This window comes from Eutrema salsugineum, unplaced genomic scaffold (assembly GCF_000478725.1).
Source record: "Eutrema salsugineum unplaced genomic scaffold, Eutsalg1_0 scaffold_7, whole genome shotgun sequence".
NCBI lineage: Eukaryota > Viridiplantae > Streptophyta > Magnoliopsida > Brassicales > Brassicaceae > Eutrema > Eutrema salsugineum.
Genome location: NW_006256486.1, coordinates 1,958,593 through 2,028,366, shown reverse-complemented (window position 1 = coordinate 2,028,366; position 69,774 = coordinate 1,958,593). Strand labels below are relative to the sequence as shown.

Genomic DNA, 69,774 nt, shown 5'->3' with positions numbered 1-69,774 from the left:
TAGCTTACTGTAGCATCAATCCTTTCTTCTGAAGAAGTGAGGGAGGAACCGAGCCGCTGAGATTATTACCACTTAAGACTCTGTTGGAGTAGACAAATAGTTAAAACATAAACAAACATGTTCAGGAAAATGCCAAGAGTAAACAATATTCTAGTGTCTCATGAAAACTTACATGACATGGAGTGATTTTATATCAGCTAGAAATTCAGGTACTTCTCCAGTCAAATTGTTATTTGACAAGTCCCTACCATTAACAAAGGTGAACTAATTCATCAAACATTATTCATTTCCAATGGTTAAACAATTTTCGGCTATGTCAGCCGTGGAGATATACTTACAATATTTCCAGGTGAGTAAGATTTTGAATGGCATGCGTGATGATTCCGCTTAATCCACTAGCAGATAAGTCTCTGAAGCAAAAAAACTGTGAGATATCTAGTTCAAAATTGGTATGATTTAACAAATAAAGAAAAATTACTGAATGATTTATCTTACAAGTAAGTGATTGTTGGTGGACTAGACATATCCGAGTTAATGCAGTTTAGACCCTCCCACAAAAACTGTTTGGAGACACATGGATCTCCTTGCCAAGAGATTTTACTCAATCCATAAGCATCTTGAACATTCTTGATACCAGCAACTACGATTGTAAAGCTTGATGATATCAAGCACGTAAAACATTTATCTTGTAGATAAGATCAAGAATGTCAAATCAACATACCGTCATCTTCATTTGTGTCCATTTGCGGGAAATCAATCACCGCGTAAGCCTCGATAGCATTAAGTAGAGGCGGAAGAGTTGATTTCGACGTCTTCAAAAGCTGCAAAAGACATGTCCCTCCATCGCATTGATCAGGCATTTTGACGAGTTCGGTTTTGGTCTTTAGCGGTATAGGACTGTAAGGTCCATATGAATTTTTTTCATTCAGCGTCACACTAAATTCCCTCGTATCATTGGCCCTTAGAGTCTGAAGCTCTGTAAAGTGCACGTAGGTGTAAAGCATTGTAGTAGGAGACTTTACGGTCCATGTAACGTTCAATGTCTCTTTATCGTTTAGAGGTGTTGCGCCCGTTGACATTACAGCTTGCGGTAATTCATATTCACTAGTAGCATTTACATTCAGAGTCGTCGTTACTTGTGCCCATGATTTCTCAAGGAAGAGTGTATTCCATTCACGATCATAGATATCATCCGGATACCTGGCACAATTTGTTTTGGACCATATTACTAATATAATATTTTTCTACTGTTTTTGTGTCTCTGTGTGTGTGTTTTTTTTTTCTTTTTGCGTTTCAGAATAATAAAAGAATTTCAATATTAAAAAATAAAGATTGAAGTTCTCATTTGAAAGAAAACACACTAATATCTCTTATTATATAAAGTTGGAGTGTTTAAATTGTGATATATGTCAATGTTATTAATAGTTATTTATTTTTAAATAAGAAATGAAAAAGAAATTGTGTTTTGAAAAGAATGAAAACTAGTAAAATCAAAAAATGTAAAGAACGAGAAAAAAAAAATATATTGATAAAATGTAAACTACTAAAATTATATAAGAACAATTCTCGCTAATTCTTTTATGACAGCAATTCAGAGGTGTAAACTTTTAATCTGGATTATTATATTAAAACATAATTTTTCTAACATGTTAGAACAATAAATTCAGAAGATACTATGTTTCTAAAGTATATATATATATATTCATTTTATTAAGTTGTATAAGATTTAAAATTTTATTTTTCAAACCCACTCATTCATTTAAGAGAATTATTTATGGGTGATATGGATTAATTTAAAAAATATAATTACGAATTAAAATATAGTTTCTGGATAACAAAACAAGAATTTTAATTTAATTCTAATTATACTAGTTGTCAATTTAAAATCTAAATATTTATAATTTGTCTGCACGCAGAATCTAATCTAGTATTAAAAGATAAATTTTAACTTTTACAAGATAATTTTGAATAAATATTACCGTATAGTACGACCTGAGTCACTAAAATACGCCCTGAATAAGAACTTGAGTGAGCCGCTTTGAATAAAGTACATATTTTTCCTCAATGGTCGTAGCTCCAAGATATTAATAAAAGGTATAGTTGTTTCCTTCTTAACAAGGCAGACCTGTAACGAATTGGATTTCGTCAAATGAATGATCTCCTCAACAGTTTCACTACTGCTTACCGTTGTCCATAAATTCGGACCCAAGTAAAGATCGAAGTTCGGATCTACATTAAGACCATCGTAGTTTCCATATACGAACGTGGCCTTGATCAGATAGTTGGTGTCACGGGTCACGTTGAAATTGTAGCAGTTTCGTACTCCGTCGGGAAAGTATCTCAATGTCAGATTTGGCTTAGTGTAGTCCGGTTCAAATCCCTTGGCGATTCTACTGAGTCTCCCACTGTTAACTAAACCGGCATCTGATGTATATTCTAAACCGGTTGGGAGTGCGTTGTAAGGAGACTCACGAGGGGGTAAACCGCAATCCACGTTGATGAATCCTAATGAATAATAGATGGAAAATATATACACATCTCATAATCTAAGAAACCGTTGAAGAACACACATGAATAAATTAAAACAACAAATTTTGTACATTTTAGCAAAAAAAAAAAAACAATTTTGTACGTACCGGTTGGATCTTGAGCTTGAACAAGATGAAGTATCAGCATAAAAGTGGCAATGAACACACAATGTATCTCCATTTTTTCCTTACTGTGCGAAGGAGCGATCTTTTTTTTTTAAGATAGCAAGCTATGCATATGAGTTTAATTCTGATTATATGAGCCACTTCTCAAAAGGACTAAGTCAGTCTGTCATTAATGTATTAAATAAGATTAATTGAGAGAAAATGACACGAGTGGTTTTTCGGTCGAAAAGTCTCTTGTTGTCCTTATCTTTTAGAAGATAGAACCACAAAATGGTTGACTAAGTCAACTCGAAAGGACATTCTGTAATTTTGGCGTCAGTAGACGTCAAAAACCCTCTAGTTGTTCTGGATAACTAAATAAGAGTTTTAATTTAAATTTAACTAGATTTTATTCCGTGTATTTAAACAGGAATTTTGTTTTAATCAAAATTTGTAATCTAATTTATGTTTTCTTTATAAATATAATTTTTTAATAAGTGATATAAAAAAATTTGTGTTTAAATATAATTTTTTTTATATCTTTTCAGTATTATTATGACCACCATAATAAAAAAATATAATTTTTAATCCGGTGATTTTATTAATCAAAAAATGATCGTTATTATAAAAATATATTTCTAACTCGCTCATTTTATTAATTCGAAAAAGATCATGATTATGAAACCATAATTCTAACCCGTCCATTTATATTTCTTTATAATATAAATATTTACTAATTTTGAAATAATTTTCTCCTAATATTGCTTTGATAACCTAACCTGTATAAGACCATAATTATAAAAAAAAAACTTAACTTGTCCCATCAAATTATTATATAATATTAATATTTATCTATTTTTAATATGTGAAATTTTAATCTGATAGAATATGATTAAAAAAATTATAAAATATTTGTTAATCATATGTGTTATTCTGAAAATCTTATTTAAATTTCACATGTTAAATTAAATCTAACATATATTTAAGGAAGTATATTTAAATTAATATCTATAGACTATAGATATAACCTATATTTTAAAAAAATTTAGTTATCTAAATTAATATCTAACTTTTAGAATTAAATATATATATATATAATATTTTAAAAAAAACTTTGGGAGTGTTTGGAAACAAATACTAAAAGTGATTCTGTTTTAATATAATAAATAACATGGATTATAGTTACGCAGATTCCCATTTAATTTTAAATCTAAATATTCTATAATTAATACAGTATATATATATATATATAATTATATAAAGCTGATCATGAAAACAAAATCAGGACTTTGTAAACAATCTTAACTGTAGATTTTGATATTAAACTCACTTGCCTTTTATTCATGCATAATGTTGTGCTTAAATACACAAGGATATCAGGTTACAAAAACTCAAGTACACGATGTGGGATAAACTATATTAACATAGTTTAATAGCTTTTATATATATGCCAATACTCCCCCTCAAGTTGGAGCGTGGAGATTTTGAACGCCCAACTTGGACGCTAAAGTAGTAAACGGAGCACGTCCGAAAGCTTTAGTCAAAATGTCTGCAATTTGTGAGTCAGTAGTAATGTGTTGAGTAGCAATAATACCCTCTTGAACTGCATCACGCTCCGCATGACAATCATTTTCGATGTGCTTGGTGCGTTCATGAAAGACTGGATTCGCAGCGATGCTTATTGCAGCTTTGCTGTCGCAGAAAAAAATGAATCAGCACAGACTTATCCACACCTAAACCTTGCACCAATCGACGAACCCACTTGATCTCAGGAAGAGCTGTTGCCATAGCTCGATACTCTGCTTCAGCTGATGAATGAGAAACTGTCTTTTGCATCTTTGTCTTCCAAGATATTGGAGAACCTCCAAGCATAATAATAAAAGCACTAAGAGATCGACGCGTCAAAGGACACGATGACCAGTCGAAATTGCAATAGACCGTAAGAGTAAGATCAGAGTCGGACTTTAGCATAATACCTTGGCCTGGCATCCCCTTTAAGAAACGAACAACACGCAATGCCGCTAACCAATGAGCCTCTTTGGGTGCTTGCATGAACTCGGACAAGATATGAACAGCATAACTTAACTCAGGACGAGTGTTCAACAAATAAATAAGGCGTCCAACAAGACGACGATACTTCTTGGGATCTTCAAGAACCGGACCTGTTGCCTTTGCAAGATTATGATTCTGCTCAAGTGGTGTTGGAGCAGATTTGCAACCCAAGTTTCCTGTATCCGCGATGATATCTAACGCGTACTTGCGTTGAGATAAAAAATTCCTTCACGTCCTCGGCTCACCTCAATACCATGAGAGTATTTCAACCGACCTAAGTCTCTCATCGCAAAACATTTGCCTAAGTATTCTTTAAACTTTTTAAGCATATGCATGTCATTCCCGCAGATAAGAAGATCATCAACATATACTAAGACGCGAAGCTCAATACCCTTGCGCGAATACGAGAACAGCGAGTAATCATCGTAGGATTGGACAAAACCAAAGCGTAGCAATGAGTCAGAGAGCTTCTTAAACCAATAGCGTGGAGCTTGTTTAAGACCATAGAGAGACTTACGAAGACGACAAACTTTGTCGGGGTGAGTGTGATGAAAGCCTGGTAGAAGCTTCATATAAACTTCCTCCTCAAGATCACCATGAAGAAAAGCATTATTGACGTCCATCTGATAAACTTCCCATTGTTTTGCGGCAACTAGACGCATTAAGGTGCGAACCGTGGTCATTTTAACCACAGGAGCAAATGTTTCTTTCTAATCTTCTCCCTCGATCTGGTTATTGCCTTGTACAACAAGACGCGCTTTATACCGTTCAATAGAACCATCGACATTGTATTTAATCTTATAAACCCATTGGCTTCCAATAGCTTCTTTACCTGAAGGTAGATCAACAACATCCCATGTGTGTTGGCCTTCAAGAGCGACCACTTCCGTATCCATCGCGTTATCCCAAACCTTGATCCGGACAGCTGCTTTAAAATGTTTAGGTTCGACCGCAGATGTAATGGAAGCTAAGTAAGCGCGATGACCTGGAGAAAACTGAGCATCTGTCACAAAATCAGATAAAAGATATAGTGAAGTACCTTGGACCGTCGACGAGGACATAGAGTTGGGAAGAGCGTGATGTGCATTATTCGTTGCATTGTAAAGGAAGCAATCTTTCAAACGCACATATTTGGTCTTTTCACGAAGGCCTCTACCAAGAACTTCGGTAGGAATCGGAGTTTGTTGTACTGTCACGGGCTCATGAACTGGTGCCAAAGCAGTAACGGATTCGACAACTGTCTCATCCACACTTGGAGGTGTAGAGTCTAAAGTTGTATTTTGCAGCGGAGCACGAGAGAATTCCCTCAGGAGAAGACATTGTCTCCACCATTTCATTAGGCAGAGGAGACGGCGGAGATAAATCAGAATCAATGCTCCCTCTTACTTCAGGCGTAACACACCAATCATCATTATTATTCATAACCTCTGGAGTCGAAACTAGCTTCACAATCTGTTGGTCAGCAAAAGGAAACACGTCCTCCCAAAAAATGACATCACGTGAAATCAGAAACTCATCTCGTTCAATATCATAAACCTTCCATCCTTTCTTACCAAACGGGTAACCAACAAACACACACAAACGACTCCGGTGACCAAATTTATCTTTGTCACGAGCTTGCCGATGAACATAACAAAATGCACGTACAATTGTTTGTAGTCAGGTTTCACACTGTGGAGGACTTCATATAGGGAACACCCATGGTGAATAGATGTGGGCGTTCGATTGATCAAGTACGCAGCGGTTAACACAGCCTCTCCCCAAAACTTGATAGGAAGATTCGCTTGGAACATAATTTCCCGTGAAACATTAAGTATATGTCTGTGTTTGCGTTCAACCTTTCCATTTTGCTGTGGTGTTGCAACACAAGACGTTTGGTGAACAATCCCATTATCTTTGAAGAAAGACGCAAGCACCATGAATTCAGTACCATTATCGCTTCGAACAATTTTAACTTGTTTGTTAAATTGTATTTCGGTATAAACAAGAAACCTCTTCAAAACATTTTGGACTTCTGATTTTCAAGCAAAAGAAACATCCACACAACACGTGAGAAATCGTCTACAATTGTTAAAAAATACACCGCACCACAAGAAGAAGGAACTCGATACGGTCCCCAAACGTCAACATGAATAAGGGAAAAACATTCCTTTGTTGTATTCAAACTATCATAAAAACTTTCCCGAGTTTGCTTAGCTCTAAAACAAATGTCACAAGAACTAGAGCTAGGCGTTTTTGAAGAGGTAGAAAGCGACACAAAATCCAAAAATACTGAAAAAGATGGATGTCCCAAACGCTGATGCCACAAAGCTTGATCTGAAGTACCAACTTGATATATCATGGTTTTTATGGTTTTTAACCATGGTATATGTCTTATTTATAGAGTCTTTTTAGTGTCTTTCGAGTCTTTTGGAGTCTTTTCAGGTCATAGGTACGTTTGGAGCTTAGCTGGAGACTTTGGAGCACTTTGGAGCTTAATCAGGATCAAATTCGTCAAGAATGGATTTTGTGCTTTAGTGACGCTCGACACCATGGAGAGTGACGCTCGACACTTGTCAGAGAAATAAGGAAAAGGCGATTTTGTTTCCTATTTGAAGAAGGAGTTGGGCCCAAACGTTTTCAAGGAAGCCCAAGACGTGTCTTAGAGATATATATAGGATTTTTATTCCCTTTTTACGAGAACCGGAGATTTTTGAGAGAGAGATACTCTGAGTTTTCGGCTTTTGCGATTTCTGAGCTTGGGGAGACAAGTCTGAACTCTGTTCGTTTAGAGAGAAGATTTCGAACCCCTTTATCTATTTCGATTTAATCTATTGCTTTCTATTCATCATGTTTGTTGTTTCAATAACCATGTCTGAGTAGATCACCTGTTAGGTTTAGGGTTAATTAGGGTTTTCTTTGAATGTTTGATTAACTTGCTAGCTAGGGTTCATATCTATTTGTTCTTCACCTTAGGTTGTTCTTAAAGCAAATTCTAGACTGATCACCTAGAACTTAGGTCTTAGGTTGCTTGATTGACACGGAAGTGTAATTGAATAACTGGAAAGAACCTGAGTTGAGCAAAGTAACTATTCGCAAAGGAATTTGGTTTAGGAGCTTTGTGAACATATCGAACTTGTGCAATTAAGGCTGGTTTAAATCTGTAGGATTTGCAAAGGAATTTGGAATTCTAGGATTTTAACTTAGATAATTCTCACAACGGAAGTTGGTTAATTATAGTTCTGTGTTTCGAGTTCAAGAACCGTGCTTAATATCTGAACCCTGACTTGTTAAGTTGATCTGCATTCATTGATCTCCTGAAAACGCCCTAGACCTAATCCTTACCACATCGAACTTACAAACCATTTTCCTTGCTGTTTTATTTATCTCTGTCGCATTGCTATTTGTTTCGCATATTTTGGCTTAGCGTAACTCCATCTACATAAGGTTTATTGAGTGATCTCTTGTCTCTGTGGTTCGACCCCTAGATACTACAACTGCACATCTGTGCTCTTGCAGAGTAGTTTAGGGATTAAACTTTGAGCAGATCACAACTGCTCGATGACTCTTTGTTGAGACAATATCCATAAAGTAATACACACCATCACACTCTTCAACGGCTCCAATCAGGGTCCTCGAAGAACGGTCCTGTAAAACACAAATCGTATCAGACATTAGTGTAAAACAATTTGTTTGTTTTAACAACTTTGCAAACGAGATAAGGGTGCAATTCAAATCTGGGACGTAAAGAACGTTCGTCAAGGTAATTTGGGCTGAGAGATACAAAGAGCCCATGCTGATGGCAAAAGTCTTATTTCCATCAGCGAATCCCACCAAACACGGCGAGATGATACCAACATTGGTCAACAAAGACAGGTTTCCCGTCATGTGATGGGAAGCACCTGTATCAAGAATGACATCACCGAGATCATTCTTACCTGATAACTTATCAGACACATTAGATGAACCAGCTTTTTCTTGAATCATCTGAGTTAAAACTTTCCATTGCTCAGAAGTAAGCTCAGGAAACAAAGACTAGTTAGAGCTCGTGGCATGAGCTGCACTAACTTGACCACGACCATGACCCGCATTGTTGTTTGAACCGCGACCACCTCTTCCAGAGCGTTCGGTGTACCACTCCCGGAATCCAACGATCTGCCAACAGTCACGTTTCTCGTGACCTGATCTTCCACAATGAGAACATAGAATGTGTGATCGAAGGATTAAATTCTCAACTCTGCTTTGATTATCTGCTTTGACTATCACAACATCTTGTTGTTGCTCACGTCCACGCGCAGAGGCAATTCTCTGTTCTTCACGAACGATTTTATTGTAAATTTCTCCAAGTGAAGGGAGATGATCCATACCAATTATGGTTGTACAAATCCTACCAAATCTCGCATCATCAAGACCCATCACAAATTGATGGATCTTCTCTTTCTCTTGATCTTTTGCGATTGCCGCAGCAGCACCACAAGTACAGACATGAACCGGACGATACACCTGCAATTCTTCCCACAAATTGGAGAGACGACCAAAGTAATCCAACACAGGTTGTCCTTCTTGCCTCCACGACGCAAGTTGAGCCTTCAATTGATGGACGCGAACCTCGTTGCCCACCTAAAACCTCTATTTCAAAGTCTCCCAAAGCAAACAAGCGTCAGAGATGTAGGTCACTATGCTTCTTACCCTAGGTTCGATCGAAGTACGAATCCAACCAACAAGCATCGAATTCACCGCAAGCCATTTTTCGAGATCAGGACTTGAATTCGCCGGTTTCTTCAACGTACGGTTGATAAACCTATTTGGCTTGGAAAGCATTGAGTAACTCAATTGACCATTCGTTATAATTTTCTCCGGTTAACATAACCGAAGTGATTAAAGCACCAGGGTTGTCCGAACCATACAACCTCATCACTGTTTCGATCTGGGATCAAACTTTTGAAAACTGATGAATCCACTCCACCAGTCATTGTTGTTATATCTCACTGAAATAACCAGACGTAAAAAATAAAATTTTGGAACTTCGAAGATATAATACCAATTTTTTAAAAAAAAATTAGGTTTCATAAATTATGCTCTGATACCATGTAGATTTTGATATTAAACTCACTTACCTTTTATTCATGGACAATGTTATGCGTAAATACACAAGGATATGGGCCTACAAAAATTGAAGTACACCATGTGTTACAAACTATATTAACATAGTTTAATAGCTTTTATATATATGCCAATATTAACCTTGACAATATCATGGGGTCCAACTCTTTTACGTCTTGTGGACCATATTGATGATTTGATTTGGTTGATATACGCATGCATATTGGTACTAAGGTTCATGTGTGGGTAATTACCAATAATCATTGTCTTTTGCTTTAAAATTAGTTAAATTACTCGATTGATACTTTGCGCTGATCATGGAAACAAAAAAGTGTATTGAATGATGTTGTTTCTGGTGACAAAAATAACTAAAGAAACTCTTTTAGAGCGAACTGAAAAATGTAACGGACTCTTACAATATGGTTTTTTTAATGGGCTCGATAAAAGATTTCATTTATCAATTCGGTTTGAGAGTTGGGTTTTTGAAGATATAAATATAAGCTTAAAGATTGTAATTAGAGATTGTAATTGATTATTCACATATTCAATAAAGAAACCGGTGTCTATTCACAACAAGTAGTGAGGAAATGACTTATTACCCCTTTTCCCCACCCCACTCCCCCCCCTCCCCCCACATTATTTTATCATCCCTTTTTCTTATTTCTAGCCGTACCTTTTTATTGATGAGATGTACTTGTCCATCTATAAACGCACTTATATACTTCGGTCACTCCTGTCTAATTTCTTAATTATGGCCCAAGTCCAACTAACGAGATAACTAAAAGGTGAATAAGTTATACAAATGCAGTGGACCTATTGCAAGTGTCGACTGATATGACAGAGGTGAGAAAAAAGTCCAAAATTATGGTCTGCTTTGCAACTTGGAAAGCTCATTAATTACATAACAGCTGACAATAATTTAGACATATATATTCATCAATCATTTATAAGGATTAAATGAAAAAGTTTTTTTGGGTCTCTAAATCAAGTTGCCTATCCGTAGATGATTGCTCCAAGTGATTGGGAATATGGTATCCATGATAATTCTTCACGTAAAAAACAGAAACATATAAATAAAAATTTACGTGGTACCGCATGATAAGTTTTCATGTAATCTACCGAGCCGTTGGGTTCACGTCGGTACCAAATGTCAAGCTCACTTCTATGGAACTCTTTGAGTCCATGTCCCTACTCGCTCCTGCCCTTGAATTTTCAGATGCTAGGCAATCGTTTAATTCAATAACAACTTGAGACATGGTAGGTCTTCTCGTTGAAGAAGGATTTATACAAGACATTGCTAGTTCAACAGCTTTCCACACAGAACCAGAATCATAGTCTCCATTTAGACTTGGATCCATAATGCTTGTGATGTCTCCTTTTGTAAGCATTAACCCCACCCATTCTGCTATATGTGGATTTTCCCGGCTTTGGTCTATCACTGGTCGGTTTGTGGTGATCTCTAACAATACGATCCCGAAACTATAGACATCACTCTTCTCTGTCAACCAATTTGTTCTGTAGTATCTGGTAAAATGAATTAGAGGGTAGATTTTCTCAATTTTTTTTCTCTATGGAGAAAATAGAAAATATCTCAAAAGCATTTATACTTACTCGGGATCGAGATATCCTGGAGTTCCAGCAACAACTGTTGACACATGAGTTTGACCTTCAATCAGAAATGACCTCGAAAGCCCAAAATCAGCAAGTTTGGCCTCAAAGTGTTCATTCAACAATATATTTGTGGTTTTGACGTCTCTATGAACCATTGGTGGTTTGCATCCATTATGCAAATACTCAAGTCCTATGCCACAAAATCCAACATGTTCAATCAAATGAAAAGCAAAGAAACAAAGATAAGAAAAATAATAGGGATAATCTATAAACCAACCTTGCGCAGACTCGACGGCTATTTTTAGTCTAGTTCCCCAGTTTAAAATAGAGCGGTTACGTGTTCCTATGTTTTGAATGGAGAGATAAATGTCAAAGTCTTTTGTAATCACCATAAAACAACAACAGTACAGTCAGGTCATGTTTGTTGTCTTACCTGACATATGTTCTTTCAAATCTCCATTGGCCATGTATTCATAGATAAGAGCCAAGTTCTCTCCTTCCTCGCAATACCCAACAAGTCCGACCAAATTCTTGTGATGAACTCTAAGAAGAAGTTCTACCTAAACACCATGCCAGAAAACACAAATCCAAGTTTCTAAAATTAGTTCAATCATTGATGTTTTCGCTTGAGATAGTGATGAAAGTTAGAATTTACTTCAGCTTTAAATTGTTTAAATCCTTGAGATGATGAATGGGAGAGCTTCTTTACAGCTACTTGTTCAGTACCGTTCACAAAACCATGATAAACGATTCCAAAACCTCCTTTACCAAGGACCCTTTGGAAGTTATTTGTCATTGTCATAACTTCTGAGTAAGTAAATCTTCTATTCTTTGCCATTATTGCCTTTTGAGATTGTGGCCCTAAGATCACAAGGCAAAATCTGGTTAAGTTTGATGTGTGTGTGTTTGTGTGTATATTTTGATATTACTCTTGAGCTTATTTATTGATACCTTCAACTTTTGATGCCTTTTTCTTTCTGAGAACAATGAACAGGACGAGTGCACCTATAAAAAAGATAGCTATTGAAGCTATAGATGCAACCACTGGTACAATGATACTCTTTTTCTTATGTCCTATGTTCACACATGAACTAGTTGTGCAAAGAAGATGGGGATTGTTGTCGGCACTGCAGAATGTGAGTGTTGTTAAAGATACCAAATACATTGGCGTGATAACAGTTGAAAAGAAATAAAATATAGCTTACTTTAGTTTCATTCCTTTCTTCTGTAGAAGTGAGGGAGGAACCGAGCCACTGAGATTATTACCACTTAAGTCTCTGTTGGAATAGACATATAGTTAAAACATACACAATTATGTTGAGGAGAATGCCTAGAGTAAACAATATTATAGTGTCTCATGAGAAACTTACATGACCAAGAGTGAATTTATGTCAGCTAGAAATTCAGGTATTACTCCAGTCAGATTGTTATTTGACAAGTCCCTACCATTAACAAAGGTGAAATAACCCATCAAACATGATTCATTTCGAAAGGTTAAACAAGTTTTAGGCTGGTCAGCCGTAGAGAGATACTTACAATTTTTGGAGGTGAGTAAGATTGTGAATGGCATGCGTGATGATCCCGGTTAATCCACTTGCAGATAAGTCTCTGGAGCAAAAAAAAATTGTGAGATATCTAGTTCAAAATTTGACATGATGTAAAAATTAAGAGAAATTACTGAATGATTCATCTTACAAGGAAGTGATTGTTGGTGGAGTAGAAATATCCGAGTTATTGCAGTTTAGACCGTCCCACAAAAACTGTTTGGGCACACATGGATCTCCTTGCCAAGTGGTTTTATTCAATCCATAAGCATCTTGAACATTCTTGATACCAGCAACTACGATTGTAAAGCTTGATGATATAAAAAAACCAACACACAAGACGCAAAACATTTGTAGATAAGATCAAGAATGTCAAATCAACATACCGTCATCTTCATTTGTCTCCATTTGCGGGAAATCAATCACCGTGAAAGCCTCGATAGCATTAAGTAGAGGCGGAAGAGTTGACTTTGACGTCTTCACAAGCTGCAAAAGACATGCCCCATCTTCGCATTGCTCTGGTTTTACATCGAGTACGGTTTCGGTCTTTAGCGGTACAGGACTGTAAGGTCCATATGAATATTTTCCATTCAGCGTCACATTGAATTCCCTTGTATCGTTGGCCCTTAGAGTCTGAATCTCTGCAAAGTGCATGTAGGAATAAAACTTCGTAGTAGGAGGATCTATAGTCCATGTAATGTTCATTGTCGCGTTAGCGTTTAGAGGTATTGCGCCTGTTGCCATTACACCTTGTGGTAATTCATAATTATTAGTAACGTTTACATTCAGATTCGTCGTTACTTGTGCCCATGACTTTTCCAAGAAGAATGCATTCCATTCACGATCATAGATATCATCTGGATACCTGTCACAGTTTTGTATTAAACCACATTACACAAACATGTTTAATGTAACGTTTGAAATTTTGTATCAATTCGTACCGTATTTTAAGACCGGAATTGCTAAAATATGTCCTGAATAAGAACTTGAACGAGCCGCTTTCAGTAACGTACGCAGTTTTCCGCAATGGTCGTAGCTCCAAGACATTTATGAAAGGTATACTTATCCCAGTCTTAACAAGACATACCTGTAAAGAATTGGATTTGGTCACATGAATGATCTCCTCTCTAGTATCATTACTAGTCACTGTTGTCCATATATTAGGACCCAAGTAAAGGTCAAAGTTTGGATCGATCTTAAGACCATCGTAGTTTCCATATACGAATTTGGCCTTGATCATATAGCTGGTGTCTCGGGTGACATTTAGGCTGTAGCAGTTACGAACTCCATCCGGGAAATATCTCAGTCTCAAAAAGGGCTTAGTGTAGTTTGGTTCAAACTCCTTGGCGATTATACCGGTTTTTCCACTGTTAACTAAACCCGCATCTGATGTATATGGTAAACCGGTTGGGAGTGCGTTGTAAGGAGACTCGTGAGGGGGTAGACCGCAATCCACATTGATGAATCCTAATGAGATAATAGATGGAAAAATATATTATCTTATAATCTAAGAACACACATATATATATTATATTAGATCAAAACAACAATTTTGTACGTACGGGTTGGATCTTGTGCTTGAACAAGATGAAGTATCAGCACACAAGTGGCAATGAACATAAAGTATCTCTCCATTTTTTTTTCTCCTTACTGTCCAAAGGAGAGAGATTTCTTTGAGATACCAAGCTATGCATATGAGTTTATATCTACAACTATAAGTCTTATTAATGAATCGATTATATAAAAAAAAAGATTTAAGGATAATGTTTCACGGTGCAAAATAATTCGGTAAAGCAAGTTGGGAGAAAATGACAAGAGTGATTTGTGGTCGAAAACTCTCTCATGTCCTATAGAACCACAAAACCGTTGACTAAGTCAACTAGAAAGAACACGCTGTAATGTCGGCGATAGTCGACGTGGAAAATGTCAAAGTAATTTGCGGAAGTAATTTGTTCATCAGCCTAAAGGCACATATATATACAAGTATATTAGTCAACTTTAAGTTAGAAACTAGCAATGTAGAACAAATTACTTTAATAATTCTAATAACTAACTATACAAGGCCCAATAAACCTAATATCTCATAATATCTCTTAATACCCCCCCCTCAAGTTGGAGCATGGAGATCTCGAATGCCCAACTTGCACAAAATTCCTTTGAACGGACGTCCTCCAAGTGCTTTATTGAAGATATCCGCCAACTGTTGAGTAGTAGAAACATGTTGGGTCTGAACAATTCCAGCCTGTATATCGTCTCGAATGAAATGACAATCAATCTCCACATGCTTCGTTCTCTCATGAAACACAGGATTAGCTGCAATATGAAGCGCAGACTGGCTGTCACAATATAAATCCATTGGACCAGAATGTGCAATACCCATCGTTAACAACACACTCTTTAACCACTTTAACTCCTTCAATGCCAAAACCATAGCTCGATACTCTGCTTCAGTTAAAGAGCATGATACAACATCTTGCTTCTTTGACTTCCATGACACAGGAGAATTTCCCAATTGTATCAACCATCCACTCAAAGATCTCCTCGTGATTGGACATCCAGCCCAATCTGAATCACATCAAGCTGTAAGATAAAAATTACAATCAGATTTCAACAAAATTCCCAATCCCGGGCACCTTTTCAAGTAACGAACAACTCTCAATGCAGCCATCCAATGATCTTCTCTTGGCTCATTCATAAATTGAGATAAAATGTGAACTGAGTAGGCAAGATCTGGTCTAGTCGCAGCCAAGTAAATCAACCTTCCAACCAGTCTCCGATACTTCTCTGGATCAGTAAAAAATTTTGTCGTCGACCTTCCCAACTGATGATTTTGCTCCATCGGAAACTCTACAGGCCTACCACCAAGCAAACCGACATCAGCAATAATATCCAGAGCATACTTTCTCTGTGATAAGTATATACCCTCTGCATTTCTTGCAACTTCCAATCCAAGAAAATATTTCAATTTTCCCAAATCCTTCATATGAAAGCAATTGCTTAAATATGTTTTAAACTTTTGTATCACCTCAGGAGAGCTTCCTGTCACCACAAGATCATCCACATACACTAGAACGTGCAAGTGAACTTTATCACGAACTAATGAGAAAAGAGAGTAATCAGCCTTACTCTGTGTAAAACCGTACCCCAAAAGTGCCTTCGAAAGTTTCGCGAACCAACATCGTGGAGCTTGTTTCAAACCATACAACGACTTGCGCAAACGACATACCATACCCTTCTTAGAAGCACCAAAACCCTGAGGTACCCTCATAAAGACCTCTTCATCCAAATCTCCATGAAGAAACGCATTGTGCACATCCATCTGATGTAGCTCCCAATTTTTCCCAGCGGCAACTTGAAGAACCAATCGAAATGTGCTCATCTTTGCTACAGGAGCAAATGTATCAGAATAATCAATCCCTTCTTTTTGACGATTGCCACATGCCACGAGTCGCGCCTTATACCTTTCAATTCTGCATATGATAAACCCATTTACACTCAATCACATGCTTACCTGGTGGTAATTGTTCAATCAACCATGTTTGATTTCATTCTTGGGCCTCAATCTCGAGTCTCATAGCTTCTCTCCATCGCGGATCGTTCATGGCTTCAGCAAAACTTTTCGGCACAACTCCTTCAGTTATACTACACAGAAATGCCTTGTGTGACACAGAGAACCTTTCACAATTCACATAATTCTCAATACCATAATCATTACTCAACTCCTGACTCACAGTGGAAGTATTCATTGTAAATGTCGTATTGCACACATAGTCGCGTAGCTTGACAGAAGATTCTTTCTTTCTCATTCCTCGTCCCAAAGTTTCTGTTGATGCAGGCTGTTGCACAGTTTCAGCCTGTGTCACCGATGCAGGTTCTGTTACTAAAGCAGGCTGCACATTCTCAGACTGTGTAACCGATGAAGGTTGCACAATCTCAGACTGTGTAACCGATGAAGGTTGCACAATCTCAGACTGTGTAACCGATGCAGGTTCAGTTTGTGGCGTTGTAATTCCTAAGATATCGCGTATTTCGTTTTCTATAGTCTGTCTTTCTTCTTCTGCAACCTTGTCTGACACAACCTGAGTCTGTGTCATTGTATCTCTTGTGAGAGGTTGTATAATTTCCCTTGTCAAGGCAGGTTCAATATCGTCAAATCCAACATTATCATCCACATATAACCTCATTTGATTAGAATTAGAAGGCTCATCCACCTGTGTATTTTTTAGCTCCAAATATGGGAATCGTTCCTCAATAAAAGTGACATCCCGAGAAACAAAGATTTCATGTGTCTCCAAGTCAAATAAGTTCCATCCCTTCTTTGCATAAGGGTATCCCAAAAATACACATTTTCTGCTTCTACTCGCAAATTTATCTCCATGACGTTTCTGATTGTGAGCATACGCTAAACATCCAAAAACTCGTATCTCACTATAAGCAGGAGCTTTTCCAAAGATGATTTCATAAGGACTCTTACCATTGTGTAACACAGAAGGCGTACGATTAATTAGATACGTAGCACTCAAAGCACAATAACTCCAAAGTTCTATTGGTAAATTTGCCTGAAACCTCAACGCTCGTGCGACATTCAATATATGTTGATGTTTTCGCTCCACTCTACCATTTTGTTGAGGAGTTCCCACACACAAAGTTTGATGAATTATCCCTGATGTACGAAAATACTCCTTCATACCCATGAATTCACTACCATTATCACTTCGCACGATTTTCACATGTTTCTCGAACTGACGCTGAATGAGAGCAAAGAAATCTACCATTGTTTTCTGAACTTGTGTTTTATCAGCAAGAAGAAAAACCCACACAGCTCTAGAATAATCATCCATGATAGTTAAAAAATAAGAGGATCCACACACGCTCTGTGTTTGATATGGCCCCCACAAATCACAATGAATCATCTCAAAGCATTCTTTGCTTTTCTCTGTACTCACAGGAAATACATTCCGACACTGCTTTGCTCGGAAACAGACATCGCAATCAGAAACACTAACACTCTTTTGATCCACTTCTGGCAATCTCCTAATAACCTTTTCAGAAGCATGTCCCATCCTTTTATGCCAAAGTTCCAAAGACCCCAACTTACTGACCTTTGCCACATTCACGGGTCTTCTGAATACCTTGAAGAAAATACAATCCATCTTTTCTTTCACCCACTGCAATCAGAATTTGCAAAGCAAGATCCTGTATCCGACACATTTGCTTGGAGAATAACACAATGCAATTCATTGCATCAATAATCTGTGACACAGAGATGAGATTGCACTTGAGTTCCTTGACAATAAACACATGTGTCAAAGTTAACTTCTCCGTCAATGCCACACTTCCTTCTCTATCAGCAATCACAACATTTCCATTAGGCAGACCCACTAAACATGGTGAGACTTTATGCACATCAAACATACCACTTAACGTACCTGTCATATGGTGCGATGCACCACTATCAATAATCCACTCATCTGTATAGGTGTTATCACTCACACGATTTGCTATCTCTAATCTTGAATCAAACCATCGAACAAGCTTATGCCATTGATCTTTCTTGAGCCTTGTCACAGCCTGAGGATCAACCTGTGACGCCTCCGTGTGTGACGCACGTTTTTCAGTGTGTGACACATGTTCCGTAGGTTTTTCATACTTTTCCAGCCACTAATCTGGATATCCATATACCTGATAACATGATCTCACATCATGACCATACTTCGAACAATAAGAACACTTAATTCTTCGACTCTGAAATCTCATATTTTCTAAAAAAACAGAGAAATTCTCCAGGTTTCTCCACCGAATAAAGAAATCCCAAGCCTTTATGGCTCTACAGAAATCCCGAACCTCGTCGGTCCGAGTTCACCAAAAACAAAAGAGCAAGACCTCTTCGGTTTGCTTTTTCCAATAAAACACAACTTATAAACAAGAATTTGAATCAAGAGCTAAACTAAAACTTTATGTAGCCTTAGGCTCTGATTCAAGAGCTAGACCAAAACTTTATGTAGTTTTAGGTTCTGCTACCATGTTAAAGTAATTTGCGGAAGTGATTTATTCATCAGCCTAAAGGCACATATATATACAAGTACATTAGTCAACCTTAAGTTAAAAACTAACAATGTGGGACAAATTACTCTAATAATTCTAATAACTAACTATACAAGGCCCAATAAACCTAATATCTCCTAATATCTCTTAATAGAAGCGAGGAAACAATTATACAGCATAGGAGAGACGTGCATTAAACCACTACCGAAAGTCTATGTCGATCAATCGCGGCATTTTGACTTCGACTTCTGCATTTTGGTCTTTGTCGTAATAGATGACTTTTACGAACTGAATCTGTACCGTCAAAAGTAAACGATCATAGGAAACGAGTTTCTATTATCGTTTTTTTTGTTTGGTTTTTACTTTTACCATATTTGTGTGCATGGCATCAGCTGTTAATTTTTTTTTTTTTTTTGGAAGAGTGATGGCATGAAACAAATTTGGCGATAAATTAAGTAATAAGAACCTTTTTGTTTGGTTTGTGGGTAAAAAGGCTTGTTAATTACAAGTAATGATTAAGGTTGCTCATTATGGTACACTGATACACAGAAGGGCAAGAAGACAAAGAAAAGTAATTCCCTTCTCTCCCGTCGCTATCTAATTTTGGAATAATCTGTCTACCGTGTGGATGGAGAATTGTTTTTGTTCTTTATTAAATTGGATTTAGGGTTTACATGAGATGGTTGTTGTTTGGCAGACTTTTACTGCATCAAAGATTCACGTTCCGTATACATGGCAGAGGCCTCACGTGAATCCTCTATAGCTTTCTTGTTACTACAAAAAGGGTTTCCTCTGTTTTCCTCAGTAATTAATTTTCATGTCTTATATATTATTATCTGTTTTACTTTACGGAAAAAGAAAAAGAAAAGAAGAGACTTTGAACTTTTATTCACGTATCAATAACAAAAGCTCATAGCTCATCAACAAAGATGACCTATCAGAGACACACGTATCTGAAGATAGTTTAGAAACATATAAACAAAATATCATGGGATAATTCTTCATGAGATCTACCGAGCGGTTGGGCTCACTTCAGTACCAAAGGTCAGGCTCACTTCTATAGAACTCTTCGAGTCCATGTCCCGGCTCGCTCCTCCCCTTGAATTTTCAGATGCCACACACTCGTTTAGTGCCATAACAACTTGAGACATTGTGGGTCTTCTTGCCGAAGAAGGATTCAAACAAGACATTGCTAGTTCAACAGCTTTCCACACAGAACCAGAATCGTAATCTCCATTGAGACTTGGATCCATAATGCTTTTTATATCTCCTCTTGTAAGCATTAATCCCACCCATTCTGCTATATGAGGCTTTTCTCGGCTCTGGTCTATCACGGGTATGTTTGTGATGATCTCCAACAATACAATCCCAAAACTATAAACATCACTCTTTTCTGTTAACCAGTTTGTTCTATAGTATCTGAAAAACAAAATATATGATGAAAAATTGTCAAGTTTCATTCTCACCATTGAGAAAAGAGAATTGCTTAATTAAGTTGTAATACTTACTCGGGATCCAGGTACCCTGGAGTTCCAGCAACAACTGTTGACACATGAGTTTCACCTTCGATGGGAAATGATCTCGAAAGCCCAAAATCAGCAAGTTTGGCCTGGAAGTGTTCATTCAACAATATATTTGTGGTTTTGACGTCTCTATGAACCATTGGTGGTTTGCATCCACTATGCAAATACTCAAGTCCTAGGCCACAACATCCGTTTTTAATTAAAAGATCTCTAGAAGTTGATAACCAATAAACAAACAATAGAAAAATTATAGTGGGTAATCGTTTTAACTAACCTTGTGCCGATTCGACAACTATATTTAGTCGAGTTCTCCAATTCAAAACAAAGCGGTTACGTGTTCCTGTGTTTTAACAGAATTGATTGATGTCAAAGTCTTGTGTTACCAACGTAGAACTGAAACAAGACATTTAATCATCTTTTTTCTTTACCTGACATATGTTCCTTTAAATCTCCATTGGTCATGTATTCATAGATTAGAGCCAAGTTCTCTCCTTCGTCGCAATATCCAACAAGACCGACCAAATTCTTGTGATGAACTCTAAGAAGAAGTTCTACCTAAAAACCAAGTTTTTAAAATTAGTTGAATCATTGATGGTTTCCTTCTAGATAGTGATGAAGATGAGAATCTACCTCAGCTTTGAATTGTTTGTATCCTTGAGATGATGATTGGGAGAGAATCTTAACTGCTACTTGTTCTGTACCGTTCACAAAGCCATGATAAACAATTCCAAAACCTCCTTTCCCAAGGATTCTTTGGAAGTTATTTGTCATGGTCATAACTTCCGAGTAAGTAAACCTTTTATTCTTGGTCATTATTGCCGGTTCAGATGATCGAGGAGATCGACCATCTGATGATTGCATATATGATGGTGGTGGCCCTAAGATTACAAGCCAAAAAGTTTAGCCCGACTTAGTAAGGTTTGCTGTATATGTATTTTGTGATATATATTACTTTTGAGTTTATTTATTAATACCTTCTACTTTTGATGCCTTCTTCTTTCTGAGAACAAGGAACAGGACGAATGCACCTATAAGAACAGCTATTGATGCAATCGATGCAACAACTGGTACAATGATACTCTTTTTCTTATGTCCTTTGTTCACACATGAACCAGTTGTGCAAAGAATATGAGGGTTTCCTTCAACACTGCAAAATGTGAGTTTTGTTAATTCAGATACCAAATTGTACTTTAATAGGCGTGATAATAATCGGAAAATATATTAAAAAACTTACTTTAACTTCATTCCTTTCTTCTGAAGAAGTGAGGGAGGAACCGAGCCAGTTAAGTTATTACTACTTAAGTCTCTGTGTGAATAGATAAAGAGTTAAAAACATAAGCAATGATGTTAAGTAAAGAGCTTAACCAGAAGAAAAAAAGGCCAAAACTTACATTATCAAGAGTGATTTCATATCAGCTAGAAATTCAGGTATTTCTCCAGTCAAATTGTTATTTGACAAGTCCCTACCATTAACAAAGGTGATATAATTACCTATCAAACATTATTCAGTTCCATACTTCCAATGGGTAAACAAATTTAAAGCTTGGTCAGATATACTTACAATTTTTGCAGATGAGTAAGATTTTGAATAGCATGCGTGATGATCCCGGTTAATCCACTTGCAGATAAGTCTCTGATGCAAACCAATATTGTGAGATATCTAGATCAAAATTAACATGATTTAAAAATTAAGAGAAATTATTAAATGATTCATCTTACAAGGAAGTGATTATCGGTGGAGTAGAAATATCCGAGTTATTGCAGCTTAAACCATCCCACAAAAATTGTTTGGGGACACATGGATCACCTTGCCAACTGATTCTACTCAGACCATAAGTATCTTGAACATTCTTGATACTAGCAACTACGATTGTAAAGCTTGATGATATCAAGAATTAACACACAACGCAAAAACATTTGTAGATAAGACGAAGAATTTAAAAATTAACATACCGTCATCTTCATTTGTCTCCATTTGAGGGAAATCAATCACAGTGAAACCTTCGATAGCATTAAGTAGAGGCGGAAGAGTTGATTTCAATGTCTTCACAAGCTGCAAAAGGCATGCCCCTCCGTCGCATTGTTCTGGCGTTACGTCGAATATGGTTTCCGTTTTTAGCGGCTTAGGACTATATGGTCTAAATGATTGTTTCCCATTCAATGTCATATTGAATTCCCTTGTATCTTTTGCCCGTAGAGTCTCAAGCTCCGCAAAGTGCATGTAGGAGTAAAACTTTGTAGTAGGAGGCTCTAAAGTCCAAGTAATGTTTAATGTCGCGTTAGCATTTAGGGGCGTTACGCCCGTTGTCATTACATCTTGTGGTAGTTCATAAAGATTACTAGCATTTACATTCAGAGTCGTCATTACTTGTGTCCATGAGTTCTCCACGAACATTGGGTACCATTTACGATCATAGACATCAGATGGGTACCTGTCACAATGTTACATTACATCACATTAAAACTTATCTAACCTAAGGCTTTCCATCGTTTCAAATGTAAAAACTATTTAGTATTTTTTTTTTTTGTGGGTTAAAGAAACCTATTTGGTATTGACATTTGAAATAATGTTTGATTTTTCAAGAAATAGAATAAACAAAAAAACGCATGCAAACGGTGTTTTTTTTTTGTTTTTTAATAAATCATATCGACTGATCCCATTAGTTCCAATAGGAATGCACTAAAGTGCTATAGTGTGGACTTCTCCTAGATTCAACGGACACCATAAACTCCGAACAGATTCGGTGAACAGACCACTAGATACATGAGATTTAATGGGCAACTACACTGTCTGTTTCGAATTTGGAATACGTTCTGACTAATGCAAGAAATAGTCAGTTGCATGTTACCAAACTACCAGGTAAACAGTCTAAGCCTTAGGCCAGATCCAGATTTCTCACATAAATGTGTTTTTTTATAATTAAAGAGTGTAAAGGTTGTGGGTGTTATTTGAAAAAAATACAGATTTAAAATATAAACGTAAATGCAAGAACCAATCTAAGGCATATATGTTTCTTACCGTATAGTACGATCTGAACTGCTAAGATACCTCCTGAATAAATACTTGAGTGAGCCGCTTTGAGTAACGTACGCAGTTTTCGGCAATGGTCGCAGCTCCAAGACATTTATAAAAGGGATACTTATTCCCGTCTTAACAAGACAGACCTGCAAAGAGTCGGATTTCGTCACGTGGATGAGCTCCTCTATCGTATCATTAGTACTCATTGTTGTCCATAAATTCGGACCCAAGAAAAGGTCGAAATTCGGATCGACATTAAGACCATCGTAGTTTCCATATACGAATGTGGCTTTGATTAGATAGTTGGTGTCGCGGATGACTTTTAGATTGTAGCAGTTACGTACTCCATCTGGAAAATATCTCAGCGTCAAAATCGGCTTAGTGTAGTCCGGTTCAAATTCCTTGGCGATTCTACCGGTTTTCCCACTATTAACTAAATGGGCATCCGATGTATATGCTAAACCAGTTGGGACTGCGTTGTATGGAGAATCACGAGGAGGTAAACCGCAATCCACATTGATGAATCCTAATGAGAGAATAGATGAAGAAAATGTCTTAAATATTATCTAGGTACCCGTTGATGAACACACATATACAGATTGAAACCATAATTTTGTACGTACCGGTTGGATCTTGAGCTTGAACAAGATGAAGTATCAGCACAAACGTGGCAATGAACACACACTGTCTCTCCATTTTTCTCCTTTACTGTCTAAAGGAGAGATCTTTCTTTCTTTTTTTTATTAGTAAGCTATGGAAATTAACGACTGTATCATGAGTGTATGATGCTTTGAGCTACTTCTCAAAAGTCCTAAGTCAACCTCCTTAATTATAGGATTGATGAATCGAATAAATAAATAACTGAGAATAATTATTTTACAGGGTGCAAAATAATTTGAAAAAGCAAGTTGATTGAGAGAAAAATGACAAGTGTGATTGATTATTAGTCAAAAACTCTCTCACGTCGTTTGAAACCACAAAACAGTTGACTAAGTCAACTCAAACGAACACGCTGTAATTTCGACGTTGGTCGACGTGGAAAAACGAGGAATAATTATCCAGAGAGGATACGTGCATTAAACAAACAACTTCTAATGAATACTACGTACTCGTTGACGTTGACTTTTTGTATGGCTCTTCATTGGTAGATCTGTCTCTTAGTCCTTCTCGTTGAAGATGACTGAATCCATCATCAAAAGTCAATGATCTTAAATATAGAGTGTATTTGTCTTTTTTTTTTCCTTTTTTTTTGCATGCCAATTGCCAAAGCAATCTTTAATGATTTTCGTCAGCCGTTGACTTCTAATTTTTTGGGAAGAGCCAATTAGGTGGGAGTGGGACGAACAAATTTTAGTGATAAAATTAAGTAATAAGGTCATTCCACAACAACTAGTGACAGCTCAGTTTACATATTCTAATTTTAAGAGAAATTAGGAAACAAAATTTGACAAAATACATTCCCTTGCGCATGGGTTAGTAGTATTAACTAATAGCATCCGACACCATGGTCATCGGCCAAAGTCAATGCTGGCCCTGAGGAGAAGCACATCAAGCACTCGCCTTGGGCTTTCGGATAGTTGGTTCGGTTTCGGGTAGGAATCGAACGGTTCCGGGTATTTCGGATATAGATGAAGAAAATCCGAAGTGATATCAAATGAATTTCAATTCGGTTTTGGTTTGGTACCTTCGATTCCGGTTCGGTTTGGGTATGAATTACTAGAAACCGATAAAAACCGAAATATTTCGGTTCTTAAATTAATCGGGTATTTTTGTACTCGAAATCCATATTTGTATTCGAAATATGCAAAAGTAACCAAAACTGATAAAAAAATACCAAAATCTGCAAACAAATATGAACTAAAAAGTACCAAATCCTTTAAACATAAGTCATCATCAAGTTTGAAAAGCAAAAGTAGAAGTCTGGAAGACGATGTAGCAGCATCAAATACATAAAACAAATCCGAGTTCGAGAATCATAGAGAAATGCATAAATAAAAGAAGTTCAACATCCAAAAGCCAAAGAGACAAAAACATAAGCATAAGTCGACTGAGATTCCTGACTTCAGAGAATGAGACTCCTAATCTGCAACCAAAAAAACGAGTAAACTATCACCAAAAATACATATCAAAGTACACTCATAAATGTTTATGGTAATTCATAAGTGTGTCCTTACCACAAATACAGTCTTTGATACTTCATTGACTCCTTAGTCTTCTAGATTCATATCTCCAAACTCTGTAAAATACAAACAAATAAAGTCATATAAGTAATGTTAGTACTTATAACTGAAAAATGTAACAGATTATGCTGACTTATTTCTTTGAAGATATCTTGATCTTCTATCTCATCAAATAGCTGCTCAATGGTAATGCTTCCTCTACAGTCCATACGTATCTCCGACTTAAGCCATTGCTCAGTACACATGAGAACTTCGATGGTGTAATGTGTCAAGCAACTCCTGCTAGGATCCAAGATACGACCACTTGTGGAAAATGCAGACTCTGATGCAATCGATGAAACCTGCATTGCTAATACATCCCTAGCCACTTGTGACAGAACCGGAAACTTAGGAGTATTGACCTTCCACCATGAGAGTACATCATACTCGGTTCCCTCAAATATATGTGGATTCTCCACATTCTCGGACAAGTACAAATCTAGCTCAGAACTAATTTCCTGAAACCCTGTCTCTTGTACCATCTCTTTGTAAACTAAATCCATCCTTTCATAGCGAGAACGACCAGCCAAGTTCAATCTACGTTTCCTAATTCTACCTAAGTCCTGAGAAGTTCTAGAACTAGATGCACCATTCGATGATCCACTAACCTGTGACTGAGAAAACGTACTTGTACTAGTCGTAGGAGTTGAAGATTGGTTGACAGAACCACCAGATCTGACATTGTACTCATCAAACAACCTCTGTAGAATCTCCAAGATGGACTCATTCATCTGCGTAGCAATTGCACTATCTGGCCCATAAAGCTTATCAAAACAAAGCTTAGCAAACTTCATCTTATTCCTTGGATCAAACACGGATGCTACTATCAGCATCCGATTCATCTCGGTTTCAAAACCGAACGGATCTCTATACTTGCCTAACTTTGCAATCATAGCTGCTGCTTTCTTCTTAAGCTCATCATCGCCATCTAGGCTCAGTAATATGAGGTTTCTCTCAATTTTCACCATCTCATTGTAACACTTATGCGCACGAGGGGAGTTAGTTCCAGAGAGGACAAGCGTCGAATTGTAAAAGATGAAAAGGAAGTGAAGTAACCTGTCCACTGCGTCCCAATCTTCTTCCATAGGCGGGCCAATCCTCTTTGTCCCATCAAATTTTTCCTTGAAGTAGTCGTTGTACAACTTGTCCTCAACCTGCATCTTGTCAAAAGCCACCTTGAAATCCATCACTCTATTCAACATCATATATGTTGAATTCCACCTTGTTTTGCAATCCAGAGACAGACTCCCTCTCGTCATCTTCCCCGTATCAACATGAAGCTCGAATGACATCAGCCTTGGTGTAGACGACCTCACAAACTGTACACCATTCTGAATGGCAGAAATGTTCTTGTCCACAACGTGCAGTCCATCCTTCACAACCAGATTAAGAATGTGAGTAGCACATCTTAAATGTAAATACTCACCATCGAGAACTAGTGCATCATCTCTGACATATCTGAACTCTTCCTTAAACAAACTCATAGCACCTGAGTTTGTTGTTGCATTGTCAACCGTTATGGAGAAGATCTTCTTGATGTCCCACTCAGCTAAGCAGTCTAGCAGAACAGTAGCTATAGTCGACCCTTTGTGGTCACTAATGTGTTTGAAACCAATGATGAATTTTCCACTGCCAGTTGTTGTCGATGAAGTGTGCAGTTATCACCATATAACTAGCCATCGTTTTTGAAGCCGTCCATATGCCAGTCGTCAAGGAGAGCCGCTGCTTATTGGCCGCAAGTGCTTTCTTCAGAAGTGCTTTCTTCCTCACATACATCTCCACTATGTCACGAGTCGCTGTTCTCCGAGAGTGTGGCTTGGGCAGTTTGACTCTAGCACAGAAATGTCTCCATGCCAGGCTGTCTATAAAAGACAGAGGCAACTCAGCTAGAACAACCATTTCGTTTGAAGCTTCCCTAATCACCGCATCAGACACCTTACACAGCTTCAAACCGTCTCCAGTCTCTGCATCCAGTTGTTGTTGATCATCCGGTTGCTTTGCTGCTACATACACAAGATGCTGCTTGCAGAATCTTAGATGCTTGATCAGATTAGAGGGGCCCGATGTAGTTGCACACCCCATTTCCTTCCCACAGTAATGACAGTTGCACTTGTCAAAGTCATCCTTCGCTCTTGTCTAATGGTTCCACACATCAGATCTTGTCCTCTTCCTTCCTTTCTTATTCTCCTAAGCTTTTTGTTTCCTTTTATTAGCAGACGTAGGAGTAGGAGTCTCAACTTTGTCCTCGGTAACTTTGAGGTTATCTTCAAAAACTGGTTCTTCATTAACGTTCGGTGAACCTTGATTAGAAGCCATCTGCATCATATTAACAAGACCAAACCCATCAGAAGTCATAATACAATGACATGAAACTATCGATACAACAACTTGTACACTCGATAACTAAGAAGCATTCATAACTCTATTGATACAACACAAGCAATCAAAACTCACAAACAATCTAAGCCGAGTACTAACAGAAGCATTCAAATGACAAAAGGAGTTATCCCTAATCATTTTCTTACTAAACCCACAAAATCAAATTAGTAAAACCCAGATCGAGTTATAACCCTAATTCGTTGTAAAAATGAATAAACAAGTAGGAAATGATGTCTATTTCTTTTTTAAACAAAGAGAAACAGTTAGCCCCAAATCGATTTCATATATGAACAGTAAACCCTAAATCGAAAAAACTAATTAAAGACACTCTAAAGACTCGATTTAAGTGTAACTCTTAGTGGAAATGAAAAATCAAAGAAGAAATTAGCTCTATTGAAATGTTTAAGTCCGAAACCCCAAATCAAAAAATTTCAGCAAAATCCATTCAAAATGAAACTCAAATGAAATCGAAAATGAAAAGGAGATGGAAAACAAACATACCTCTGACTGAACTTTTGATGTAGCAGATGGTGGAGCCGGCGAGGAAACGCGATGGCTTTTGAAATTTGCGGATTCCAGTTTTTCTGTTTGATTAAGGATTAGGGTTATATATGTATTAAGGAATGAGAAAATGAATCAGTTTGGTCGAGACAGAGAGTGTGTCTGCGAGAATTAAAGTTATAGGATGCACACTTTTTTTAATTCATTTTTTTGTTTATGGACCAAAATTTTACAAGTTCAGTCTAACATTTCGTTTGAGTATATGGGCCATAGTTTCGTTTTACATGGGCTAAACCCACCAACTAAAACCAACAATTTTCGGGTCTTCGATTCCATATTTCGGGTTTTGGATATTATCCAGAACCGAACCGAGATCTATGGATTTTAATCACATAATCCGACGAATATTTATGCAGGAACCGAAACCAAACCAAACCGGTAATTTTGAGTTGGTTTCGTTTCAGTTCTTCGGTTCCGGTTTTTATGCCCAGGGCGATCAAGCACTTTAGCTTTCAGCCTCCAAAAAAGAATGAACAAACACCCATATATTTCTCTTTGGGGATATGTTCTCAACCTTTCTCGTTAACTTCAACCTCAGAGTGATTTTCAAATTCAACTCCACCTTATTAATTTAATAGTAAGTTAGACAAAACCTTATTCGTCGACTAAAATTAGTTGTTTGTTATTGAGCAGTCTCACAATCTTGTTTTAATTTATTCATCTTACGAGTTTTCTTTCAAATGATTCGCTGTATAATTAATAATTAAGTTATTCTGCTAATACAACTAATATACCAGTCAAGCCTTAAATCTTCTACGCTTTTTAGCTCTTGTGAATGGATATTAGATCATTACATTTTGTTTCATCCATAATAAATATTTGTATCTATCGACCATGACCTGTAGTCTAGTAGTATGTGTTACTACCATCGATGTGTTTGCATCATTGGAAGTGATGTTGAATTCTCTGGTCTCACTAGCTTCAAGATCCTGGATTTCATAGAAATGCCTATTTACTAAAATTCTGCAGGGACTCTAGGTGCTTATTGTTATCTAAGTATGAAACCCAAGTTGAGTCATAGAAGACCTCATCATACCCATACAAGAGAGCCAAAGAGTCTCTTTTTATTTTTTGTTTGATCAATTCAACACAAAGAACAAAACAACAATTGGATTTCTTCAGAAACAGAGAATGTACACTTGTTTATTTCAAACACAGAATTTGGGAAATTTACAAGGGCAAAAAAAATAAACAAACAAGATAAATTTCCATGAAATCACATCCAACATATATCTTCAATTTATCTGGCTCCAGGGGCAAACTCTGAAGCAGAAGAGAGACTATGGTCAACTGAAGCCATTGAGTACATCTCTTCACCACCTTGTCTCCTTGAAATTTCCAAGGCCACACACTCATTTAGCTCCATCACAACGTGAGCCATAGTTGGTCTCCGGTTCGAAGACGGGTTCACACAAGCCAGAGCCAGCTCAACAATCTTCCACGCACCGTTTGTATCATAGTCCCCCATCAGTTTCGGGTCAACGATGCTCCTGATGTCTCCTTTGGTGAGCATGAACCCAACCCACTCATTGATGTGTGGTCTCTCTCGGGTTTTATCTATCACAGGCTGGTTTGTGACTATCTCTAGCAGCACTACCCCGAAGCTGTACACGTCACTTTTCTCGCTTAGCCAGTTTGTTCTGTAGTACCTGAAAACAGAACCAGAGAGAGATATTACAATTATTCTAATTTGGCCACAACAAGACAACTCAGAAAGTTTATTTATCAACTCACTCCGGGTCTAGGTAACCAGGTGTCCCCGCAACCACTGTCGAGACATGGCATTCACCATCGATTGGGAAAGATCTGGAGAGCCCAAAATCAGCTAGTTTTGCTCCAGACCGCTCATTCAATAAGATGTTGGTAGTTTTCACATCTCTATGGACCATAGGAGGTCTACATCCATTGTGCAGATACTCCAATCCTGTTACAAATGGTTATTGTTTCTTTCAGACATCATAAACAGAACATTTAGACGCAACACTTTTTCTTGTCATAAGTCAGACAAAAGGTAGAGAGAATAAGTCTGAGTTTTGTTCACCTTGTGCTGCCTCTACAGCTATTTGCATCCTGTTTTCCCAGGTTAAGACATTACCTCCGCGTTTTCCTGTATTGAGATAAGAATGTTTTAAGCTGTAGAAGGAAAGAGATGGATTCGACTAAAGCAGAGTCTCTTAAGTTAAAGTGTTTACCTGACATATTCTCCCTCAGGTCTCCATTTGCCATGTACTCATAGATCAAAGCCAAGTTATCTCCATCATCACAGTAACCCACAAGTCCCACCAAATGTCTATGGTGAACTCTTAAAAGAAGCTCCACCTGATAAAAGATAACAAAATTACCATCTCATGATTATATAAACTTTAATGCCATTTAAAAAAAAAAACGAAGACTAATAACGGATATATGCCTTGTTGAAGTACCTCTGCTTTGAACTCCTTATACCCTTGAGCTGATGAATGAGAGAGCATTTTCACAGCTACTTGAGTACCGTCCAAGTTTCCATGATACACTGTTCCAAAGCCTCCTTTCCCAAGAACTCTCTCGAAGTTATTAGTCATCTTCAATACCTCGGGATACGTGATCCTGCGGTCCTTTGTTATGATTGATGGATTGGATTGGATGGTCTCAGTCTTAACTATACGGGCAGTGACTGATTGGGGTCCTGGAGCTGTAAAAATCGTACAAATAAAGTAAGATTTCATATTTCATTAATCTCAAGAACTTGGTTTGGTGATTCATATATACATACCCGTAGTACTTTTCGGTTTCTTCTTTCTAACGACGAAAAAGATGGCCAAGATAACTAGCAGAACGAACACGCCAGCCATTGACGCTGCGATGGCAATCACTGGAACCTTTTTACCCTCGCCTTTGAGAGTCGGGTTCAAACTGTAATCATTAAAAGTGATGGGAATCCAAAAAAAGAAAAAAAAAAAAACAGAGAGATTTATGAAGGGAGTCTGATATACACATCTTACATTAGAGTTAAAGATTTGCTGTTTACCCTTTCCTGAAGAGAGTGTGGAACTGTGAGATTAAGCTTTGGGTTTCCGCTTAAGTTTCTGTGAATGAAAAAGATTGAATCTTTCAGAACAGAACAAAAAGAACAGCCAGAGGATGAGAGCAGTTGTGAAAAGAACCTCACATGAGTTTCAACAACTTCATATCAGCGAAAAACGCTGGAATCTCTCCTGATAAATCATTATCTGATAAATCTCTGTGCATCAAATAGAGAAAGAAAAAGGGTTCTTGCAGAGTTATTCCTCTCTCCCATAACAATAAATCATATTGGATACTAAGTTTCTTCGTGTACCACAATTCGGATGATTCGTATACTTACAGCTCTTTCAAAGTTGTTAGCTTGGATATCTCAGATGTTATGGTACCGGTCAACTCGCTCTCCTTCAGGCTCCTATTGTTTTTGTTACAGAGAAACAAAAAAGTATCCATAAAACTTAGAATTTATTTTAATAGAGGACCTTGCCATTAAGAATACAGAACATACAAGGATATGATCAGCGATGGCTCGGAGTCCGGATAACTGCAATTTAAACCTTCCCACCGGTAAACCTGAGGAGCACAGGGATCTCCTTGCCAGCTTAGTTTTTTGCTCAAACCATAAGTCTTCTTGATGTTCATCATAGCAGAAACTGATCATCGTCACATTCAAACTCATCTCAGAAACCACAACAAAGAAAGGTTAAAAAGACAAGACACTGTCACAAGAACATGCTTACCTTCACCCTTATCTGTCCCAAGCTGTGTAATGTCTACAACTGTATAAATCTCTAGGGCGTTGATAAGGGGAGGAAGAGTTGAGTTACCCGTCATTGTGAATGTGAAGTTATACTTCCCATCAGGAGAATTCACAGGTATTGAATGGAAGATGGTTGAAATGCTGAGTTTTGGAGGCCTAAAATAGTCATACCAACTTAAGCCACCGTTGTAAGTAATGTTGAATTCTCTGATATCATTGGCTTTTAGATTCTGTATTTCGGCGAAATGCATGTATACATATGACTGCGCAGAGACGTCATCAAGAGTCCACCATAAGTACCATGGCTTACTAGCATTTGCAGGTATAGCAGCAGTCTTCATCACGGCTTGAGGAACATCGTAGAAGTTATTTGTACCGATCGGGAGGTCGGTGCTTATCGACATGGTTTCATTATCTGAGAACGGAAGCCACGCTCGGTCACGTATGTCCTCATCGTACCTGAAGAGAGGCTCTTTTTTTGTTAACTCAAAAAACCACACAAAGAAACAACAAGTGGAAAGAAGATTCTTCTTGTTATTACCTGATGAACGATGATGATTGGGACGGGAAGTATATTCTGGCGAACAACATCAATGATCCGCTTTGTGTGTTATAACTATCATTGTTCAATGGACGAATTTCCAGTGAGGAAATGAATGGTGTGGTCGGTCCTGTCTTGACAAGACAAACTTGAAGACTATCTTGTGTTACAACATGGAAGATCTCATGCATCGAAGTATTTGTTACTCCTAGTATTTTGACAGAAGACCATTTGGTAGCACCAATGTGAAGATCAAAGCTTGGGAATTGATTCAAGCCGTCATAATTTCCATACACAAAGGTTCCTCTGATCAGATATTTGCGGTTCGCTGTGAGGTTGACGTTGTAGCAGTTTCTTTCACCCTCAGGGAAGCTTCTCAAGGCCCAAACCTGTTGCTGAAACAGAGTCGTGTATGCATCCTTGATTTTCCCGACCGATCCACTGTCGATGTAATCCGCGTCTGATTTGTATGTTATATTCGTTGTCTTCTCCACGTATGTTGTGTTCTTAGGCACCAATCCACAATCCAAGCTGATGAATCCTGTTCATGGGCAACACCAGAAATGTAAATCAAAGAAAACACACATTCAAAAGAGTTGTCAAAATCCTATTTTGTTTTCTTTAGCAGCAAAACAGAGTAACCTAAAACAGAGTTGTTTTAACTTTGTGCCAATGTTTATGTTACTCAAGAACCTGCTTGATTTTGAGCTTTGACAGATCTCAAAACGGTAAAAACGATGATCAAGAGTAGCAAAAACCAATCAAGAGACTTCATTTTCTTGGACAGGTGATTTGATTCAGAGGACACTATTATTCATTGCTGTTGATTAGCAAAAACTGAGATAACACAAACATTGGTCAACTTATTTCGATCTGATGAGTTGTGTAAACTTTGTGCCAAGTCTTAAACATTAGATTATTCAGGTGATTGTAACACTACCCTTACTTGCCTACGACATTCTTTGTGTTTCAGGCGTGTGAAGATTCAAATTATATAACAAAGATCAAAAATCAAATATAAAATAAATATGTAATCAAAATTATAAGAGAAACAGAGGGAGTGAGTAAAGCGTGTTACTTGCAGTTGCAGAGAGTTTTTCCTCTGTCCTAACTCCTAAGTTGTGTTTCACAATTAAAAGAAAATATATTTAACAAAAAACAAAAAAAAAATTGTTAGCATAAAAAGTAGGAACAATAAAATCAATCCTAATTTTTATAGATAACAAAATTCAATTTTCGCAATTGAAATCCTAATTATGAGTGTTATCATATATATTATAAGCGAAATAAAAATTTCGTTTAAAACTCTCTCATTTAATCTTAGGATGGCTAATTACCCTTTACCCCTTCTTAAATTAATTTAAATTGATTTTTATAAAAATATATATTAAAAAACGAAAATAATGGTTTAAATTATAAAAATATATATTAAAAAAACGAAAATAATGGTTTAAATTAAGTTAATAAACCATTATCGTACCGTGTGTTTAAAAAAAAAACTAAAAACATTGGTTTAAGGTTTAAAAAACAAATACCTGGTGGCTAATTATCTTTTACCCCTCCTTAAATTAGTTTAAATTAATTTTTATAAAAATATATATTAAAAAAACGAAAATAATAGTTTAAATTAAGTTAACAAACCATTATCATACCGTATATTAAAAAAAATAAACCAAAAACAATGGTTTAGGGTTTAAAAAACAAATACCTTTCCTTTAAAGAGATTGCAGAGTAAAGTATCTGTGATTCTTCCAAATACTAAACTTCCCTGAAGGGCAACAACGATTATATCAGGATTTCTTCTGGTATTGTTCTCTTTTAATTAAAGCCATACAAGTGTTGCAAGTTGCAGCAGAAGTAATTAATTTTCAGACAAACTTTCTTTCGATGCCAAGATTCAGGTTTTTTTTTTAAAGCTTGTCTTGGACCAGTTTGGCTGCCGAGAAAACTGTGAAAGGAGAAAAAAAAGAAGTGATTTGGGATTTCTTTAAAACCAAGGCGAGAGACAAGACGTCAATAGGTTAAATTACCAAATGATCTCTAAATCATTTTGCAAGCTTATAAGCTTCTAACAGAGGACAAGCTAGCGTATCTTCTGGGTTTCATATTTAGCCACATAGTTGATCTGACAGTTTTTCCAGGTTTTGTCGAGAAACCAAACTTCTGTAATCATACGATCAAATCAAGAGGAATAAAAGGAAAAGCTTTGGTTGAATCAGAAATTAGCTTTGGTTTCCAAAGTTGATCAACAACCCATCAGAGAAAAAGAGTTAAAAAAAAAAATCAAATAGAGAAGTTAACAAAATTGGTTGAACAAAAAGAAAACTTTCAACTGTTCAACGTTCAAATTAAGAGAATATATTTTTCTTTTCCCACTTAGTGGGCGTCTTTTGACAAACAAGAGAGAGCGAGAGTGATATATTAAAGTGTGTGTCTTATCTATTGATGACCGACAAAACCATTAGTTTTCATGGAGTATTTTCAACTGGGAAAATGCAAAGAAAAAGTGGGAGACACTAGAGAGGGAGAGAGATAGATGGTCGAAAAATAAGTAAAAGTGGAAGTTTTATAGCCACAAAGTCGTGGCCTTAAGCTCCACGGGAGGGAAGAAGAATGAAGAACATAGAGGTAATCGGTGAATCTTTTCTCTGGCCAATTACACAGAGGTGATCAGTGTATCATACCAAAGAGACTTGATTCCCAAGGCAAATGAAAATAGCCAAAGCTTCCACTTTCCTTCCTGGTTGCTAGAGATTTTTGTAGCCGATATTATAAATTTATAATAATGTGCAACGATTAAAAACACATGTCCAGTTCTAATTCTTTGGCTAATCTATTATATGATCGATATATTGTATAAGTCTTCTATAAAAAGTTTTTTAGTTTGCATGATGATATATGTAACGGAAGGAAGAAGAGTGTTGTGGTGCATTTTTTCTATTAATATATAGGTTCATCTTTTTCCATTAAAATACCCAAATTAAAATGAAATCCAAGCTAAACTTTAGGGAAGGTTCATCTTTTTTTATTAATATGTTTGGAATTACAAAAAATATCTCCAAAACATTAAAAAGAAAATAAAGTATAAGAAACCGAAGAAGAAAGAAAACCTAGCAACCTTAGACGTTGGCAGCCTGATTGGATTCGGTTGCGACATATTACTTTGGTCGAGTGAATTTCATGGACAACAAAGATGGTTTGGATGTGGTAACATGAATCTGTTTTTGGTATTTTATGTTACGTTTAGTAGAATTACATGTACACGTGATAGGAAAGGTTACTTAGCTTCACAGTGGGTCTTGTGTTTAACTACATAACTTTTGAGGAAATTGTTTTAAAAGTTTGTGTGAGAGGGAGGAAGAGAGAAAGACGTAAAGAGAGAATTAAAAGCCTTTAAAGACATATAGATCTGGATAGACAAAGTGAGTGATGGAGGGAATGAGTGAGAGAGAGAGAGGGATATAGGGAATGAGTGAGAGAGAGAGATGGAGGGAATGAGTGAGGGATAGGGAAATAGGGAGCAATGGGGAGAGGGAGAGAAAGATAGGTGAAGCGCAAAAAGGAAAATGCATGAAAGACAATGAAGACAAAGTAGAAGAAGGTAAAAATGAGGAGAAATACAATAAAAAAAAAGACAAAGACGACAAAGAAGAAAAATCAAACGGTATAAAATGAGGAAAGAAAGAACACGAAGAAGTACATTTATCTTAATTTAGTTGGTTATAGGTTTCATACACTTATTTACTATTATTTTTTGGGTTTTTAGTTTTGGATGGTGTTTACTTTTTAGGATTAGTTATGTTTTTGATCTCGTATGTCTTAAATGGGTTATTCTAATTCTTTTGGGTTTACAACTTTTTAAAGTTTTTTAACGTTTTTGAAACTTTTCGGCTTGCGCAAGGCGCGGGCTAAACACCTAGTTCAAATGAATGAGTCAGCTTTGGCAAATTGTGGACTGTGACCTCGTCGTTACTTACATTGCCCACAATTATTAGGTGCTGACTTCAATATATAATTGCAGCCCATCTAATTTCGCCAAAATATATATATATATATCCCACCATCAATAGTGGACTTTAGTTAGTATTTTTAACAATCAAACTGTTGATTTTTAAATCTAGTTATAAAGGTAATTAAGATTGAAGACGTGCAATTATCCAAGAAAAATAATACTCCAAAACCTACAAATTAAAGTATTAATAACCAACATAAACCAAAACTTCACTTTGATTTTAATTATGGGCCGATCTAGTTTAAGCCCATATGGTACAAACGAGCCGCACCCATATCGTACAAATGAGCTGTCTAGACAATATCAAAATCAACATGGAACATTTAGAGACCATGGAGGGGTTATTGAAAGTTGGATATACGAAGATTTTAGTTGATTTTAAAAATCATGAGATTTATCAAATTTTTAAGAGTTTTGTTGGATTTGTAAAATTTAGAGAGAATTTTGTGAATTAAATAATTTATTAAAAAAATTTTAATATGACAGATTTTGAAAATTCAAGGGATATTTAGATAATATTTTGAGAATCATGATTTATGAATTAAATTGTAAAGAATCATTATGCCAATTACAACTAGATTATAAGAGAATCATTGAATCATTAAAATGCAAACTTTTTGAATAACAATAGATTTTGATTAGATTATAAAAATCATCATATCAATAACAATTGATTTTTATAATCTCTAAACGAATAACAGTAGAATCTATTAAGAATGTAAAAATCACAAATCAATAACTATAGAATAAACTCTAAAAATCTTTATAAATCAACTTTCCAATAACACCCCTAAATGTTGCAAAATGGAACATTTAGTTACAAAACAAGTGCACAAAGAACGCACATCACCATCCTTCAATTCTAACACAAACACAAAAGATCTACTTAGTCTCCTTAGACTTCTTCTTCATCTCTTTGTACCTAATCTCCTTATTCCTCTTCCTCTCTTTCAACTTTGTAGTCTTCCTCACGTTTATCTCAACAACTCTCGTCTCCCTATTTTTACGCCTGATCTTAGCAGGAAGAACACTCTTTGGCATACCTAGAAGTAGTCTCAGGTTATAACCAAATAAGGCTAACCTAAAAAGTTCCACCGAATTCTCTTGACCTTCTCGCTCACACAAAACTAAAATGACGGTATGGCCCGCTGCTACCAGTTTAGATAAGAGGTCTTTGAAACCAACATCTCTGGTCATTATGAGAATGTTTTGAGGCGGATAATGCTTGGTAAGCCAGCGCCGTACCGACTTCTTGAGTTTGTTATTTGCTGCTTGGTCAGCTTTTGAATTTGAATCATCGGATCCTGGAAAAAAAAGTGAAAATTAACTCATAATCTGTTTTTGAAAGAAAAAAACAAGATAAAAAGATGGTAGAGAAACAAACATCTTACTTTTTTTTCTTGGCATAAATGATTTCCATTTTTGTGGCAGCATCGCTCATGTAACTATCTAGATAACCTACGATAATCTTGACTTCAAGTGGCCCAGTAAAACCTTTCTGTCTCAAGCTATTTCAGATGTGTTTATAAATGTCTTTATAGTATTATCATAGAGGATGAGAGCGTTCTCGTAATCCCACCAGCCATCAGTTGGTCGTTCTCATATGATCTGCTATGAGCGAAAGCATCGGCCAGAGGCAAGTTTTTCTTAATGATAATTAATTATCGATTTCGACAGAGAAAAATGTATACATGCGATTTCTCATAAACAGTTGTGTCCCCAAAAGTCCCATGTTTTCACGTTTCCATGTTTTATATACATCTTGTAGGTAGCAAAGAGCAAACGTATAAGGAAAGCATTCCGGACGGGGTTTCGTCTTCTTGATAATCATTTACGTCTTACTAATCGTAGAGCTCGAAAATAGTGGTGAAATTGATACTAAGTGATTAGTCCTGGAAGCTTATTATATTTCGTTATCAGTCCTGGAAGCTCCTTATATTTCGTTTCTAGTCTATGTTTCAATCTGAAGCAGTATTTATTTTTCATTTCGTTTTGCTTGTTTAGTTGTTTCATACAATATATATATACATATATATAACAAGTTAATCGTATTATCACCGATGTAATGTTAAGATCCAAAAGTTGCCTCTGGCCGATGCTTTCGCTCATAGCAGATCATATGAGAACGATATACCTTTTTGATGATTGATGGATTGGATGATCTTGTCTCAGTATTAACAGTACCAGTAGTTACTGATGGTGGTCCTGGAGCTGTAAATCTATAAAATAAGTGTATGTAAAAAATCTGACAAGTTTCACTTTCATTAGTTTCTAGTAAAACCAAGTCCCTTTCTGTTCTTGTGACGACAAATATGATGGTCAAGATAACTAGCAGAGCAAACAGCCCAGCCACTGATGCAGCGATAGCAATCACCGAAACCTTTTTATTTTACTTTTTGGAGTTGGATTCTGGCTTTCATCCAAACTGTGTTCAATAAAAGTGATCAAAGTTCTTTTAGTTTAGTATTTTCACTCTTTTTCCAGGTTTTCATCTCTACTGAAATCACTAAAAAAATTGGGAAATCCTATTTGATTTCGATTTCGATTTGATTTCGATTTTGATTCTTTTCTGGAGAATCCCAACACTTTCAAGAGAACCCTCACTGATTTAGGGCTAAGCTAAATAAGTTGTGTGTTTATTTATCCTATCTATTTTATTTTCTCTTTTTCCTACTCATTTTATTATTAAACGAGTATATTCACATTTACCTAGGATAAAAAATAGAGTCAATTTGCTAGAAATACCAAAATTTGGTCAAAATTAGCTAAATAGGAATGACAAGACGTAAATCTATTTCTACAGTGTTTGGTCGGAATGTTAATTACCATATAACCCTCCTTTCTCCGTCTCTCTCTTTCTTCTCTTTTTAATTTAACAACGATGAAAAATTTAGCTGTAACAAGTTTCATGTTATTGTAGCATGTTAAATATTATAGTATTATGTAAATATGTAGGTTAACTGCTAACTTTTAGCTTAGCACGATAACATAGTTGATATCAGTTAACTTTCATGTTTTTTTTTCGTCGGAACATTAACATTTTTCTAGATGTGATGATTTTGTTATAAGTTATATTTGATTGTAATATGTTAATTTATGTATTGTACCTCTAACGTTTGTTTTAACATGGTAACTTAATTATTTTCTCTTTAACTTACATGTTACCTCTAAATGTTTTACGTTATTATACCATTTAAACATTTAGATATAGCTCTAACTTTATATTTCACAGGACAAATAAAATTTTGAATCATCAACTTTCATCTTCAATCTCCAGAAAAACCCAATATATAAACAATTGTCGCCGATATCAAAATCGATCTAAATTCCCAGAAAATCACACCCAAATTTGCGCTTCCACCTATTTTTGCATCATATCCACATCCATATCTTTGGTGTACATTCTTTTGACATTGACAATATTGATTTTCAGTGTTTGGTGAGTGTGTGTAAGAGACTGACTGAATGATTGTAAAAAAAAATAAAGAATTGTGAGGAGAAAGAAAGATGAACGATTAAAATAAAGTACAAAAAAGAAGAAGTTGTGAGAGAAAAATATCAAGGGTAATAATGCCATATTAAAAAGTGTAGATGAGTGTAATAGTGCGTTTTCCTATTTTACAAAATATGAACAGTTATGAGGTTATCTACTACAAATACACTAAAAAATAAACCTTTAAACAACCAAAACAGAGCATCAAAACAGAGCATCATCCTGATTTTTCTCCAGAGTACATACAGAAACCTCTCTAATACTGAATTTCATATCAAAATGTCGTGATCCAAAGCAATATACACATACTAAAGCTAAATACTGTTGGAGGAACAACCACCTCCTTTTATGCACAGAACATATCTTACGAGACTTCAATATGAACACAATCGATTACAAAAAACAACATAGCTTCACATCACATCAAAAGGCTTTCAATTTACCTCGCTTTAGGTACGAAACCAGAAGCAAAAGATGGGCTAAACTCTGTATTTGTGAACATACCTTGACTACCTTGTTTCCTTTCGATTTCAAAGGCAAGACACTCACTTAGCTCCATCACCACGTGTGGCATCGTCGGTCTACGGTTCGAAGATGGGTTTACACAGGCTAGAGCCAACTCAACAACCTTCCACACACCGTTTGTGTCATAATCCTCCATCAGCTTCGGGTCGACAATTCTCCTGATGTCCCCATTTGTGAGCTGGAAACCAACCCATTCTGTAATGTGAGGTTTCTCTCGGGTTTTATCTATCACGGGCTGGTTCGTGACTATCTCTAGTAGCACTACACCGAAGCTGTACACATCACTCTTCTCGCTTAGCCAGTTTGTTCTGTAGTACCTGAAATATTATATCAAAAAGAGATAGAGAGAGAGATTACTATTCACATTCTTCATTACTCATCATTTGGGTAACAAAAATGAGTGATTCACTCACTCAGGGTCTAGGTAACCAGGTGTTCCTGCAACGACTGTCATGACATGAGATTCTCCATCGATTGGGAAAGATCTAGAGAGCCCAAAGTCAGCTAGTTTCGCTTGAGAACGCTCATTCAATAAGATGTTAGTAGTTTTCACATCTCTATGAACCATAGGAGGCCTACATCCATTATGCAGATACTCCAATCCTGTTACACATGGCATTATTTCTGTCAGTTTTCCTTGACAACCAATCACAAATTGTCTTGTAATGGTTAAATAAAAAAGTCAGAATTTTGTTCACCTTGTGCTGCCTCTACAGCTATTTGCATTCTGGTTTCCCAGCTTAAGACATTTCCACCGCGTTTTCCTGTATTGGGTTTTGAATATTCAAGTGTTGGAATTGAGAGATGATAAAAAATTGGAGTGGACAAATACCAAATTCACTTAGTTAAAGTGTTACCTAACATATTCTCCCTCAGGTCTCCGTTTGCCATATATTCATAGATCAAAGCTAATTTATCTCCATCATCACAGTACCCAACAAGTCCCACCAAATGTCTATGGTGAACTCTTAAAAGAAGCTCCACCTGATAAAAGATAACAAAAATACCATAACATGATAAGAAAAACTTCATACTCATTTAAATACAAAGACTTAACGGATCTGTGTCTTGTTAACTTAAGCCATTTCAAATACTAACTATGGATCTATGTCTTGTTTAAGTACCTCTGCTTTGAATTCTTTATAACCTTGAGCTGATGAATGAGAAAGCATTTTCACAGCTACTTGAGTATCATCCAAGTTTCCATGATACACTGTTCCAAAGCCTCCTTTACCAAGAACTCTCCCAAAGTTATTAGTCATCTTCAGTACCTCGGAATACGTGAACTTGCGTTCTTTTTTTATGATTGATGGATTGGATGATCTTGTCTCACTATTAACAGTACCACTAGTTACTAATGATGGTCCTGGAACTGTAAATCCATAAAAGAAGTGTGAGTAAAATCTGACAAGTTTCACTTCCATTAGTTTCTAGTAAAACTAAGTCCCATTCTGGTGATCATACGTACCTTCAGCAGTTTTCTGTTTTCTCCTTGTGACGAAAAATATGATGGCCAAGATAACTAGCAGAGCAAACACGCCAGCCACTGATGCAGCGATAGCAATCACTAGAACCTTTTTACTCTTACTTTTCGGAGTTGGATTATGGCTTTCATCCAAACTGTATTCAATAAAAGTGATGAGAAACCAAAAAAAAAGAACAAAGTGATCAGAAGTTATTTAAATTTAGTATTTTCACTCTTTTTCCAGGTTTTCATCTCTACTGCAATCATTAAATATTTTGGAAACTGTTGCAGATGAGTCTGCTATACTTCCATAACTCGAAAAGGTTGAGACTGAATCTTACATTAATATTACAGATTTGTTATCTATCATCTTTTGCTGAAGTGCTGACCCATTGAGGTTTGGGTTTCCGCTTAAGTTTCTGCAAATTACAAGACTGAATATTTCAGAACAGTACACAAAGAGCGGAGATATGAATAGTCATTCAGAAACTCACATGAGTTTCAAAAACTTCATATCAGCAAAAAACAATGGAATCTCTCCTTGTAAATCATTGTTTGATAAATCTCTGCACATTGAGAAGAAGAAAGAAAGAAAAAAATGCAGAGTTATTATTCAGTATACCAATTTATTGGCGTGACAGTTCAGATGCTTACAGTACTGTCATCTGTGTTAGCTTGGATATATCAGATGTTATGGTACCAATCAAATTCCTCCCAGTCAAGTTCCTAATAAAAGAATCCAAGAGTTAGAACTTGTGAAAAAACCTGAAACAATAAAAGATGAACAGACAAAACATACAAGGATATGATCCGTGGAGGCTCGGAGTCTGGATAACTGCAGTTTAAACCTTCCCACCGATATAATTGAGGAGCACATGGATCTCCACGCCAGATAAATCTTTTGCTCAATTCATAAGTTGTCTTGATGTTCATCATAGCAACAACTTATAGATCATCACATTTCAAAAAAACTCATCTCAGAAACCAGACAAAGATTATAAACAGAAAAGAAAATGGTAAAAAGAAGAATGGGCTTAACTCACCTTCATCTTGGTTTGTCTCGAGATGTGGAAGGTCTAACACTTTATAAATCTCGAGGGCGTTGATTAGAGGAGGAAGAGTTGAGTTACTAGTCATGGCGAAAGTGAAATTGAATTTCCCATCTGGAGAACTCACAGCTGTTGGATTGTATACAGTTGTTATGCTGAACTTTGGAGGCCTAAAATAGGAGAACCAGCTTTTGCCACCATTATAAGTAATGTTGAATTCTCTGGTCTCATTAGCTTCAAGATTCTGGATTTCAGCAAAATGCATGTATATATATGACTGTGCAGTGATCTCGTCGAGACTCCAAGCTATTGTCAGAGGCTGGCTATCATTTGCAGGTACTGCAGCAGTTTTTGCCAATGATTGTGGCACATTGTACAAGTTACTTGTGTCGACCAAAACATCTGTGCTTAGTACTGAATTTCTCTTATCTAAGAATGGGACCCAAATTCGGTCATGGATGTCCTCATCATACCTATAGAGAGAAGCAGAGAGAGAGAGAGAGGCCCATTTCTGTTTATTCAAAGAATAAAAACAAAAAATATGAAAATTAAACCTTTATGGCTCATTCTCTTTACCTGAGAAACGATGGAGTGGGAGAAAAGTAAACTCTTCCGACCGCAATCAGCGATCCACTTTGCGTGGCGTATGTATCACTGTTCAAAGGACGAAGTTCCAATGACGAAATAAACGGTGTTGTTTCCCCTGTCTTAACAAGACAGACTTGAAGCTGGTTTTGTGTTAAGACATGGATCATCTCGTGGACAGAACCATTTGTCACTCCTAGGGTTGAAACAGAAGTCCAATTGTTAGGACCGATGTGAAGTTCAAAGCTTGGAAGTCGATTCAGACCGTCATAATTCCCATAGATAAAAGTTCCTCTAATCAGGTATTTGCGGTTCGCTGTGAGGTTGAAGTTGTAACAGTTTCTTTGACCTTCAGGGAAGCTTCTCAAGGACCAAATCTGTTGCTGAAACAGAGTCTTGTACGCGTCATTGATCTTCCCGACCGATCCACTGTCGATGTAATCTGCGTCTGATTTGTATGTTATATTCGTTGACTTCTCCACATACATGGTGTCCTTAGGCTCCAAACCACAATCTAAGCTGATGAATCCTGTTCATGATCAAAGAAACAAACTTTTCTAAAAGGGTTTCTCAATCTGAGAAAAATAGGAATCAAAGCATCAAGCTTTGATGAAAAAACTGAGAAAACATAAAGCAGAATAAGAACCTGATTGATCTTGAGCTTGAACCAATTCAAAAATGGCAAAAGCTATGATCAAGAAAGGCAAAAACACAAGAAGAAAGTTCATTTTTTTTTTTGGACTGTGTGTTCTGACTCAGAGGAGTTATGAGGCTATTCAATGTTCATTGTTGTTGATGGGCAAAGATTGACATAACATAGTATTGAGCAATTAAGATGGCTAAGTCTTCAACATTAGATTATTCAGGTGATTGTAACACAATTCTTAATTGCCTACGAAATTCTCTCTGTCTTGTGGAAAGGTTCATATTAGTATTGGTGGCAGAATAATAAACCCAAAAAAAAGGGAAATCAAAAGAAAGTATATAAAGAAATAGAAAGAAACAAAGTGAGATAGATGCAGAGTCTTGCCTTCCACTAGAAACTATTATAACTGAAATGGAGCAGAAACTACAAATCAACCCTACTTTTCTTTTTCTCAATTTGAGCTAATTTGATGCCTAGTTTATATGGAATACGCGTATTAAAAATTATTAGTGTTTAAATTTTCAAAATAAGAAAAAGGTGAAGAAATTTTTTTTTAAAAAAAGAATGAGTCAACTTTGGGTAATTCTGATTTGTGACCTCGTCGCTGCCTAAATCCTTGAATTTACAAAGCGTTGACTACAAATATCTAATGCATGTAATTTCGTCACTGAATTTGAATTTAGTTAGTATTTGAGTAATTTATTATGGTTACTTGCTCTTGAATAAATCAATCAAAGGACTCATTCTAAATGTAATTAAACTATCTATCTAATACTAAGATTCAAGGAGAAGATTCAACTCATGCATTTACCCAGGAAAACAAAAAAGGCTACCCAAGTAAATAAGGGAATACCTTTGACTCTTCATGATGGGCCGATCCTCACCAACCATAACTAGAAGCCGATATACAGATAATGGGCCGTATCGACGTGTTGGAAAGAAAACGGAGTTGCAAGGGCATTTTCGGAATTTGATTCGTCTCGGAGCGCCGGAGCCGATACAGCTTCCAATGCAGCCACCGGAGGTACGGATATAACTTACGGTCAGTTGATTCAGTAACTCTCACCAATCGATTTTACAAGGAATCAACTCAGAGAGAAATCGCAAATCGGATTTACTCAATCTCACTAGCTACATCTCTCTCAAGAATGGGAATCAGATCATCTTTACAGATTCAAACGTACACTGTTATTGCAGCGAAAACAAAGTCGGTGATTGGTAAACCCTAATATCCTTGCACGTGTCAAGTGTCACGTGTGAACAACTACTAATGCCCTTCTTTGAGACCCTCTCTCTCAACGAGAAGTTTCATAGTATAGTGACGCTAAAAAAACCAGCAAAATATGGAAAATAAATTCATGATGATTTCATTCATACTCCAAACCAATAATAATCTCACAAATTTAACTTAAAATGAATAATCACATCTCCAAGAAGAAAAGGAAAAAAATTGATTCTTCATGAATCATAACCGTAATATGGAATGTCTAGATCTAAACTATGCTCCGACGAAATAAATTTTCTTGTTGGAATTTAATCTTATTGAATTGACAAAAAGATATGTGACCACTTTTAGCGGGTAAATTTATATCAAAAATATAGACAACGGATGAAACACATACTATTGTATTAACTGTTTTGGTTCCATATTCTAAAATTTGTGTATTTGAATTACATAATTGTGACTCCAAAGTTGAAAGTTGAAATATAATTAGAATTCTCCATGGTTTTAAGAATATTGATATTTAGTATATTGTTTTGGGTCACAATTATAATTACCGTAAATCATTAGTGGGGTGTGTGTGTTTTTGTGAAATTAGTGTGGAAGTGGTCAAGTATGGGGTTTAGTGGTGCTCCTATAATTATTGAGAAAATCAGGTAAAACATGCGCTCAAATCAAATAATTAAGAAAAAATGCTAAGAAAAAGTGAACTACTAAATCTTTTGTAATACGTGAAAATCCAAAAATAAAAAATAAATAAATCAATATTCTTGACCCAAGAAAAAACAAAATTCAATATTCCAAACAAAAGGAGTGTGAAGGGTTAAGCATGCACATGTTGTTTTGTCCTAAGGGCTTTAAACTGAGCAGCAATTTGGTCGTAATCAGGAAGCTTAGGATGAACATGTTTTGGTAATAATCTTCTTCTTACTTCTTCTTCTTCTTCTTCATTCTTCACTCTGAACACATTGTATACAATATGGTAACAATTTGGTGAAGATCTTCTCTTTCGACCAATCCTTTTTTGCCTCTTATAGTACCTTAAACTTTCCATGTCCTTAAACCCTCTTGGTGATAATGATGATGATGATAATAATGATGATCTCTCATCTTCACTACTTTCTCTGAATCTGAATACTCTCTGATCTCTTCCCACTTGTGTCTCCTCTATATGATCATCCTCCATTGATATCTCTTCTTTGCTCTTCTCTTCTTCCACATCCGTGAGACTAAATTTATACACTTCCGGTGGCTCATCATCAGAGCAAGTATTTAAATCCGAATACATCTTTTTCTTCTCTTCCTCTTCATTTACCTATAAATATACAAGTCCAAAAGAATTATGACTCCAAGAAAACTATAATCTATATAAATCTTGATATATACAACAACAACAACAAAAAGAAAAAACAAATCACCTGTTTCTCAATTTCAGGTGTATATTCCAGCCTTAACATTTCTAAACGGAGACCAGTTTCATTTGCTATTTCATCCAAAAATTTGGACTGTGAATCCTCAGATACCGAAGTTACCGACAGTTTCTCTTTGATCTGCGGATTCAGCTTAAATTAAAGTGCGAAAAAAAAGGATAAAGATATATGTGTGAATGAATATGTATTTAAACCTGGAAGTTAACAAAGTTTCCTTGGAGAAGCTGAAGAGCTTTTGTTACATAGTTTAGACCGTAACGTTGAACAAAGAGCTCTCTGATGCTAATTAGCTCAGGTAATTCTCCACACCTCGCAGAGGCAAACACAAGACTCGAAACTGCTTCGTTAATCTCGTCATTAAGCAATTCTCTGCAATTTTAGAATTTATCGAATTAGTGTTTAAATTCTTGAAAAAAACAGAGAATCAACGTAAACACACACACAAAAAAAAGGGATAACCTGTGTTTTCTAATGGAGGAGAAATGGAGAAGGATAAAATCAGAGAAATGAAGCAACAAATCGTAGATTGAAATCGAGTTTTCGACGAGGAAGAGCTGTTTGGTGCGAAGGCGAGCTCGTGTGTGGTCATTGATTCGGATGAAGAGAGCAATGTCGTGACGTAAATGTCTTGAAATTGCGTATTTCTTGTTCTTGAGTAGCTTAAGACGAGACTGAAGCTGCTGCAACAATTTCTTACATTTGGAAGCTTTTCGCCATCGACGGAACAAGAAACCAAACATGATTAGACTCAGTTTGAGAGCAAGACAGAGAGAGAGTCAGAGAGAGTGGGGTTGTCACATTACTTTATGGGAGAGTGGCCATTGACGGTTATTATTTGCCTCCATTTTTTTAACTGCCTTATATCAATCGAAAAAGGCTCATTAGTTATATTGGGGTTTAAATCCAATAATTGGGCCGGGAAAGAGCATGGCCCATATAAGTTGAAAATGCATGCATTTACGATTTCTTGTTACCCAAGCAAGTAGCACATACTAAAGGGGTTAATACTTTTACAGAAACAAACCGCTTGATTGATCCACAGATTATTTGAGAGCAATCACTATGCTCTTAACACATCAAATCCTTTTGTTTTCACCTCGGTCCAGGTGAGAATCCAGAATCAGGAGATAAGCTAACCTCAATAGAATCTTTGAATAAATCACTCGACTCCCTTGTTTCCTTGCAATTTCAGACTCCAAACACTCTTTTAGCTCCATCAAAACATATGGCATTGTCGGTCTACGATTCGAGGTATAGTTTACACAAGCCATAGCCAACTCCACAGCCTTCCACACACCGTTTGTATCAAAATCTCCCATCAGTTTCGGGTCAATAATTTTCCTAATGTCTCCTTCCATGAGCATGAATCCAACCCATGCTGTAATGTGAGATTTCTCTCGGTTTGTATCAATTACAGGCTGGTTTGTGATGATCTCTAATAGAACTACACCAAAGCTGTAAACATCACTCTTCTCGCTTAGCAAGTTTGTTCTATAGTACCTGCAAAGAGTATTAAAGACATTACATTTTCATATTCTATATTTGATAAGATAATTGATTGAATTTACTCACTCAGGGTCTAAGTAACCAGGCGTTCCTGCAACGGCTGTTGATACATATGATTCACCATCGACCGGGGAAGATCTAGAGAGCCCAAAATCGGCTAGTTTTGCTTGAAACTGCTCATTCAACAATATGTTAGTAGTTTTCACATCTCTATGGACCATAGGAGGTATACTTCCATTGTGTAGATATTCCAGTCCTGTTACAATAAAGGGTTGTTCTATTAGGCATGTCAAATTTCATTTAGACATAGAAATCAGAATATAAGCAAAGAAGTTTTGTTGTTTCATAACCTTGTGCTGCCTCCATTGCTATTTGCATTCTGTTTTCCCAAGTTAGAACATGTCCACCGCGTTTGCCTATACTGAATTTCGATTGATTTTTGTTGAGTTTTCCATCATATATAGCAGAATCTCTTAGTGAAAGTGTTTACCTGACATATTCTCCTTCAAGTCTCCATTTGCCATGTACTCATAAATCAAAGCCAAGTTATCTCCATCATCACAGTAACCCACAAGTCCCACCAAATGTCTGTGATGAACTCTTAAAAGAAGTTCTACCTAAGAAGGATCATAGAATGTTTATTAGATACTTACTAAACAAAAGAGTAATTGATTTATGACACTACTTCTCTATTAAAGTTACCTCTGCTTTGAAATGTTTATAATTATGATCAGCTGATGAATGAAAGAGCATTTTCACAGCTACTTGAGTATCAGTTAAGTTTCCATGATACACTCTTCCATAGCCTCCTTTACCAAGAACTCTCTCAAAGTTATTTGTCATCTTTAGTATCTCAGAATACGTGAATCTCCGCTCCTTTGTTCCGATTGATTGATTGGATGATCTTTTCTCACTATTTACGCTACTAGGAGCTAATACAATGGTAGAAACAAAATCAAACGGATCAAATATAAAAAAAAAATCCGTTCCCTCTTACATTACTGCTAATACCTGATGCAATGATTATACCTTCACTACTTCTCTTTCTTTTCCTTGCAACAATGAAACATATGGTGAAAATAGCTAGTAAAGCGATCACACCAGCCACAGATTCTGCGATAGCAACCAAAGGAAACTCTCTACCCGGTTTTTCATCTATACTACAATCATTGAAAGTGAGATGGGAAATAAAAAAAGAAGACAAAGAAGAGGAGATTAGTAACACTAAGGAGAATGAAACTGAAAATAAGTTTTATGAGTCAGAAGAAAAACATAGTAAAGTTGTGAAAACATCTTACATTAGTGTTAGAGATTTGTTCTTTATCCTTTTCTGAAGAGAATCTGGAATTGTGAGATTGAGCTTGGGGTTACCACTTAAGTTTCTGCGAGTAAAAAAGAAGGAGTCTTTCAGAAACAAAACAAAGGAACAGAGAAAGCAAGAATTCAATAGCAGAAACTCACACGAGTGTCAACATCTTCATATCAGCAAGAAAATCTGGAATCTCTCCTGATAAATCATTATTTGATAAATCTCTGTCCATTGTAAGGGAGAAAAGAAAAACTTTTTGAAGAGGTAATATATCAAATAATTAAGTTTATTTGTCTTTTAATAGTTTCAGATGCTTACAGATCTCTCAGTTGTATAAGATTAGCTACATCAGGTGTTATGGTACCGTTCAATCCACTCGCTGTCAAATTCCTAAAGTTTTAAAGAGTCAGATTTTTTACGAAACCCCAAAACAAAAACAAAAACTTATAAAATATAAACAAAATGAATTATAATAAAAAAACATACAAGGATATGATCAGAGGTTGATCAGAGTCCAAATAAAGGCAATTTACACCTTCCCATCGATATATTTGAGGAGAACATGGATCTCCTTGCCAACTTATCTTTTTGCTCAATCCATATGTTTTCTTGATGTTCAGCATTGCAGAAACTGATACTCAAAAAAAAAAACAAAAAAAATTAAGAGGTTTCTTGAATTAATATAAAGGTTGTAGGAAAAATTAAGGAGGTTAATTGGATCGAGTATTTTAATTGATTCGGAAATCCAAACTAAAAAAATTATGTGCTATTTTGAAATCCTTGTTAAAATGTGTTTCTATTCGATTTATGATTATAGGTTACTAAAGCATAGCTAATATTTGTTGCTATTCAGTTCATGATTTACGAATTCAAGTTATGGATTTTAACAAATACAAAATACAAAATTTTACACGCATTATAGTTATTTGGAAATCTACATGAATTTCGATTTCAAAATTCCATGTGGAGATGTCAAAAAAAAAAAAAAAAAATCCATGTGGGTAGAAAGTATTTTAAACAAAATTAATAAACCCTCCTGAAACTTAAAACAAGAAAAAGGTAAAAGGAATGGGTTTATAAATGAAATTTACCTTCATCTTGGTATGTTTCGAGCAATGAATTTTCAACAACTGTATAAACCTCAAGCGCATTGATAAGTGGAGGAAGAGTAGAGTTTTCGGTCATTGTAAAAGTGAAACTGAATTTCCCATCTGAAGAACTCAAAGCTGTTGGACTAAAGATTGTTGTGACGTTCAGTTTGCGAGGTCTAAAGAGATTTTCCCAAACCTGGTCACCATTGAAAGTAATGTTGAATTCTCTGATCTCATAAGAACGAAGATTCTGGATTTCTGCAAAATGCATGTATATATATGATTTTGCATTGATGTCGCCTAGATCCCACCATATGTTGAGAGGGTGAGTAGCATTTGCAGGAATAATTGCGGAGTTTGCCACATTTTGAGGTACATTGTAGGCATTGCTCTTTGTATCGACCAGAAGATCGGTGCTTAACGACACCGTTTCATTCTCTCTAAATGGAACCCAAACTCGGTCATGGAAATCTTCATCATACCTAAAGAGACAGAGACAAAGAGGCATCAATTTGTTAATTCAACTCAATATTATATGGTTTATTATTTAGTGTATGAGTTTGATTGATATGTTGGATTAAAAATAGTGTATTAGCGAAATAGTAAAATAATGGAACAACGAATACAATTTCTATTTGACCATAACTTTTGCAGAATGACATTACAACGTTAAAACTGTTTTTAGGATTAATCACATTTTTAATTATATTTTTAACACGTACATAATAACATACAGTCATTTTTAATGAATAGTAAGAAAATAACAGAAATACATTTTCAAAACATGAAAAACTGTTATAACTTTCATCACCTATATTTTTTTTCAAATGAACCAACAACCTTAAACAAGCTAAACTTTAGCGTTAAGTGTAAATGCAAACCGAAGGAAACGTTAATTAACTACACAAAACTTTTCTCCTTATGTTTGCAGTTGCATTTTACAAAACTTTTAATGGAAAACTGAAAATGCTTCCTATATCAAATATATAAATTGTTATTTTGAGCAATTTTATCTTTCATGTGAACGCAAACGCAAAAGTTGTGTTTGAAACGCATTCTAACCTGAGAAACGATGGAGTGTGTGGAAAGTAAATTCTCGCGAACGACATCAACGATCCACTTTGAGTGACGTAAGTATCATTGTTCAACGGACGAAGTTCCAACGATGATATAAACGGTGTCGTTTTTCCTGTTTTGACAAGACAAACTTGAAGCCGGTCTTGTGTTAGAGCATGGATCATCTCGTAGATCGAAGCATTTGCTACTCCTTCCAATATAACAGAAGTCCATTTGTTAGGACCAATGTGAAGATCAAACTTAGGGATTTGATTCAAACCGTCGTAGTTCCCATACACAAAAGTTCCTCTAATCAAATATTTGCTATGCGCTGTGAGGTTGAAGTTGTAACAGTTTCTCTGACCTTCAGGGAAGCTTCTTAAGGTCCAAGTCTGTTGCTGAAACAGTGTCGTGTATGATTCTTTGATCTTCCCAATTAATCCACTGTCGATATAATTCGTGTCTGATATGTATGTTATATTCGTTGTCTTCTCCGTATAGGTTGCGTTCTTAGGGATTAATCCACAATCTAAGCTGATGAATCCTGTTCATGAAAATATTATAATCAGAGAGACAGAAAAGTTTAAGGTATATTAAAAGCATCAAGCTTTAGCGAAAACAGATTAAGAACCTGATTGATCTTGAGCTTGGACTGATTGAAGAATGCCTAAAGCAATGATCAATAAAAGCAAAAACCCATTACGAGATTTCATGTTTTTCCTTTTAAATCTTCGACATTTAGATTAATCAGTATTTTGGCAGAAATCAAACAAAAATCCAAGGAAACAGAATGAAACAAAGGGAGATAGTTGCACAGAGTCTTGCTCTGTTAAAATAATCTCAAGCTGTCTTTCACAAAGTCAAAAACTATTACAACGAAAGGGCAATATTATTAGGGAACCAATCATAATTTTTACTAATTTAGAAACGAATCCATAGTTTTCCATAGGAAAAAAAGTATATAGGAAAAGAATCCCAATTTCCATAATTTTTTACTCTATACTCTATAGCATTAGTTCTTACAAATCTTGACTTGTTTTTATTTCTCACCTTGTTGAATATCGTTTTGAATATTTGAAAAGGAAAAATATCACTAGAATGAATTGAGTCAATTTTAGATAATTGAGGCCCTGGATAGTTATTGATGTCTATAACAAATTTATTCGGTTTCGATTGCAGTTTAAATGCGCAATAGACACACCTTTACCAATTAATAAAAAAAAATTGTTTATAACATCACCTATGACCTAACCAAAAAAAAAATGTATAAAAGATTAAAAGTGCTTACAAACAAACTAAAGATATACCATTAGCACTACATTAACTAACTTAAATCGGTTTGGTTAGGTTCAAAACTGTTTGTTTTAAATAAAATTTAAATTAATTTAAATATAATATGATATCATTAAATCAGAATTATGTTTTAATTATGTATATTTTAGTTTAATATATTTAATTTTAGTTTTTATCGGATTTTCAACTGTAATTAATTTTAAAATTTGGAAAATATTTGTATTTTATTAATGGTTTTTAATCCTGAATTGACAAAAATGATTTTAATGTATGTGTAATAAGATTTAAATCATCCTAATATTGTGATTTTTTTATTAATAAAAATTGTAAAAGTAAAAACTACAATTTTATTGTAAAAAGTTGTGTTTTTAAAATCGGACAGAACCGACGGTCCGACCAGATTAGACTGTGAATTGAAAGTTTAGCCAAATTGGATTAATACTAAAACACATAAAAAGTTAAATCGGTTAAAACCCGGAGTAAACTACCAAAAAATTGGAAACTGATTGAACCGACAAACCATATCAAACCGGATTCAATTAAAAAATGCTTAAATCGTTATTTTTTGTCTTTTTTAGTTTTTACGTTGATTGTTGTTTAATAAAGTTTTTCCAAACAATATAATTATTGAAGAATTTAATTTAATATTTAATTAATTATAGGTTGTAAAATATTATCAAATTTGGTTGAACTTAATGGAACCATATTAATGCATGACCCAATAGCTTTTCGGTTCGGTCACCGGTCTGATTTTAAAAACAAAGGCAGAAAGAGAAATATACTTTATATAAGAAAGATAAATTATTCTCACAACACTCGAATAGTATTGTAAGAAAATCTCTATTCCACAGCCACAAAAATATATATAGAAAGAAAAACAAATCACAATTTGATTGGTTCAGTTTTAATGTTGTAGAGAGAAATACGGTAGTGCACAGCGCTGAGCAGTCACGGTTTCCCTATCTTATTGCTAGTCCTCTTTTTTTTTGTTTGGTTCAAATATTGCTAGTCCTCTAGACCAACTTTGTTGCAAGTTTTAGTCTTCGGCCTATAAAAACATCATCCTATACTACCATGGTTTCAAACTACAATCATAAGTCGTTTTAATTATAAGTTCTTAAGGATTTTTTTTATATATTAGAAAGTTGCAATGGTAACCGAGCGATCGAATTCAATCATTCTCTTTTCCATTCTTGTACTTGTTTTGGTCTTCTCTCCAATCCTTCCATGTCAAGCAGCTCGAGTGCAATTCGATGGTAAGCTAATAAGTTTTGAAATAATTACAAAATTATAACGATTTTACTTAGGTGAAATTCATTTATTTATTATTGTGACAGCTGAAGGGCGTATGTTGCTGAAAGAACGGGCACCGGGCCGCTATTGCCCGGCTTGTGTGTGTTGTGCACCAGCTCCAAAAGATGGTTGCTGCCCATGCATTTGTCGATGAACCAACGAGACTGCAATTTTGACAGCCTGTGCCTTTGAGGTGTTTGATATGTATAGACTCTTAATATGTTGCCCCCGAAAAAAAAAACTCTTAATATGGGTGTATGAATAAGCAAATAAAAAAGCTTAGTAAAAAAAAAAAGCTTAGACTCTGATGATTCAGACAATTGTACCTTATTATACTAATTTATTCCTTAACTTTTGTTTATTCTGATATCCATGGTTTAGGACACAGAACTGCATTAAATGGTTTGCCATAGCTTAAGAAATTATGCGTCGGTCTAGTGATTTAGGCCCTATATGGGACCTGTTGACTTCTCATTTGTACACACACACAAAGAGATTTTGAATCCCAAATTGGACTGTGGAAAAGTCGTCTTCGAAAAACGCATATAAATACATATTAATCCCCTCTATACTCTAATACCACAACCCATAACAAAAGCAGAGCATCAATGTCGTTTCACAGTGGAAAATCCATCTTTGTGAAGCTCACCTTCTTCTCTCTGCTACTTCTTCTTCCCTTATCACAAAGCAACGCTACTCGTATCCCTTCGATCCCGAGAGGTAATTCAAGTTATTAATCATCTATATATACACCATCATAATTCTAATGGAATGTTTTGATGAAGAATCATCTACAAGTCGCTTGGTATATATTTTCAGGTCCTATTGGCCCGAGAAGACCGATTTGCCCGGCTTGTGTGTGTTGCCAGCCAGCGCCGCTAGGAAGTTGCTGCAGATGTTGTGCTTCTCCTATCGTCACTCAAACACGTCACCACCCTCAGTCTTCATGAACATATATCATCTAAAAAGCTTGATGATTTGGTAGAAAGAAGAGCAATAATAAAGAGTCTTGTCCATGTTTCTGTTTCTATGCCTAATAAAAAATTAATAATAAAGATTAGTTTCAAAGTCAACATGAGTTCCATTTTTCGAGCATTGACCAACACTTTAATTTATGTGAAATATTGATAGTCTACTCTTCTCTATATGTGTAACAAAAAAAAAGAAAATTGAGGGTATTCACGTAGTAAATAAATAAAACCTATCAATTAAAAACCAAATATACATCAAATCAGCAGAACGGCGACAACTTGGACAGCTTCGGGCCTTAGGCGACGTATAAGCCAATAATTAATACTAAGCGATAAAAAAAAACATGTAAACCCTTTTTCTTTAATCCAAATCATGTGAATTCACTATAATTGAGATTAATAAATCATATAATTAACTAACTTCTTTAAGTCTGTAACACATACGACATGATTGTTAAGGATCCTGAAGATTTTTTTTTTTGGATTTTTCTGATCCACAGTTTCGAGGTTGTGGAGTAGACCGACTGGATCGTACCGAGGACTAGAAACACGTGCTTGCATCCCAATAGAACAGAAACGATGTCGTTTACTCGGAAACCCCAATATGGGATCGTTTGGTTTAGTGTCCAAGACAAAATCGTGTAAGAAAGTATTACTTTGTTATTAAAACACCGTTTTGCCCGTCTTTCGTGTGTTGCGAGCCAGCACTGCTAGGAATTTTCTGCATATGTTGTTCATCTCCTAACATCACTCTTTACTTAGTAATATACAAATAAGATCTATTAATTAATTAAAGACCAAAACTCATCAAATCAAATCTACAGAACGACGACAACTTGGACAGCTCCGGTCCCTTGTAAGCCACGCATCAATACAAAAACGATGAAAAACATGTCCACACTTGTTTAAACGCGTAATCTCATGATCATCTTCGTACTCTTCCAAACAAATTGGACAAATACGTTTACCACACCCTTCTCCTTCTGCTTTTTCGATATCTTTAAACATTAAGATTTTCGTCTGTCCCGTTTCGATGTCTTGTTGAGGCTGTGGAGTTTGGTGAATTGTATCGGGAGGTAATACCGAGGGACTAGTTCGATTGTGTTGATCACAGATATCCATGATCATGGCGATGATAATCATAATGACGTAGATGATGAGAATATAAACTATATCAATTATATCTGAAGACAAAGAATAAACTTAGAAGAAGATGATAAACATTGTTCATATATTCATTACTTGAGTCATTACAATACTCATAAGCTCATATTTATACTAGAGAATGATAAAACCCTAGACTTAAGGACAGATGGCAGAATTAGGCGGAAACATCTTGATCTAAGGCTGAGAATCGATTGCAGGTTTTGATCTTGTCTTCTACACCTGTACAAGTCTTCACAGCCTTGTCCTTTTGTTCCTTTTGTATAAACACTCTACTTTTGTGACAGAGCAAGTTAGCTGTTAAAGGCATTTCTTCATTTAAAACCGTATTGGGCTTTTGTTGAACTTGGCCCAACAACCCTAAGTTCTCACTTCTTGATGCTTCGTCGTTTTGACAACGAGAGAGAATTTCTGATGCATTTGCAGGCTTTGATTCTCCTATAGCCCCTCTCAAACTTGGTGTGGAATATTCATCAACACCAAGTTTGTAACGCAGAGAGCAAGTTAGCCGTTAAAGGCATTTTTTTATTTAAAACCGTATTGGGCTTTTGTTGAACTTGGCCCAACAACCCTAAGTTCTCACTTCTTGATGCTTCGTCGTTTTGACAAAGAGAGAGTCTCTGATACATTTGCAGGCTTTGATTCTCCTATAATATCCATCTTCACGCTACGGTTTCGTTTGTTACTACAGGAGAAATATCAAAACAGATTTTTTATTATTTATAAATATATGTAGAATTTGATATCAGAATATTTTCTATTATGATAGAATTTTGTTTTCCAATTTTCCTTCTTGTTTTTGGATAATCATGTGAAAAGAGTGAAATATATCATTAAAATTAATTATAGTAATAATAATTAAATAATCTCATGAATAAACTAAACTAATTTCTCCAAGTATGTAATCACAATTTAAGGATCCGGTCAAACGTCATCGTGCAGAACTTTCTGGTAAATTGTGGAAACCGAACGTCAAAAATAATTAAAACCTCCCAACACTTGCTTGCGTATCAAGAGAACCGTAACGGTGTCGTTTAACGGTAAAACCTCTATAATGGATTTTTTAGTTCAGGTTTCTTATAATGCCCTTGTAAAGAAAAAGCTGTAAAACCTCTATAAAAATTAAAACTCTGATTGGTAAATATTGTGGGTATAGGTTGTGAAAATAGGTTTTTGATTGTAGAGATTTGAAGACAATATTATTAATCATTTGAAATCAGTTATACGTAAAGTTAATTAACGCATCTAGACTTCTTCATAAAGTTTGGGATGTAAATCGAAAAGACTATACTAAAAACTTTTGATACAATATGTAAAATTAGAAAGATGAGATTGACTGATATTTTTAAAAAATTATAAACAAACAACACCAAATCACATTTTATTATCTTATATATCAAATAGAAATTTTATTGTAGTTTCAAAGTCAATTGTTTTCTTGAGTCTGACTTTAACCTTTGTCCAAAACCTTAATTAATGCCACCTATTGAGGTACTATTCTACACGGAAAGAGTTGAATTGATTATACAAAAACATAACTAAAATCAAGGAGATGTTGATCGTTGAATTTGAATCAATGGTTTGAAACGCTAAATTTTTTTGTTTTGAATTGAATTGAAAATAACTATATTTTATATTCAAACTAAGTGACTGAACGAACCCATGTACAAGACAAGACTGATCCATTAATTTTGACTAAAACATCATCAAAATTCCCCATGGCTGATAGCCTGATAACAACAAAACATGGACCAACATCAAGCAAATCGTTTCATTTGCAGCCATGGTTTTATCTTCTGTATCTAACAAAGGTAAGGAGACGCATCCGAGTGTTACACAGTATTGATCATGTCCGAAAACCATGTGTATTTATATGGTTTTGTTCCATGTATCATCATAAATCTATTTTAAGTAAATAAAGTGTTGTTTTGTTTCCAGAGACGGCCACGTGGCTCATAAGGTAGTTCCAGACCATGGGTTCCAGAGACCACTCGAGCATCCACAGAAAAGCTGCACAGATACCACCGAGCCGGGACGAACTTCTCTAGTATTGTTCGTGGGAAACGCGAGACCAGAGTAAGAAGAGACCACAGCCTCGGACGAGGCCACGGTTTTGTCTGATTGTGAATGTCGTGTTTGTTGCGTATTGATGAGGAGTCGTGCTCAGACAAGAACAGTCTTTCTCACGTAGATGTAACTCCTACATTTTCCCTACGAAGACATGTTATACACGGCACGTGCACGTGCTTGCATCCCAATAAAACCCTAACGACGCCGTTTACTTTGAAACCCTAATATGGGAACTTTTGATTTAGTGTCAAAACAAAATCGTGTAAGCACGTGTTACTTGTAATTAAACCACCGGTTTTCCCGACTTTTGTGTGTTGCGAGCCAGCGCTGCTAGGAGTTTCTGCAGATGTTGTGATTTGTGAATCTCCTATCATCAATCTTTAGTCTCAATCTCCATGAAAAAAAAATAACATTAAGAAGCTTGACTCAGTGGAAAGACTAATAATAAAGAGTCTTTTTAGTCCATGTTTATGTTTCCATGTCCTATTAGAAAAAATCTAGCTTCAAAGTTAGCTCTGATTAATGTAAAACTATTAATAGCTTACGTTCTAATAGAGTAACCAAAAGATATCACAATATTTACATATAAATAAAATCTATTAAATTAATTAATTAAAGACCAACACTCATCAAATCAAATCAACAGAACGACGACAACTTGGACAGCTCCGGTCCCTTGTAAGCCACGCATCAATACAAAAACGATGAAAAACATGTCGGCACTTCTTTAAACGCGTAATCTCATGATCATCCTCGTACTCTTCCAAACAAATTGGACAAATACGTTTACCACAGCCTTCTCTTTCTTCTTTTTCGATATCTTTAAACATTAAGATTTTCGTCTGTCCCGTTTCGATGTCTTGTTGAGGCTGTGGAGTTTGGCGGATTGTCTCGGGAGGTAATACCGAGGGACTAGTTCGATTGCGTTGTGCACAGACGATGGCGATGGTGAAGATGATGCCGATCAGACTGATCAACAACCACACAAGGGCTAAAATTTCATTCATATTCATCTTCACGGTACGTTTTCGTTTGTTACTAGCAAGATGATGAATATGAAAAACAGATTTTTTTTAACTTATAAAAGTATATATAGAATTTGATATCAAACTTCCTATTAAGATAGAGTTTTGTTTTCCTTTCCTTTTCTTTTTTGGATTTCTAATCATGTGTAAAAGGTGAAAATTTCTCTTTAAATATATTAAATTAATAAAAATAATAATAATATCATGTCATGAATAAACTAACCTAACTTCTCCAAGTAAATCATGAATATACAATCAAAAGTTATTTTGCAGTGGAACCAAACGTTACAAAAATAATAAAAAAACCTAGCTCCTAAAACGTGTTTATGTCTCAAGAGAATCCTAAGAGCATCCGCAACGCGAGTATTTACTTAGGTCTCTAGCAATTTTTTTAATTAAAAAATACAAGTAGAAGAGAAAATTTGCTGGAGACGTTTTTTTAATGGGTACCGGTGGAGACGTTTCTTCCCTACTTTTAATATTAAAAAAATTGGGAAAAAACCAAATTACTGTATTTGCATTGCGAATGCTCTAACGACGTCGTTACTTAAAAACCCTAACTAGGGATTTTTTATCAAGTTTCGGATAATGTCTTTATAAATAAATAAAAACTATATATAAAACTTAAGATTTTGATTGGTAAAGATTGTGATTGTAAGCTTTTGATTATAAAGATTGTTACACACATTTGGATGTAGTTACACATAAAAATCAATTATGGCATCTACATCTCTTTATAAATTTGGAATGCAAATCTAGGATATAACATTAAAAGCTTTCGATATAATATGTAGAGTAGAACTAAGGTGAGCTCGATTTTTTTTTTTTTTACAAGAACACCAAAATATATTTTATCATATTATCGTAGTGTATGTGCATATATATTTATATGTATTGTATCTAAGAAAGTTATTATTTTATCGAATTTGTTAAAAATCTTACATAGACCTAACTCAAATCGGTAAAATTTATTATTTGATCAAATATTAATATTAACAAGTTTTATGTAATTTCAAAGTCAATTGTTTTCATCAGTTTGACTTTAACCGTGGACCAAAACCTTAACTAACGTCAACTACAGTAAAAATATTATAAATTAATAGTGTTAAAACTTTGATATTTTATTAATTTATAGAATTATTAATTTTAAAAAAGATTTTTTTATAGATTATAAACTTTAAAACATTTTTTCTAAGATTAAAGATGAGTTCAAAAAGTTTTTCATTTTAAATAATAAAAAATTTTACTAAACTCATATTTTAGTAGATTATCTTACTTATATGTTTATATTCCCTCCGAATTTATTTAATTGTCGTTTTAAGATTATGCACACAGATTAATAAAATATTAATTGTATTAGTTTTTTTTTTCTTTTTTAACCTTCCATTTTATTCATCTTCATTCTTCCTCCTTAACGAGGCATCATTTATTAATTGTATTAGTTTTTCAATATAAAAACATCATTAATTATTTATTTAAACACAATTCAACCAATAATAAAACAAATTGCATAATAAAAATAATTTTAAAAAATAAAAAAATTAATAAATATTGCATTGAAAACTGAAAACGACAACTAATTTAAAACAAACAAAATTTTCTAAAATGACAACTAATAAAAACGGAGGGAATATTAGATTTAATTTATGGTAATTATTAATTTATGATATCAATGGGACCATATATTTACATAAGAGTTTTGTTAAAACTATTATCTTATTCTCTTATTGAATTGTATCATAATTTGAACCGATCCAATTCCAAACCATAAAAAATTATTAATTTACAGAGTTTATTAATTTAGCAAATATTAATTTATTAATTTATAGATTTTGTACTGTATTGTAGTATTTCTCTACAAGGAAAGAATTGAATACATGCATTATACCCCAAACAAAACCAAAAAAAAAAAGACAACAAAATGAAGGAGATACTGATCATTGACTCATTGGTTTTAGACGCTATGTTTTTTTTTTTTTTTTGGAATTAAAAAGAACTATATTTGATATTCAAACTTACAGAACAGAATGAATCCATGTACAAGAAAAAGATTAATACATTAACCTTGACTAAAACATCGTCGAAAATCACAATGGCTGATAATAACAAAACATGGACCAACTCAAGCAAACCCTTTCATTTGCAGCCATGGTTTTATCTTCCGTATCAAACAAAGGTAAGGAGATGCAACTGACTATATGAGTGTTACAAACTATTGATTATGTCCAAAACCATGTGTACATATATATGGTTTTGTTCCATGTACCATCATCAATTTTAGTAAACAAAGTGTTGTTTTGTTTGCAACATATCAAATATATATGAACTCTTACATCTCTTCATCGATTCTCCAAAAGAATAATCATATAGAAACATGCAAAGGCAAAGATCTATTCGTCTCTTTAATTAACTACTTAGCTGGACTTTGACTGATCATTTCTCTAGAAAAACTAAGCTTCTAGGCAATGGCGAATAATCAATCAAAGGACAAGAAAAAGGGTCTTAACTCTTCAGGTTTCCTTGTTTTTATCTTCCTTGGACAAGACCACTAAACACTTGGCTGTTTCCAGCAAGAGTTGCCTCCCATTCGATGGAAGACAAGAGTATCTGCGAGAGCGATATAACCACTTGCTTCATGTTTGGTCTAAGAATCGGATCATCATCTACGCATTGCTTTGCCAACATAGCAATCTGTCCACAAAAATAATTCATTCACAATTGAAAAGTCAAACGGTTACTACAATTTTCATCTACTAAGCATTTGTTTCTTAGTTTACCTTGAATAAACAGTCGTGTGGGTATAAATCCATCATGTTGGGATCGACAAACTCCTTCAAACTCGACATGTTCATAGAGTCTGGTGAGTTCTTAAGAGCTGTTAACATCTGCAATGGTAAAAGACAGCCAAAGAAACGGGCCTTGCCAATGAGTATTTCATCAAAGAAGTGTAATGGTTCAATATCTGTAAACTCCAAGAGCTTACAATAGATGCCAATGGACGTCTTTCTGGATTCTTAGTTCCCATTGCCTCTGTTCTTATAACAGCTTCTCTTCCAGAAATGATCTCAAAAAGAACAACACCAAAGGCATAAACATCACTTTTCGAAGTAGCATGACCGTCACTTAGATATCTGCAGAGGAATAGACAGAAAAGTCGCAGATAAGAATTCTTGTATAAAAACTGGATGTAACTTCAGGTTTTCAAGTGCTTACTCTGGTGCGAGATAACCATATGTACCAACAACTTTCGTAACAGAAATTTCTCCCTCTCCAGTTTTCTCAACAAGTTTCGCAAGTCCAAAATCCGATATCTACACACATGCAAAGATAAGATTAACTCAATTGTCCTGTATAAGAATCATAACATGTAATGGATTTCATAAGTTGAAGGGACTCAGACCTTAGCCCTGAATGCCTCATCGAGCAAAATATTGCTGGTCTTGATATCTCTATGAACATAATGAGTTTTAGTATGTTCATGAATATATTCTAAGCCTCTTGCTGCGTCAAGTGCAATCTGATTCCTCATTATCCAAGACAGTGGGGTATTGCCTTCAAGAACATCAAGAAATATATCATTATCATCATCATCAACTTCTCGTTATGCCTTGTCGGTATTAGTCTTCTTTACCTTTGCTCTGAGGATCATGCAAATGGCTTTTCAGCATTCCTTTCTGAACATATTCATACACTACGAAAAGCTCGTCATTGGTTGCAGCGTAACCAATCAACTCTACCTTTGACAAGAATAAAAGCAAACCCAAGAATCATAATCTCGAATGATTTAGACGCATAAAGAAGATTACACACAACGAGAATTACCAGATTGGAATGATGAACTTTGCAAAGAACTTTCATCTCTGCTGCAAACTCTTTAGTTTTAGTAGCAGTCATCCTTTTTACAGCAACTTCCTGTGATAGGTTTAATCACATATTACAACGGATAAAGCCATCACAACGACTCAAACTCGCAAATGAAAATGTGACTAATTGCACAAACCTGTTCTCTAAGTAGTCCAAAGTAGACTGAACCATAATTTCCATGACCAAGAAGATTAGAATCAGAAAACCCATCCGTAGCTGCACGGATTTCTTCATAAGTAAACACCATAGGCTTCTCTATCTCAAACATTCCGTCACCAAGAGCTAATACACAAAAGTAAAAAAAATTGTTCAAAAACAAAGTCCTTTTAAGTAGAAACCACAGATGATGAAACCAAAAACTAAACCTTTAGGAATAGCAACAACTTGATGATGGCTCTGAGTTTCACCGTTGGTTTGTCTAAAATCCCCGGATCTGCAGCAGTTATACCGACCAGAACCGCAAAAGAAACCAGACTTCCTAAGGATTTGGAAGTTGTGTCCACCACTATCTTCATCACTTGAATTACAGCTAGATGATCTCAAACAGATACATACAAGTATACACATCACAAGAAGCGCAAGCACAACTCCAAGACCACCAACAATCCATATATAAGGCACATGACCACCCTTTGCAGTGTGATTCACCTGATCAGCTTTTCCAAAATTGGAAAACATATATAAAAATGTGAGCTTCACAATACTAAAAATAGAAACTTGAGATTCAGATTAAGACAAAAAGAAAACATAAAATCAAAACCTGAGAGATTGCTATTGGTTAATGCAGGCGCAGGAGAAGGAGCAGAAGGGTTTATCTTCTTCGTCTCATAAGGCTCTCCAGGTACTTGGCAACAACAAAACCAATACATCAAATTGCTATCTTAATACCTATAATTTCTCAAAATTAAAGATTCTTTACCGGAATCAAGCGGGATGTAAATGACATCTCCGGTTGTGATATTATCAGGATTCGAGATTCCGTTAACTTCTTCGATTCGATCCATACTAACACCGAATCGACTCGAGAGCGATTGAACACTGTCTCCAGAGACGGCCACGTAGCTCATAAGGTAGTTCCAGAGACCACTCGAGCATCCACAGAGAAGCTGCACAGATACGACCGAGCCGGGACGAGCTTCTTTAGTATTCTTCGGTGGAAACGCGAGACCAGAGTAAGCAGAGACCACAGCATCGTAGACGTAGCCACGGTTTTGTCTGATTGTGAATGTCGTGTTTGTTGCGTATTGATGAGGTGTCGTGCTGAGACAAGAACAATTTTTCCTCACGTAGATGTAACCGTTGGCGTCTCCGGCGACATCGGCGGTTATGTCTGCCGGTAATGCGTCGAACATGCTTTGGACAACGGAAAATGTTTGATTTTGGTTCGGTTTGAAGGCGAGGAAAGAAGTACAGAGACGAGAAGTGTCGGAGCAATTCATTGGCTTCGAGGACGAGAAATTCGGTAAAGTGACGAGGAAGATGAAGAACGACGTAATCCAGAAACTGGAAGTTGTGAGATTCATTGTGTGAAGAGAAAATGAAAAACCTAACTGAAATCAGAATCGAAAGAAGGGGTTTTTCTTAAGAAGAATGAAAAAAAGAAAGAATCTTAATTTGATGAAATGAAATCGTGAATCGAGATGGGTTTTGATTGATTTTGCTAATGGAGATGAGAAACAAGTAGAAATCAGATGAAATCAGCCATGGGAGGAAGAGTGAAGCTCACACTCTCTTGTCGGACTAAAAAATCTAAACTTATTAAACTGATCTGACCAAAAATAAAATAAAATAAAATTCTTTTAATATCTAAAACAATAACATGATCCCTGTCAAATCGTTTTTATTACTTCCTTTGTATATATGATATATGAATGAATGATCATAATTCTAGCCCAAAATGTTCTATGAAGGAACTTTTTGTAAAGTAATTAATTTAGTATATTTAATACCTAATACTTTTATTATATTTTACATACTAGAGGATGATTAACTAGACATTTAGTTGATGTTCAAATGTCAAAAATAAGTTGTTGGTTAATTTTGTCGCTATCACTCACAATAATATTGATTGGTTTTTTGCTATTACCTGCAAAAGTTATGTTTATGGATTGTTGTAATTGGATTCGATCAACAAAAAAAAGGATAGTTGTAATTGTTGATACTTGATAACAATCACAAAAATCACTTTTTATGATTTTGTGACATTTTTAAATCAAGGATTAAATGAGATATTGGCTTTCATCCATTAATTTTTGCTTTGTGAATTATGTTTTTTCTGCTTGTTTTTGAGGTTTTGCTTTTATTTTTTTGTATTTTCTTTTTATGATTTTTTAGTTTCTATGTTGTATTTTGGTTCAGTGTATTTCTCCATAATTTCTTTTCTTGAGTTGTTTAATTTTTAGGAATATTTATGTTTATATGCTAATTTCTTTACTTACACCCGATTTTTTTTTTTGCTCGAAAGATGCACAAGGTCCAACTAAAAGTTGAGCCGGAGTCACAATCATATTTCTTTATCGATGCATGTTAAATTCTTCTTTTCTTCTAAGCACAAGCAACACAAGGTTAAAGTTAGAAAAAAGCAAGAGAAAATATCATATATCATATACATAGATTACATATATATAAACTCACTAAATCAGTTACACCGGCTAACTGACTCTAGCTTCGGCACGATTAACACGAAAACTGAGATGAAGTAAGCAAAGACGAGTCCGAGAAAGATGAAGAACGGAACTCGACTAGATTGTACAGTAGTGTAGAGCGCTAACGCTGGTGGGACGATTATAATATCGGCAATAAAAGCCGAAGCGCTTTTGAGATTTTTATCGATTTTAACGATCGCTATCGCCTTCTCTATGGTAACAAGACTCGAGAAAAAAATTGATTGAGAGAAAAAATGACTTGAGATGACAAATTAAGACTGAAAAAAAAAGATGATTGCCGAAAAAAACTTACACCCGATTTATTCAATAGAAATATAGATGAGACATAAAAAAAAAGCACCAAACTAGCAATGTTCTAAGAAATATCTTAAATTTTTTCTAACAATGTAGCAGATAAATTTGATACTAATAAACGATCAATTAGGTACCGCATTAAGTAGCATTAACTGCACACTGTAGAACCCAGATCTAAGAAAATCTATTGCTTAGTTGAAAAACAGATAAATGGGGGAAAAGGCTACATACATAAAATTACTACTACTAATGTTTACAAAAAAAAAGATGATAGAAATGGATTATATGAAGAAAAATAAAAAAAAAGGTCGCCAACATACATAAATGGATTAGTTAAGCGAAAGATCTGCAGATTTACTTTAGATAATTTGCATCCTTTAACTCTAAATAACCTCATATTTGCAAATCTAAATAAATACTATTCTTACTACTATTCAACTTTTCATAATCCAATATTACTCCTTTTGACATTTTCTCTCACCTCTTCTTCTTTCGTTCATTATTTTTTCTCCTCACAAATTAGGAGTTTTCCTCAATTATGAGTGAAATCTTTTACACACTCAGCAAAAATTGCAAATCGACATAATGTATTTTAGAGAGATAAACACCAAAGATATGGGTGTGGACATGATGCAAAAATAAGTGGAAGATCTGAGATATTGCGGATCGAGTATCATCGACGGTGTTGATGTGCTCTCTCTCTCTGCAAATCAACTTTATTTTTACGTTAATAGATCCGTTAATTATAAGTTAACACTTAATAAATTAATTACTTTCGTAAATAAAAAGTTACACCTATATATAAATGTTTATAAGTTCAATATTTATTTTTATATACATATACTCTCTCCGTTTCATAATAAATGTCATTCTGACACATTTAACACAGATTAAGAAATTAATAAAATATACAAATATATCCCTAATTAATATACTTTTACAACATTTAATTACAAAGATTATTATCTTTATATGAGGATAAAATAGGAAATAAGAGTAAAAAGTTACATTGAAAATGCAGAATGACACTCTTTTTGAAACAAAAAATAAAATCTAAAACGACACTTATTATGAAACGGAAAGAGTATATTTTAGTAACTAATATAAAAATTAACATATAATTACTGAGTTATACGGATAAACAAAATGGTAGAGATATACATAAATGTTTAACAAAGACGTGCTACAAGAAGAGAAGATCAACCAATAGTATAACAATGACATCGACACCATCACTGCATCATGGTTTGATATTGGAGTCGAATCACTTTAATTTGGGTTCATCCAATCTTTATCAAATCTTCGTCGAGGTTGAATTCTCCGATCTTCGTCGAAATCTAAGATTATTAAAGCTAACATACAATGATATAGTTATCTTGTTAAATATTAAGTTAGCAATATATTTATATATTTATATAATATAATAAATATTTTAACAATGGAAAATTGTTATTATCAATCTAATATATTTTATAGTGCGCTAAATAAAAAGTTAGATATAAATATAATAGTTATACATAATATTACAAGTTTTAAAATAGTTAATGTCGACACTGTCATCATCACCAGAACTATAGTTATATGGGTTACATTAGATTTCTATCATTATAGAGAAAAGGTTTTGTTTACACATTTTTATCAGATTCATCTTTATTTATAAGTTAGATTCACGTGTGTGTTCAATGAAAAAAAAAAAGAAAAAACAAAAAAATGTAAGAAAGAAGAAAGAAAAAATGTCATTCTTCACATTTGTGTCCTTGTTTCGGCGAGGTCTTTTTCGTTATTACTGGTAACATTCCACACAGTATTTTTCGTTTCTTGTGGAGCCTTGGTTAGATTTCTAATTTTTACGCTTCTTATGAATATCTAGATAATATCAGTACCACAAAACACACACAAAAAAAAAAAATTGGGAAATGGACAGTTTACGAAAAAGTAATATTTAGTAATTAAGGTTTCGCAAGTGTATTGACAAAATAAAATGAAAAAAGAGTTACAGAGAACAATGAGCTGTTACTGACAAAAGACTGTTTAGTTCTGTCCCACCACACACCTCCCAGATCACATTGTGGACCTTGATATTGATCTTTTACGTTTTTTTCTTGTATTTACTTGAATTACAAGAATGTCACATTCTTTGTCTTTCTTCTTTATAAACCATTTCTAATCAAATTGACGATAAATTTATTTGCGACCCCCAAAAAAGACGATTTGTATGTATGAGAAAGTGTGGAAATCCGAATTTCAACTCCGAATTAGCAATAAATCAGTTGAGACATTTTTTAGTTTCTACTTATTGTCTAAACTTTCAAATACATTTTTTAAAAGTTATGTTTTTTTTTACAATCATACAATATATGCGAAAATAAAAAACTAGAACAAGAAGAACTAACGAATTTTTAGATTCACATCACAATGTCAGAACTCAGAACTATAGTCTCGGAGAGAAATCTGATCAGCACCACCTCTATAAATTTCTCAAGAACACATCAATATTGATCAAACTTAATGGAAAAGAAAAAAAAGATAAGGAACATCATTCCTTCTCGTTTCAAACTCTTAAACTAATGCTAGCCCCAATCTTCTAATTAATTCCAACTGGTATTCTACCGATCCAAATTCTCATTCGGTTCTAATTTAGCGAAAACGTATATTAAAATCAATCATTAACAATTACATTTTCTTTGTGTCCCCACAACATTATAACCAAATCAGAAAGAAAAAAAAGAACAAAAATTCCACGATTCTTAAGCTCAACGTCATTTTTTGTACAGGT

The 69,774-nt window shown here is 35.3% G+C and overlaps 10 protein-coding genes and 1 pseudogene across 12 annotated transcripts; 2 read left to right on the top strand and 9 right to left on the bottom strand.

The window, feature by feature from the left end:
* Positions 1-3,043, bottom strand: part of LOC18010430 — a 4,923-nt pseudogene extending 1,880 nt beyond the window's left edge.
* A 7,744-nt stretch (positions 3,044-10,787) lies between these two features.
* Positions 10,788-14,632, bottom strand: LOC18010442 (probable LRR receptor-like serine/threonine-protein kinase At1g51820). The gene is made up of 13 exons (XM_006392926.2): positions 14,485-14,632; positions 13,864-14,389; positions 13,309-13,787; positions 13,074-13,218; positions 12,915-12,986; positions 12,749-12,820; positions 12,584-12,655; positions 12,330-12,505; positions 12,034-12,239; positions 11,812-11,938; positions 11,656-11,721; positions 11,379-11,568; positions 10,788-11,291 (listed from the first exon to the last, which is right to left on the bottom strand). The coding sequence occupies exons 1-13, from the start codon at positions 14,555-14,557 to the stop codon at positions 10,883-10,885; spliced, it is 2,613 nt and encodes an 870-aa protein (XP_006392988.1). The 5' UTR covers positions 14,558-14,632; the 3' UTR covers positions 10,788-10,882.
* Positions 14,633-19,852: 5,220 nt separating this feature from the next.
* Positions 19,853-24,313, bottom strand: LOC18010741 (probable LRR receptor-like serine/threonine-protein kinase At1g51820). Its single transcript, XM_006392925.2, has 13 exons — positions 24,133-24,313; positions 23,510-24,035; positions 22,444-22,922; positions 22,210-22,354; positions 22,052-22,123; positions 21,882-21,953; positions 21,725-21,796; positions 21,465-21,637; positions 21,121-21,368; positions 20,919-21,045; positions 20,765-20,830; positions 20,476-20,665; positions 19,853-20,386 (listed from the first exon to the last, which is right to left on the bottom strand). Exons 1-13 carry the CDS (start codon positions 24,203-24,205, stop codon positions 19,978-19,980), a joined length of 2,652 nt encoding a protein of 883 aa, XP_006392987.1. The 5' UTR covers positions 24,206-24,313; the 3' UTR covers positions 19,853-19,977.
* Positions 24,314-29,908: 5,595 nt separating this feature from the next.
* Positions 29,909-33,744, bottom strand: LOC18010592 (probable LRR receptor-like serine/threonine-protein kinase At1g51860). 3 transcript variants are annotated; one of them, XM_024150432.1, is made up of 13 exons: positions 33,663-33,744; positions 32,970-33,510; positions 32,409-32,887; positions 32,177-32,321; positions 32,012-32,083; positions 31,817-31,888; positions 31,650-31,733; positions 31,418-31,560; positions 31,092-31,285; positions 30,861-30,987; positions 30,710-30,775; positions 30,403-30,592; positions 29,909-30,317 (listed from the first exon to the last, which is right to left on the bottom strand). In XM_024150432.1, the coding sequence occupies exons 1-13, from the start codon at positions 33,742-33,744 to the stop codon at positions 29,909-29,911; spliced, it is 2,604 nt and encodes an 867-aa protein (XP_024006200.1). The 3 variants fall into 3 exon arrangements, with proteins under 3 accessions (XP_024006200.1, XP_006392986.1, XP_024006201.1); XM_006392924.2 differs by having other exon boundaries at positions 31,092-31,339; positions 31,421-31,560; XM_024150433.1 differs by lacking the exons at positions 31,650-31,733; positions 31,817-31,888 and having other exon boundaries at positions 31,092-31,339; positions 31,421-31,560.
* A 6,982-nt stretch (positions 33,745-40,726) lies between these two features.
* On the bottom strand, positions 40,727-44,995 carry LOC18010742 (probable LRR receptor-like protein kinase At1g51890). Its single transcript, XM_024150543.1, has 13 exons — positions 44,745-44,995; positions 44,090-44,627; positions 43,508-43,986; positions 43,264-43,408; positions 43,119-43,190; positions 42,959-43,030; positions 42,806-42,883; positions 42,468-42,619; positions 42,124-42,371; positions 41,857-41,983; positions 41,698-41,763; positions 41,413-41,602; positions 40,727-41,316 (listed from the first exon to the last, which is right to left on the bottom strand). The coding sequence occupies exons 1-13, from the start codon at positions 44,824-44,826 to the stop codon at positions 40,914-40,916; spliced, it is 2,652 nt and encodes an 883-aa protein (XP_024006311.1). The 5' UTR covers positions 44,827-44,995; the 3' UTR covers positions 40,727-40,913.
* Positions 44,996-46,789: 1,794 nt separating this feature from the next.
* Positions 46,790-48,136, bottom strand: LOC18010593. Its single transcript, XM_024150356.1, has 4 exons — positions 47,856-48,136; positions 47,591-47,765; positions 47,385-47,516; positions 46,790-47,281 (listed from the first exon to the last, which is right to left on the bottom strand). The coding sequence occupies exons 1-4, from the start codon at positions 48,134-48,136 to the stop codon at positions 46,790-46,792; spliced, it is 1,080 nt and encodes a 359-aa protein (XP_024006124.1).
* Positions 48,137-48,488: 352 nt separating this feature from the next.
* LOC18010588 (probable LRR receptor-like serine/threonine-protein kinase At1g51860) lies at positions 48,489-53,071 on the bottom strand. The gene is given in 14 exon segments (XM_024150450.1): positions 48,489-48,544; positions 48,547-48,896; positions 48,969-49,158; positions 49,253-49,318; positions 49,393-49,519; positions 49,605-49,834; positions 49,932-50,062; positions 50,201-50,284; positions 50,364-50,435; positions 50,530-50,601; positions 50,698-50,842; positions 51,303-51,784; positions 52,365-52,902; positions 52,990-53,071. Coding segments are annotated over 14 exon segments (2,625 nt in total).
* Positions 53,072-54,801: 1,730 nt separating this feature from the next.
* LOC18010395 lies at positions 54,802-55,098 on the top strand. Its single transcript, XM_006392920.1, has 2 exons — positions 54,802-54,907; positions 54,989-55,098. The coding sequence occupies exons 1-2, from the start codon at positions 54,802-54,804 to the stop codon at positions 55,096-55,098; spliced, it is 216 nt and encodes a 71-aa protein (XP_006392982.1).
* A 430-nt stretch (positions 55,099-55,528) lies between these two features.
* On the top strand, positions 55,529-56,000 carry LOC18010394. The gene is made up of 2 exons (XM_006392919.2): positions 55,529-55,664; positions 55,764-56,000. The coding sequence occupies exons 1-2, from the start codon at positions 55,553-55,555 to the stop codon at positions 55,892-55,894; spliced, it is 243 nt and encodes an 80-aa protein (XP_006392981.1). The 5' UTR covers positions 55,529-55,552; the 3' UTR covers positions 55,895-56,000.
* Positions 56,001-59,778: 3,778 nt separating this feature from the next.
* Positions 59,779-60,162, bottom strand: LOC18010725 (E3 ubiquitin-protein ligase ATL15). The gene has a single exon (XM_006392917.2). It carries the CDS (start codon positions 60,160-60,162, stop codon positions 59,779-59,781), a length of 384 nt encoding a protein of 127 aa, XP_006392979.2.
* Positions 60,163-62,469: 2,307 nt separating this feature from the next.
* Positions 62,470-65,771, bottom strand: LOC18010382 (lysM domain receptor-like kinase 3). Its single transcript, XM_006392916.2, has 11 exons — positions 64,958-65,771; positions 64,799-64,882; positions 64,404-64,694; positions 64,175-64,320; positions 63,997-64,086; positions 63,806-63,911; positions 63,575-63,726; positions 63,388-63,485; positions 63,158-63,305; positions 62,952-63,059; positions 62,470-62,865 (listed from the first exon to the last, which is right to left on the bottom strand). Exons 1-11 carry the CDS (start codon positions 65,559-65,561, stop codon positions 62,701-62,703), a joined length of 1,992 nt encoding a protein of 663 aa, XP_006392978.1. The 5' UTR covers positions 65,562-65,771; the 3' UTR covers positions 62,470-62,700.
* Positions 65,772-69,774: the final 4,003 nt, after the last annotated feature.

Bases quoted from the DNA above. Each gene is read 5' to 3' on its own strand.
- LOC18010395 (XM_006392920.1), top strand. From the start codon at position 54,802: ATGGTAACCGAGCGATCGAATTCAATCATTCTCTTTTCCATTCTTGTA. The intron at 54,908-54,988 runs GTAAGCTAATAA...TTATTGTGACAG, and splicing joins AGCTCGAGTGCAATTCGATG to CTGAAGGGCGTATGTTGCTG.
- LOC18010592 (XM_006392924.2), bottom strand. From the start codon at position 33,744: ATGAAGTCTCTTGATTGGTTTTTGCTACTCTTGATCATCGTTTTTACC. The intron at 30,776-30,860 runs GTAAACACTTTA...ATCTCAATACAG, and splicing joins CCTGAGGGAGAATATGTCAG to GAAAACGCGGAGGTAATGTC. The intron at 30,593-30,709 runs GTGAACAAAACT...CATTTGTAACAG, and splicing joins AGCTGTAGAGGCAGCACAAG to GATTGGAGTATCTGCACAAT.
- LOC18010742 (XM_024150543.1), bottom strand. From the start codon at position 44,826: ATGAACTTTCTTCTTGTGTTTTTGCCTTTCTTGATCATAGCTTTTGCC. The intron at 44,628-44,744 runs GTTCTTATTCTG...GATCATGAACAG, and splicing joins TCAAGCTCAAGATCAATCAG to GATTCATCAGCTTAGATTGT. The intron at 41,984-42,123 runs GTACTTAAACAA...ATCTTTTATCAG, and splicing joins ATAAAGAATTCAAAGCAGAG to GTGGAGCTTCTTTTAAGAGT.
- LOC18010593 (XM_024150356.1), bottom strand. From the start codon at position 48,136: ATGTTTGGTTTCTTGTTCCGTCGATGGCGAAAAGCTTCCAAATGTAAG. The intron at 47,766-47,855 runs GTTATCCCTTTT...CTAAAATTGCAG, and splicing joins TCCTCCATTAGAAAACACAG to AGAATTGCTTAATGACGAGA. The intron at 47,282-47,384 runs GTGATTTGTTTT...GTATATTTATAG, and splicing joins CACCTGAAATTGAGAAACAG to GTAAATGAAGAGGAAGAGAA.
- LOC18010741 (XM_006392925.2), bottom strand. From the start codon at position 24,205: ATGGAGAGACAGTGTGTGTTCATTGCCACGTTTGTGCTGATACTTCAT. The intron at 21,954-22,051 runs GTAAGTATATCT...TGTTAATGGTAG, and splicing joins CTTACTCATCTGCAAAAATT to GGACTTGTCAAATAACAATT. The intron at 21,369-21,464 runs GTATTAATAAAT...TTGTAATCTTAG, and splicing joins GAAGGCATCAAAAGTAGAAG to GGCCACCACCATCATATATG.
- LOC18010442 (XM_006392926.2), bottom strand. From the start codon at position 14,557: ATGGAGAGATACTTTATGTTCATTGCCACTTGTGTGCTGATACTTCAT. The intron at 14,390-14,484 runs GTACGTACAAAA...TTATCTCATTAG, and splicing joins TCAAGCACAAGATCCAACCC to GATTCATCAATGTGGATTGC. The intron at 11,722-11,811 runs GTAAGACAACAA...TTCAAAACATAG, and splicing joins TTTGAAAGAACATATGTCAG to GAACACGTAACCGCTCTATT.
- LOC18010394 (XM_006392919.2), top strand. From the start codon at position 55,553: ATGTCGTTTCACAGTGGAAAATCCATCTTTGTGAAGCTCACCTTCTTC. The intron at 55,665-55,763 runs GTAATTCAAGTT...ATATATTTTCAG, and splicing joins TATCCCTTCGATCCCGAGAG to GTCCTATTGGCCCGAGAAGA.
- LOC18010382 (XM_006392916.2), bottom strand. From the start codon at position 65,561: ATGAATCTCACAACTTCCAGTTTCTGGATTACGTCGTTCTTCATCTTC. The intron at 63,912-63,996 runs GTAATTCTCGTT...TTCTTGTCAAAG, and splicing joins AAGTTCATCATTCCAATCTG to GTAGAGTTGATTGGTTACGC. The intron at 63,306-63,387 runs GTAAGCACTTGA...ATTCCTCTGCAG, and splicing joins TATGGTTATCTCGCACCAGA to ATATCTAAGTGACGGTCATG.
- LOC18010725 (XM_006392917.2), bottom strand. From the start codon at position 60,162: ATGAATATGAATGAAATTTTAGCCCTTGTGTGGTTGTTGATCAGTCTG.